The sequence below is a fragment of the Salvia miltiorrhiza genome, chromosome 5 (assembly GCF_028751815.1).
Source record: "Salvia miltiorrhiza cultivar Shanhuang (shh) chromosome 5, IMPLAD_Smil_shh, whole genome shotgun sequence".
NCBI classification, from domain to species: domain Eukaryota; kingdom Viridiplantae; phylum Streptophyta; class Magnoliopsida; order Lamiales; family Lamiaceae; genus Salvia; species Salvia miltiorrhiza.
The window spans coordinates 24,747,406-24,819,494 of NC_080391.1; the positions used below are offsets into that span (position 1 = coordinate 24,747,406).

Below are 72,089 nucleotides of genomic sequence, written 5' to 3' on the forward strand. Positions count from 1 at the left end.
GACTGAAATATGCACCAGCACTGTGCTAAATATAATGGGAACATTTCTATTTATGCTTATGATTAGTGTTATTATTATTAAGCTAACCAATGCAGGTTTAATTGAAGACTTGGGATAGTAAAAGAAATAATAGAGCTACCGGCGTAGTCAAGCAAGCATAGGCGACTCAGACCAAGGTCAATGTATTAAAGGGGCTTAAGCCCAATTATCTTAGGGAATGGGCTTGAGGCCCTAAGGCTTATTTACATGATTATAAATAGAGACTTAGTAGTGGGTTAGGGGGGATCATCTCATTATTCATTCATCTCTTGTAAAATGTAATTCTCTCGAAGTATAGTGAAAAAACCCCAAAACACCCCGTGGACGTAGGTCTTCTCGACCGAACCACGTAAATCCGGTGTCGTTTACTGCTTTTTAGTTTAGGTGTTGGTTTCCCGTTTCACCAAAGAGGAATTTAAACCGATTAAAAATTACATAGAACACTCCTGCATTTGATACTCATTCCACTTCTTAGAACTATGACAGCGGCAGGTATCGTAGGTACACCATCTATTGGGTTGAAAATCTCTGTATTCATCCCATAGAATGCACAATTTGGTGAAGTAGGATCCCACATCCTCTGATCCTTGCTTCAAATTGTGCAATTGTTGCTTTAGTTGGCAGATTCGAGCCAAATTTCCTTGAGAAAAATGATCTCTAAGATCGTTCCATATAAGCATCGTCAATAAACATGATGCTAGAACTGATCTCAGGGATAACGGAGTTATGAATCCAAGAGACCACCATACTGTTACAACGCATCCACTGCGTGTAAGTGTTTTCAGTTGGATGTGGCCGCTCAATAGTTCCATTGACGAAGGCTAGCTTGTTTTTCGCCATAAGCACTGTGGTCATCGAACGGTACCAACAGGAGTAATTAGATCCAGTGAGCTGCTGTGTAACGAGCTGAACACCGGGATTATCACTATGTGATAGGTAGAGTGGGTTAGATGGATCCTCGTGAGGAGGGAGAGGAGAAACATTCTGTGGCTTGGGAGGAGCCATGAGAAATCAGCGGAAGCAATTTTAAGCTCTGGATACCATGTTAAGAAAGTGATAAAACCAAAAAGAAGAACATAAAGAAGAAGATGAAGAAAACTTTTATTCTCTGATAACTCGCTTACAAAAGAAGCTTCACCTTTTATACAATTACTATCACGCAAAGTAGGTGAGCCCTAAAGCGTGTGAGCTCACACAAGTATCTAACTACTAAAGCAGAAAAAGAGTAAAAGATAACAACTTGGAGAGTGACGTTCACGTGCTGCATGCATGAGAGAGATAATAGAAAGGGAGAGAACAACAGAAATTTCACACACTCCATAAAGTTTGAAGCTCCAACTTCAATTCCAGAGTAGATCGTGGCTTATCTCCTGTCTGCAGTAACAGACGAATGTTCGAAAGCCTTGATCTCCTTAAGGTAAATCTCTTTCGGCACCTTGAGGGAGAATTGATCTCCCTCCTTCATTAGACGCAGATCATGATAAATATGAGCAGCCAAATTTGGTCGTTTAACCGATCTCTTGAAATTAAAGTAGCAGCAGCGTACGAAACCCTAGCTTCACTCACATGCACATTAGGTTTCGTGGTATTGTTCATGGTACCAGAAGTATTAGCTTCCTGGTTAAGGTTTGTGGTTTGTACGGTTGCAGCGATGTAGCAGAAGTCGGGCTAGGCCCAACGGCGGCAACGCCGCTAGAAATCCTTGGCAAAGAACCAGCCATGGCGTGAGGCGGCTGATTCAGGAAGTAGGGTTTTTCGACAGGCGGAGTTCTTGTCGCATCAAAATTAGAGAAAACCAGGGGAAGGTTGAGAGCTCCCTAATCTCGAAGACTTGCCAGCGAACCCATCGGCAGACGAATGATGACGGCGGAACTAGGGTTTTGTAGTGGCTAGGGATAGCATGGAGAGAGAAATAGTCTGATCATCCTCCGGGACAGCCTTGATTTTTTTTTTAACTCATGTATTTAACATTTTAAGTTTAAAAATTAAATAAACAAAGCTGGCCAAAATCAGCTAATTATACGAATTAAATAAACAAAGTTGTCCACAATTAGCTAACTTGATTAGGTGTGTACTAAGTTGACTAGATTGATTATAATTTACAAACATAATATATAGGGTTAATGGCCAAAAAATACACGAACTATCACCAAATTTGCAAATTGCACATGACCTTCAAAAATGGCCTCAAAATACACCACCTTTTAATTTTGTTGTAATTTGCACATGCGTTGACCATCCCTTAAATCTTAGATGACGTGTCTCCCGGAATTTGCAGACGTGGACATACCGGCGATCATACAAAACGACATCGTTTTGTGAAGCTTTTTTCAATTAAAAAAATAAAAATTAAAAAAAGAAAAAAACGATATTGTCACCCCCACCCCCCCCCACCCGCTTCCGCCGGCGCGTCGCCGCTCACCCCTTCTTCTCCAAATCTCGGCTGCCGCCTTCCTCCTGGACCGGCGAACCGCCCAGATCCAGACGAAGCGTCGCTTCTCCAAATCTCGGTCGCCGGCTTCGACCTGGAAATGAGGCTCAGATCTGGAAAAATTGAAAAATAGGCAAGAGGAGTTGCCACCATGGCTGCAAAACCCGGTTGCATTAGATCCGTCGCGTCCCAGATCCGCCGCCATCCTCCATCTCCGCCGCGTCGCACAGCGCGGCCTCATATCCAGCCGCCACCTTCCACCACCACACCACGACACAAACACCACACAAATCCCCAAATTGGCAGAACCCCCAAATCCCCCACAACCCTCCTCCGCCTCCAACCTTCCAAAATCGGAGTCGAGCCGGATGAAATCGAAGGAGTGGTGAGGGAAAATCTATGTTAAATGGGAAGAAATCCCCAGATCTAAAGCCACAATCCTTGCGTGGTGTGTGTGGGTTGGAGAAGGTTAGAGGTGGCGGTTGGGGATCTAGGAGGCCGAGGGCCCGATTTGGGGATCTGCAACCATGGCGCTCCTGGCGGTGGAGGAGGATGAAAGCGGCAGCATTGTTGGAGACGATGGGTTTGAGGGAGGCGGACGAAGAGGCGACATGGCGGAGGAAGACGGAGTAGGTGAGGCGGGGGAGGTGGCGGCGTCGAGAAACCAGCCGCCACCAGTCGCGGCTGCGGCGGCCTCACCCTCGACCACCTCCGCTGCTCGCTGTAGAAGACGCCGGAGGGCTGGAGGATTAATGGTGAAGAGAAGGATTATTTGTCAATTTCTCTCTCTCTTATGCCACATGTATAAAAAAATTACATTGTTTTTAATTTTTATGCCACGCGTATTGCCACGTCGTTGCCGGTCAACTTTAATTATAGCCGGAATTCTTGCCGTGTGCAATTCACGATTAAATTAAAAGGTCATGTATTCTGAGGCTATTTTTGAAGGTCATGTGCAATTTGCAAATTCGGGCAAACTTCGTGTATTTTTCGGCTATTAACCCTAATATATATATACTACTTAAAAATATATTTTTTTTTATAAATTAATAGTATTAAATAAAAAAATTTAAAGGTCACGCCACAGGAAATTCGAACGCGAGACCTTTAACCTTAGGCATTAAACCCTTACTATTTGGCCAACACACGCACACACTTAAAAATATTTCTTGAAACCATTTAGGGGTGTCAAGAATGAGTAATTAAGCCCCTAGTTTCTCGAGCATTGTGAAAATGCATAATAATGATTGTTAAAAGAGTAAGCGCTTTGGTGGGATACAAGCTAGATACCACATCTCATCTCACTTCCCTTTTTTAATATCCTTTCCGGTTTTCACTTTTAACCTAATTTTATTCGAGTCGTAAAAAAAAACCTAGTCCAAACAATAAAAATGAATAATAAAAAATCTAAATTTCAATTGTATTAAAAGTTAGGGCAAATTGCATGAAAATACCCCACTTTAATCCAAATTTGATTTTTTGACAATCTTTTTTTTTGTTGCAAAAATTTGAACGAACTTTCAATTTGTTGTAATGTCCGTCCGGAGATACCTTCCATGCAATTTTTGGTTGCAATGTCTATCATATCACTACATGGATGCAATGAAATGAAAGCCTTACAGGAAGGTATCTCCGGACGGACATTACAACAAATTGAAAGCTCGTTCAAATTTTTGCAACAAAAAAAAGATTGTCAAAAAATCAATTTGGATTAAAGTGGGGTATTTTCATGCAATTTGCCCTAAAAGTTATAAGTTTAATTTCGTCCACATGTGTGAATTATATTTTATTATTTAATCTAATTTAATTATTAATTTGTGAGTAGATTGATTAAATCAATTATAATATGCATGTATTCAATTTCATGAACTTTATCTTTTATCTAAAAAAAATGTTCAAGTCTTTACGTCCGTCCAATTAATTACTAGTAATATATTTTACCGACATGAAGACTTCAAATATGTAGCTTATTGATGGTTGTAGTCCTGTTGTCCAATAAATTAATATCTTACGACAGTAGATACATACTACTTTTGGGATATTATCATAAAATTTTGTTACTTCCTTTCTATTCAAACACTTGACCCATGCTTTGGTTGGGCTCTCTTAGAGCTTCGAAAGAAATTTAATTAATTTATAAATTTAATATTTATTGTTTGATTTATCTAATGAGTTAATTATTATCTTTACTCGAGGATAATCCAATCATTTAATTTGTTATCCCAAAATAGAAGAGAAATAAAAGAAAGAAAATTTCTTATTAGTGATCCATTTTCATTGTTAAATCAAACATTCAATAAAACTAACACTTATTGTTATCACTCTCCCCCTTTATTTGATTTTATTCCCTTTTCATTTCTTTACTTAAACCAAACAAGCACTAAATATATATTTTGATCGGCATGTGTAGTGACCCAAAATTTTCAACTACAAATAAATTTATTTATTTTTCCTTAAATTATTTTTCCGTTAATTAAATTTTTAAGTCTTATAAGTCGCGCCTAGTTATTGCATGAGCATGAGCATTTAATCACTTCAAGCATTTATTGTTATTATTATTATTATTATCATTATTATTATTATTATTATTATTACTATTATTATTATTATTATTGCATTTATTATTTTAAGTAAGATTTACCCTAATTCATATTTCCTTTGTTACTAAATCAAAATTTTGGAAAGATTTTTCTTGATTGATTTCTCTATCAAAAATAAATCCCTAGCTCCTAGTATAAATAGTACATCTCTTCATTCTTTTTCTCACACCAATTTCCGTCTTCTCTGGAAATCCTCTCTGCTTACTCCCTCTCACTTTTTCGACAACTGTGAGTGTGCAACAATTGTCCTTTTCTTTTTTTTTTTCCTATCTCCTTTAATATTTATATATACGAGTGTAGTTTGATGCATATAAGGTTACGTATATGAGTGTGTTATTCTCTTTTATTATTTTAACTTATGGCCCACCTTTTCATTTGTTTTTTTTATAAAGTTGTAGTTACTCATATATAGGTATGCATATATATATATAGGATTGATGTGCAGAGACTTCTTTTCTTTTGAGAAGCTATATATATATATATATATATATATATATTGAGTTTCTAAGGGGATGACATGTGTTTGCTTAAAAGTGTTTTCAATGCAGTTTATGTTCCAATATGTATTATATACGTGTACATATATACGTTAGCTAATTAGATGATTTTACTTAAGATTTATAAGATTGATGAATCATTATATATGTTCTCTATATATATATATATATATTATTGAAATCTGTATAATAATATTTGTTTCCAACTTGCGTTCCGCCTATGTATATATGTGTTCTTAATTTTTATCTATGGTTAAGTATTCTAATTTTATTTATTTAAATAATAATTATTATATTCTTTCTCATTTATTTATGTTAGTAAGTTGAAATTATTATTATTCTATCAAATACGTATTGTAAATATTGTATATATATTTTTTTGATTAGTAAATTATTAGTAATAATAGACAAAGAGTTTATTTACGAATTCATCTTCATGTGCATTCATTGTTTAAGCATATTTTAATTATGATTTCATTATTCATTTTAGGAACGGCGCGCAAGACTTAATTATTTAATTGCAAGTTTTGCTCAAGAAATGTTAAGGTGGGGTTATAACGTTGCATTTAACATTTATCCTTATTATACGTTTTACTCAATTTATATGTGTGAGAAGCAGGCAGAGCCTCCGGGCTATGAGACAGAAAGTTATAACCTACGGGTTATATGAGATAGAAAGTTATAGCCTACGGGTTATATGAGACAGAAAGTTATAACCTACGGGTTATATGAGACAGAAAGTTATAGCCTACGGGCTATATGAGACAGAAAGTTATAACCTACGGGTTATATGAGAAAGAAAGTTATAGCCTACGGGCTATATGAGACAGAAAGTTATATAGCCTTCGGGCTAAGAGACAGAAAGTTATTGCTTTCGGGCAATATGAAAGAGCAGACAGTTTTTATTGCACTTATATTTTGTTGTGATTCTTATAATATGGATAAATGCACCCCACTGAATTTATTGTACTCACCCCAAAATAATATCTTTTTCAGGAGATGACTCGGGCGATGAGAGGCGGGGCGAGTGATGGTCAAGATAAAGAAGAAATAATATTTTATTTTCAATTAGAATAAAGACTCAATTTATGATGTTTAATCACATTTCTCAGTTGGATTTGAATTTTAGTTATTTAAGTATTAAAATCTTATTTATGTTATTCAAAGTGCATTTTATTATTTTAATGAAAAATTGGGGCGTCACAGCATGTGTGATAGACTAGTTCATCGCTATTCAGCTATCCTTGTAGCGATGAATCAACATTCACGACGGACAATTTTGTTGCCAAAGTTAACAATGGACTTGCATTCCGTCGCTAATATTCTAGAGAAGAAGGACTTGAATTTGAAATACATTCATCACTGAGAGCATCTTCAACCCAAATCAAAAACCTATAAAATCTTTGCTCCAATCTAACACCAAAACTTATCTCTATTCACGTTTTTTTTTATTTGGTGAATAGTAAAAACTATATTTGAGTTTATACTATTCACGAATCTATAAAAGCAAACAGTGGTTATATATTGCATAATATATATGTTGATAAATTTCACCAAACAAAGTGTGGATGAAAAAATATAACAAAAAAGAAACATATTTCAATTCGATCATGTAACATAATTTACTTGAGAATATTCAAATTTGGGTTACATCCAACTAGGAGCATAAATTAAGGTAGGCTCATGCTAAAACTGCTCTCTCCCTCCAATAAAAGTAGCTCTAAAAGAAAGTGATATAAATTTTAATAAAAGTACGTAATTAAGTACGTTAATTATAAAATTATTATTACTAGTGATTCATTTGTTATATTATGAGTGGAAAAAGAGATTTATTTTAATGAATTATATGTGATAGAATTAGTTAATAATTAAGTTGATAAATTAAAAATAATATATTATAGAGTGATGTTCATGAATAAAAAGTAATTATGTTTTGTTAACTTACCAAACTACCAAAAGATTACTATTTTTATGAGAGGAAGTGAGTGTTAGATGAAAAAGAAATATGCCAGCATGTATGTCAGCTTGACTAAGAGTAACACCACTAACAAATGTAAGTGGAATATCTACGTCAAGGGGAATTGAAAACAGTAGTTCATTCCGACACATAATTAATTTTATTCAACTTATAAACACTCCACTATCGCTACTAATATACTTTTATACAGTATAATATTTGCTTGTGTGTGTGTCTAGCTGATGACGGCTTCCCATTTTTAACATAATATATATGGCCTTTAGCCAAATATAACACAAACTTCTACTTATTATTTCTTTTCTGTTTTTCTTTTTGTCTAGGAGGAAACGTTTCACTATTAATAATTTGTTATCTCGACAGAAAATTGCAGCTTTTTCACCAATTGGGAAAAAATATATATGTAATAATTCTTTTTTGTATGAGCGACAAAATATATATTGGACTATAATATATTCTTCCAACCTTCTTAACCTACTTTTAAAAATAACTACTATACGCCCATTCGTACGATGCACGACGCACAACGAAATTAAATGATAAATTTAAATTAATAAATATAAAAAATTAAAATATAAGCAAATACAAAATATGTTTTAATAAAATATAATAATTCACATCAATTATTCAATAAAATCCTGAATTTAAAAATGTAAATATTTAGTTCCTGAATTTAAAAATGTAAATATTTAATTTATACAAAATGTAATGATAATTATAGTTATTAAATAAATTTAAAAATTATTCGATAATGAAATTTTGTACTATGCATATATTATTCATCATAATAAATATTTTTATACACAAACATAAATAAAAAGTTATAAATTTTTAATGAAGATAAAGAAAATAAAATATTTTAAAATTTACATAGCTTATTTATTTTAAATTCATTTTTGATGATTTTTATACTATATTAAATTTAAGATACATATTGATTATTTTTTAAGATAATATTGTTATTTAATAAACTATATTAAATTTAAGATACATATTGATAATTTTTTGATGATGCTTAGAAAATAATTACAATATAAAAAGAAGATAATAGTGAAATTTTGGTGCATATATAGTGAAGTTTTATCTGTTACAACCTTACAATAAATGGAGATGAATCATTAAAGGGAAACTAAAATTCTAAGACAAAGTTCGATTATTTTATAAATTAAGATAAACCTCTAAATTAGTTAATCTAAAGTACATAATCTATAAAAGTTCCTAGACAATTATTTTTCAATTTACTAATTATTTTTATTAATTGTGAAATTTAATTGCTATAATGGTTACAATTTATATTTTTTATTAGTATAAATTAAAAAATATAAAATGACTTAGTGGAAACCGTGAAATCGTGGGTGCTGCAAAATTTATAACTGTTCAAAATATGCGCAACAATTTAATTCAACAACTTAGGCACAAATTCTTTCAAAATGTTAGCTGTCATTATGATTTTCTAAAAAATCGTTCAATCACAAATTTCAAAATTTTGGAGGGAGTAGTGGCGGGAAAATATAGCCGTTAGACTGCTCTTTTATATGATATATATATAGATTGCATTCATTATTACTTTTACTATCTTTATTTTTTGTGGTACTCATTATCCACTCATCAAATACACAACTAACTTTTATTAAAACTAGTGTCACCCTCCTTTAGGAAGATATCTGAGGGATGGATGGAATGATAAGTAATCTATATTTTGTGCCAATGACATTTTTTATATTAACATACATAGATTATTATTTGTTTTCTTGACCATGAGGTTATTTGCTCTTTTTTTTTTCCGAGTGTAGTTGTCATTGTTTTGTTTTCCGTTATGAGGGTGGTTTCGGATTTACTTCGGGGCGATGGTTAAGTCGGGAGTAGGGGTGTGCAGCGGGTCGGACCCGGACCGACCCGTCGGGTTTGTTGGACCAAAAATTTTGAGAGAACGGACCGACCCGGACCGAAAAATGTGTGCGGGCCGACCCGGACCCGGACCGAACCCGAACAACGGGTCCGCTTCGGTCCGGGTCCGACCCGCTGAGGCCGAAATTATTATTTTTTTCCTATTTCGCTCTTAATTTTCATACATAAAACATAATAAATACGATACAAATACATATCAATATCATAGTTCCATCATTGACAATCCACAACTCAATCTTTAGGGTTAGAAATCTGAAAATTTAATTTTATTAATACTATTTTAAATATTAAATATATAAAAAATAATTAATTTATAAATACATGGGTCGGTCCGGGTTCGGCGGGTTCGACCGGGTTTTGACCCGGACCGACCCGACAAAAGTTCGGTCCAAGAAAATTGGCCCGGACCGGACCAAACATAGGTCTTGGGTCGGTTTGGTCCGGACCGAACACGCCGGTTCGGGCGGGTTTGACGGGTTCGGGTTGGGTCTGCACACCCCTAGTCGGGAGCTTCCGAAGCAAATCCCCTTCCTCATGTTGTTGAGCGTAGAGCTTGATTGAATTAAACTCGAACAAGAACAGATAACGCACAGAATCTCAAGATCCAACACCCTAGAAAACTAGAACACTTTGATTTTACGTGGTTCTGTTCAAAAGAACCTACGTCTACGGTAGAGTCACCAAAAAATTCACTATGAAAACAAGAAAGAATGTTTTACAGATTACAAGATTCGCTCAAGGAGATGAACAAGAATCTAAAACCTCTCAAGAAATCTTTTCTCTCCAGTAACCAGCTAATTTCTTTTGCGATGAACCCTAAGATTACAATTATCTCTCAACAGCTAAAAGAAGTAACAGAAAATGATGCTATATACCACAACAAGTAAAGCGTGAACCATGTTGCTGCACCGAGTTAATTACAACTGATGTGGCTTGGATATCTTGCAACTTAGTCCCTCAAATGTGCATATATGACTATGCACTCCATGTATACGTGGAATTGTCATTAACACCAACAATCTCCACCTTGATGACAACCTTCCACTATTCACAGCTACTCTAAAATTCAGTTCCTCTGCAAGAACATGCCCCATCACAGGGCATCCTTCATTTTGCCTTAAGCAAATCTCAGAACATTTACTAAATCCAAACAATATTTGAATTTAGCACTAGGTAGAAGCTTTGTCAGCATATCCGCTGCGTTTTCTTAAGTTGAAACCTTCACAATCTTGATCTCACCCTTATTGACAACATCTCTGACATAGTGAAATCTTATGTCAATATGCTTGGATCTTTCGTGAAATACCCGATTTTTAACCAAATGAATCGCGCTTTGACTATCACAATTCACCTCCACCACTTCTTGTAAAATTCCCAGATCTGCAAGCATACCTTTTAACCAAGTTGCTTCCTTCACTACTTCTGTAATTGCCATGTATTCAGCCTCAGTAGTAGACAAAGCTACCACCGGCTGCAACATGGACTTCCAGCTAATGGCTGATCCATATAAGGTAAAGATAAAACCTGTTTGAGATTTTCTGGTATCCAGATTTGATGCAAAATTTGAATCAACATAGCCCTTTAATGGATTTCTCTCAAAACTCTCTGCCTTCTTGAACATTATTCCATATTCTGCAGCTCATTTCAAGTATCCGAAAACCCACTTTTGTAATACCCGGGCTTTTGATTACGTGATTAATTGCTTGAGTTTGAGTAATTAAGGTTTAGATCCCTTGTCTGATTTACTTTGTAAAGAGATGAGGAGTTATATGAAGTTCCCTTGTTATTTTTAAGACGTTGAGATGTTCTTTTGATGATGTGTGGATGATGTGGGATTTTAAATCCGTAGTTGAGTTTGAGTATTTGAATAATTCGAGATAATTATTTGAATGAGAACGATGAACTCGGAAGTGAAATCTGAGTCCGTTAAGACGTTTTTGAAATTTTTGACTTTTTGACGATGAATAGTAAAATACGGCTATTTCGTCTTTTTGTCGACTTTCAAAATTTTACGTGCACGTCGTCGAGAAATATTCTTAGTTTTTCGATACGAGTCCAATAATGAAAGTTTTTATTTTTGGACGACGAGTGAATAGTAAACCGGGATTTCTCGATAAACGAACCGAGCTTGTTTATCAGAATTTCGAGAACGAGCTTGCGTTTTCTATATTTATATAGAATTACGAGTGTAATGAAAGTGAGTAGGAGTTAAGAGGACGAGTAACGAAGAATATGGGTAGTTAGTCGTTAAAACGAGACGAAACGAGATATTTAACGACTAAGTGGGATAATATACTATCTAACCTACCCTACCCCTAACCACCCCCAACCGCCCAAACCCACTCACTCACACTATATCACGTTGATATCAGCCACAACACACACACTAACACCTAAAACACACACACACTTCACGCATAACACCATTTTCTTTGGTGTTGGAGCTTTTGACCTCCGATTTGAGCACCGAGACGAGCGTCGATCATCTTTTCGATCACGTATCTAAGTAGGTAAGATCTCTACCTACGTTTTGATGGTTTTCTTTTCGATTTTCGTCGACGTCGAAAAACGTCGATTCTCGACTTTATTTTGAAACGACGTCGGATCGTCGTGAAATTTTAGTATGTTGTTCTTGGGTAGATGTTGAGCATGTTTAATGAAGGGAGTAAGAACGGAACGAACCGTAGCTATGAAACCCATGAGGGCAGCCCCGTTTTTCACATATTAGCTTGTCTTTCGATTTTTGTTTGATCGTTTTGACTTGATATTTGTGCTTAGGGGTATGCTAGAATCGATATATATTAAATTCGTATTTTTCCAAGCACGAAAATTGTATAAATTTTTAGAGTATGATTATTTAAATTCGTGAAGTTTGAGACGTTGCATAATGAATATTATTGCGTATATGTGTTCTACGATATCACATGAGCATGCTAATTGATTTACAATTTATGGATGATAATTGTTGAACGAAATTAAAACTGGAATTCTGTCAAAATTTTACAGCAGTTTCAAGCTTATGTTTCGATGAGTTTTCATTGCTTGATGGCTCTGAAATTTTAGTATGTTTATCTATGATATGTGTATTTCGTTGCTGCAAAATTTCATGTCTTTTGGATGATGTTTGCTATTTTAAAGATATTTTGAAAAATCCTTGACAGAATCTGTCAACTATTGGTAGACTTCACAAAAACGTTTATATCTATTAATCCATGAAGGATTTTGCATCACCGTTTTTTTTAAACGAAACTAGACTTCAATACTTTTCTAAAAACATAAGATTTCGATTTTTATGACCTCTGAAACAGAGCAGTTTATTATTTCAAAAATGCCCTGTTCTGCTGTCATATTTGTCCAACAGTAAAAGTGTATGAGTTTCATTGTTTATTTGGCAGATCATATGAACGTTTTCTCTTGTGAAATTTTAACCAAATCTTCAAGGATACCTTTAGTTTTGGATGATTAAATTTGATGGAATTTTATTAAGGTTTGCCTTGGTTTCTAATGGCCTAAACAAAATTGGCAGAAACTGTCAATCTTTGACAGCCTGCACTAAAAGAGCAATATCTCCAAAAACCTTTAACCTTTTTGGTTAACTACCATTTTTAGAGTGAACTACACTTCATGAAGTTTTTGAGATCAATTGGTATGAGAGTTTATGATGATTGAGTTGGTTGTTATGAAGTTTTAAAGATGACACAAAAACAGCAAAACTTTCTAGAAAATAACTTGATTATATTTGTTTTGATGGATGATACGATATGACTAAATGGTGTGAGTTGTGAGAGTTATGATTAACGCACATAAATGTTGGTATCTGACACTCGAACAATTGGTGTCGAGTATAAATGATAGTTTACTGATAAAGAGTTTTGATGATTTTGAATTGTTTGGGTTGCGTTGAAAAGATGTCAAGATGTTAAGTTTTGAGTCGAGAGACGAGTTCACGTAGTGAGATTCACGCGTTGAAATCTCGTGGCTGACATGATATATGAATAGGTCATGCCGAAATTTTTAGTGAAATTAGAATTTGAGCATAGTCAATTCTTGTTGACCCGTGACTCAAATACATGCCTAATGGAAAGTTTAACTTTCTAATCGGTTAATTAGACGAGATGAGAGCGAATAGATCTGCTAAGAAAGTGGACTTTTCGATGTGTTAAATATTTCTTTTAATTGAAGCGCTGCTAATTATAACATAAGGATGTTATAATTAATGAGTAATGACGAGAGATAATAATTGTTATATTGATTAACAATCAAGAGAGATGAACATTAGAGATACTAATGTTTCATAAAAGAGATTAGATTATTAATCGAGGTTTCTTTTATAACTTCTCACCAATTCTTCATAACGATGAAGGTCCTTTTGGGAAGTAACGACTTGAGGGAGAGAGTGACGTTACTCATTGATACAGAGACACAACGAGGTGGGCATTACTTTTATTATACGTATATAGAGATCCCCTGCTTGTCATAGGCCTCTTATACGAATGAATGCATGAGATGATTTAACTGTTAATTTCAGTTTTATATATCTATCAAACGAGTTTAATGCTACCTTTGAGCAAGTTATTTCATGACAAAATCTTTGAGTTAAAGTTATTTCAAGTATTGTCTTGCCATAAAATGTTTAAATTTTAGTATGATATCTATCTGCTTTGGCTTTGCCAATGATGCAATCGAATTCGGGTCCTGAGCAGTTGATAGCTATCCTGCCAGGACTAGTGTACACCAGTGACCGTGAGTCATCTAGCGGGTTGGCCGGTCAAGTGACCGTGAGAGGTGGCCACCTCTCCGGCACACAGTTTCAGATATGATAGATTACAAAAGAACTTAGTCTGATCAGACGAACTTTAAGAATCACAAATGAACTTAGTAAGCTTGGGCCTTTTTAGCGAAAAACTCCCTTGCTGTACTGTTTATGATGGCATGACAATTTACAGTTTTGAAGCATGTATTTTTATACCTAGGCATACGTGCCCACTGAGTGCTTTTGTACTCAGCCCTGCATATGTTTTCTAAATGTGCAGGTTGAGCTGATGTGATGATGGTGCTGCAATGAGCGGAGTCTCCAGGGTTGTTAATAAATAGTTAACCTGTCTAGAATATGTCTTCATACATATGTCTAGCTACTTTCCGCTGTAAGATGTTGTTGATGTTATAGTATGTTATGTCATACTTTGAGTCTTAAGAGAATGGTTTCATACGATGTATAACTTGATTAATGATATTAATTAAGTTTTATGTTGTCTTTCATAGACTGTTTTCAATTGAGTATTAATGAATAAAAATGACGAGTTTTATTAAGATGAGTAAGTTTTACGGCTATAAATGACGCCCCTTTTCTTCCCCTTCTTCTTTAACCCCATCCCTAGTCGTGGATCACTCGGCCTAACTATCCATAGTTAGGGCGGGCTGTGACAGAGTGGTATCAGAGCGAAGGAAAGCTCTGAATTTGAAGTCTTGAGTTTAGTCTAGAATGAGTTACTAGGCTAATAGTTATTAACAACCGTGAGCTCAGCGCACCATCACACCAGGCTCAACGAGGTATGTAAAATTTCAAAGTTTATTTGACGTTAAATTTTGAAGAGCATGATGTTGAGGTTATATGATGAGTTATGATGTTACACTTTGAAGATGCATAATTTGAGTTTGAGGATGACAACATGATTAATAATGAGTTATTATGTTGTAAGAGTATGATGTTGATGTTACATGATGAATCATGAGAGCGTTTATATCATATGATGTTATATGATTGAAGATGCATAATTATGAGTTATGATGTGATGTATTTGAGATGTTTTGTGATGAGAATTGTTTGAGCAGTTGTGATAAGTCACGATGATTTAGATGAAGGAATCTAATGTCATTGTTAAGAGAGATTTTCTACTAAGTAGAAGGATGAAATGAGAACTTAGAGCTAAAGCTTGAGAGAATTAGCAATTGCTTTAAGTACTTGTTGGTTTGAGTTATGAGTTTGAGTTATGAGCTTGAGTATAATAGCATGATTAATGATGAGTTATTAGCATGCTGCAATGAGATATTGTACGATATGTTGAGTTGTTTGGTGACGCGAGTTTTGCTCACGCAACCTTAATGGTACTTGAGAAGGTATCATGAGCCATAGTATTTGGAGATGGCTTTGAGAGAGAATTGTTGAGTTGTCTTACTGAGTCACGATGATTTAGATTAAGGGATCTAATATCATTGTTTAGAGAGATTCTCTACTAAGTAACGACGGGACGAGATGAGAATTTAGATGTTTTGAGCTTGAGTTTTAAGATAACAGTACTACTTAATAGGAGTTTTGCTAAGTTATGTTTTGTTTATTTCTGTTGCTGGAGCCAAGTAGAGTTAGTTCCTAGAGTCACCTTTAAGTTCTCCTTATAGGTTGGCCAGGACTGTTGGCACTGCACGAAAGTGGACTGTTGTGAGATCGAACTCAGGAAAGATCGGATACGAGGACGAGGCGTACAGTATGTGGTACAGAGATACCCTAGCAGATTTTCAAACACATGTTCATAGACTATGAAAGGATGAAAGCCTTATGGTTGTTACTAGACTGGATGGCATCGTGCACCTAGTCCCCGTGCTACTAATCGAGTGGTAGGATTGAGCAAGGAAGAAAGCCACTCAATATGATGGGACATGTCGTCTTGAGCATTGGACCCACAGGAGATGGGATTTGTTACAGATACCCAGATTTTCTATGCGGATCTACTGACCGGATGCTTGTTTTCTACCAGGGACTCTAGAAGAGTGTAGTAGATATCGAGTCGATCCTTGAGTATCAGTTACCAAAGATTATAAAATGATAAACAATAATGAGGATGAGAAGTAGCCGAGGAGGGCTAGAGTTGATGAGGATGAGAAGAGAAGTCGATGTAGGCTAGAGCTAAGGATGATCTTGAGAGTATGCGCGGTACACCCTCGTTTTTGATTAGTTGCAATTACATTGCGATGTATATAACTTACTTAGGAGATACTGGTACTTGAGATTTTGACATGATGATAGATAAGCATGCGAATTTAGTACCCTACTGATGTTAAATAGATGGATGTTCCTAGTGTGCTAAAGTAGCAACTAGATGAGTTAACTGGTAGCAATTACCGTAGGAGGTCCAGACCGAGACATAGTACTATTAATGGTGTCGATTTAGAAGGGACATTACGATAGATACTATGGTTTTTGTAGGGTTTAAATAACCCCTTTATGTAAGCCCTCTAAAAAGAGGCATTCTACTGATGGATATATTTTGTGGACTCGAGTGGTCTTTTTGTTAGCATTTCGTGAGTGCTTATTGCCTTACAGATGAATGTTAAGGTGACCGTGAGGGTTTCCTTAAAGTTGAGTTAGTAAATTGAACTTGAGTTTTGAGGATGCTTAGAGCGTGGTCGAGTTGAGTTTTCCTTTTGTGATTTCAAAAATGCCTCAAAGATGTCATCAAGAGTGTGATGTGAAGGATAGGCGGGATAATACTCCGCCACCACCACCGCAACATGAGAGGAGAGTAAAAAAATATTGAACTTTCGAAACAAGAGTCTAGAACATAGGACCCTGAGTTTAAGCTTTTAGCTTGCTGGTGTGAACTTAAGTTTTGTTATGTATAGTATGTTGAGGGTTTAGAAGACACAGAATTTCCAAGTTCGGGATAGTATATCCCGTGTGACTGGGGAGTGATTATGTTGGACCTGGCCAGTCCGCATGATCCAAATCTCAGTAGACGTGTTTTGGGTTTATAAACCCACGTGTTTCAACTTTCGGTTGAAAAGCCAGATGGGTTCTTACTCTAGGTCATTTTTGTTCGACCTGGTAGTTACTTCATTCTACCCTCTGGTCATTCATTTGAGTCTCTTGAACAATTTGTTTTGATGTCGTTCTATGGTTGAACCCTTACAACTTTTGAGTTATCCTAGTAGATTCTTTTGATGTATAAGACTAGTGAGAGGCACGTCAGAGGACTTTAACACCCGAGCAACTGGTAAACTACACCTGAGAACAATTCAAGGCTACTCTTGAGAAATATGTACCAAGGAGTACAGTAAGCAGCAAGAGGCTGACTATCGAAGTTTGATGCAAGGAAAGAAATCGGTTGTAGAGTATAACCGAGAATTCTATGAGCTATCACGATTTGCTCATCAGAAGATGGATACTGATGATGAGATGTCTGAGTTTTATGTGCCGGTTTAAGGCAGGACTTTAAGGTAGTATTGGGCAAGTTATTGGATGCATCAGTTAGAATCCTGTTTAATACAGGAGCCTCGCATTCTTTAAGTGTTTGAAGCATGTTACCTTCAAACTCGAACCAAAACGAGCTAGTCCCAAGTTGAGAGTAATCACTCCTGTAGGAAGAGCTACTACAGTTTCTCACATGATTTCTAAATTAGAGTTTGAGTTAGGATCACTAAAGATGAAAACAAGAACCTTGCACTTAATGCCTATGTGGAACGTAGACATTATTCTAAGGATGGACTGGTTAGCAGAGAACTTTGCCCCGATTGATTGTAAGAAGAGACAGATAACTTTCCAACCACCTGGGAAGGAACAGACATGTTTTCACGGCATTGATAGAAAGAAGATAGTTCCAATAATTTCGGCACTTCAGGCGTCGAAATTGGTAAAGAAGAAAGGAGCACAAGCTTACATAGTTTACTTGAATGATGAAGGAGAATCAAGTAAAAACTTTGAGGATGTAGTAGTGGTAAGGGAATATAGAGATGTATTTCCCGAGGTCTTACCAGGATTGCCACCAACAAGATAGTTGGAGTTCACTATCGACCTAGAACCTGGATCAGCACTAGTGTCGAAGGCACCCTATAGAATGGCGCCTAAGGAGCTACAAGAGCTGAAGATTCAGCTACAAGAATTGCTCGAGTTAGGTTTTATTTGACGTAGTGTATCCCCGTGGGGAGCACCAGTCTTTTTTTGTCAAAAAGAAGGATGACACGTTGAGAATGTGCATAGATTATCGAGAGCTGAATAAATTGACACTCAAGAACAAATATCCTTTGCCGAGGATAGATGACTTGTTTGATCAATTACGAGGAGCGAGTTTTTCTTGAAAGTTGACTTGAGATCATAATACCACTAGTTCAAATTTTGACAGGAGGATACACCTAAGACAGCTTTTCAAATGAGGTATGAGCACTATGAGTTCATAGTTATGCCATTCGGTTTGACGAAGGCACCAGTAGTTTTCATGGATCACATGAATCGAGTGTTCCATCAATAACTGGATAAATTTATCTTAGCATAGATGATATTCTCATCTATTCGAAGAATGAGCAGGAGCGCCAAAACATTTGAGAACGATGTTGGAAACGCTAAGAGTTGAGAAGCTTTTTGCCAAATTCACCAAGTGCGAGTTTTGGTTGAACGAAGTAACTTTTCTAGGACATATTGTATCATCCGAAAGAATTAAAGTTGACCCCGTCAAGGTACAAGTTGTACATGAGTGGAGATCACCAACTACGCCTAACGAGATTCGCAACTTTTTAGGTTTAGCAGGATACTATCAGAGGTTTATTAAAGGATTTTCCATGATAGCAAGACCGAGAAAAGAAGTTAAGTACAATTGGAAAGAGGAGTGTAAAGAGAGTTTTTAAGAGCTTAAAGGAAATTGACTACAGCACCAGTGCTGCTAGTCCCGGAAATGGATAAAGAGTATACCATCTACACAGATGCGTCAAAGAATGGGCTAGGATGTGTTTTGATGCAAGAAGGAAGAGTTATAGTCTATGCATCACGACAACTTAGATCCCACGAGATAAATTATCCAATGCATGATTTAGAGCTTGCAGCCGTTGTGCATGCCCAAAAAAAAAAAATTTGGAGACATCATCTCTACGGAGTTAGATGTGAGATTTTCACGGACCACAAAACTTTGAAATACTTTTTCAAGCATAAGGATATTAACATGAGGCAAATGAGATGGCTCGAATTAGTAAAGGATGTTAATTGCGACATTAACTATCACCCTGGCAAGGCCAATGTAGTAGCCGATGCATTGAGCCGAAAGGTCTCGTCAAAGTTAGGATGTATTCTCACGAGAGAGGATGAGCTTATAAAGGACTTTGACAAGATGAGGATAGAGATGATAAAACCACCAGGGACGATAGCGAGTATTGTTGCGACGATGCATAGTTTGAGGAAAATGGTGATTGAAGCACAAGGAAAGATGAGACAATGAACAAGTTACGAGAAAGGATAAGAGCAGGAGATCTCAAGAGTTACAAAAAAAAAAAAAAAAAAAATCAGACAATGCTATCTTATTTGAGGGGAGAAGATGCATTCCCCGCGATGATGAACTTAAGAATACGATCATGAGTGAGACTCATAACACGCCTTACACCGCCCACCCAGGAGGCACAAAGATGTATCAGGTTGTAAAAAAAATAGATTTTTGTGGGACGGAATGAAATGAGACATAGCTTCGTTTGTAGAGCGATGCTTAGCTTGTCAGCAAGTGAAAGCATTACACCAACGACCCTATGGGAAGTTAAAACCGTTGGAGATTCCCGAGTGGAAATGGGATCACATAGCGATGGATTTTGTGACAGCTTTACCCAAAAGTCAAAGAGGAAATACAGCAATTTGGGTGATTGTAGATCGACTAACAAAATCTGCACATTTCATACCGATCCTAATCGCGTATGGACCAGATAAGTTATCACAATTGTACGTTCGTGAGATTATAAGATTGCATTGAGTACCGGTGTAGATCACCTCAGAAAGAAAAAAAAAATTTACATCACATTTTTGGATGAGTTACAGAAAGAGTTGGGTACAAGGATGAATTTTAGCATAGCAGACGATAGAAGATATGATAAGAACTACTATCCTTGATAGAGGAGTAAATCGGGAGAATGTGTTGCCACTAATTGAGTTTGCCTATAGGATGTGAGACAAAGTTTCGAGATAGGAAACAAAGTTTTCTTGAAGGTTTCACCCTCAAAGGGGATGAATAGATTTGGAGTTAAAGGACAGCTTAGACCCAGAGTTATAAGTCCTTACGAGATATTGCAAAAGATAGGTCCAATAGCGTATAGGTTGGCTTTGTCACCTAGCTTTGGAAATGTGCATAACGTGTTTCACGTGTCACAATTGAGAGGATATATATTTTACCCAAACCATGTGGTTTACTAAGAAGAAATGATCTTAGAACCAGACTTGAGTTATGAAGAGAGACCTCAGATGATGCTAGATCATAAATTCGGCAATTGAGTAATAGGTCGATTACATTGGATAAGGTCCAATGGAGATATGATAGTTAGAAAGAAGTGGAAAGAGAGCTTGAGGATAAGATGTGAGAGAAGTACCCGAAACATTTACAAGAGGTACAAATTTCGGGACGAAATTTATTTTAAGGGGGAGGGTATGTAATACCCGGGCTTTTGATTACGTGATTAATTGCTTGAGTTTGAGTAATTAAGGTTTAGATCCCTTGTCTGATTTACTTTGTAAAGAGATGAGGAGTTATATGAAGTTCCCTTGTTATTTTTAAGACGTTGAGATGTTCTTTTGATGATGTGTGGATGATGTGGGATTTTAAATCCGTAGTTGAGTTTGAGTATTTGAATAATTCGAGATAATTATTTGAATGAGAACGATGAACTCGGAAGTGAAATCTGAGTCCGTTAAGACGTTTTTGAAATTTTTGACTTTTTGACGATGAATAGTAAAATACGGCTATTTCGTCTTTTTGTCGACTTTCAAAATTTTACGTGCACGTCGTCGAGAAATATTCTTAGTTTTTCGATACGAGTCCAATAATGAAAGTTTTTATTTTTGGACGACGAGTGAATAGTAAACCGGGATTTCTCGATAAACGAACCGAGCTTGTTTATCAGAATTTCGAGAACGAGCTTGCGTTTTCTATATTTATATAGAATTACGAGTGTAATGAAAGTGAGTAGGAGTTAAGAGGACGAGTAACGAAGAATATGGGTAGTTAGTCGTTAAAACGAGACGAAACGAGATATTTAACGACTAAGTGGGATAATATACTATCTAACCTACCCTACCCCTAACCACCCCCCAACCGCCCAAACCCACTCACTCACACTATATCACGTTGATATCAGCCACAACACACACACTAACACCTAAAACACACACACACTTCACGCATAACACCATTTTCTTTGGTGTTGGAGCTTTTGACCTCCGATTTGAGCACCGAGACGAGCGTCGATCATCTTTTCGATCACGTATCTAAGTAGGTAAGATCTCTACCTACGTTTTGATGGTTTTCTTTTCGATTTTCGTCGACGTCGAAAAACGTCGATTCTCGACTTTATTTTGAAACGACGTCGGATCGTCGTGAAATTTTAGTATGTTGTTCTTGGGTAGATGTTGAGCATGTTTAATGAAGGGAGTAAGAACGGAACGAACCGTAGCTATGAAACCCATGAGGGCAGCCCCGTTTTTCACATATTAGCTTGTCTTTCGATTTTTGTTTGATCGTTTTGACTTGATATTTGTGCTTAGGGGTATGCTAGAATCGATATATATTAAATTCGTATTTTTCCAAGCACGAAAATTGTATAAATTTTTAGAGTATGATTATTTAAATTCGTGAAGTTTGAGACGTTGCATAATGAATATTATTGCGTATATGTGTTCTACGATATCACATGAGCATGCTAATTGATTTACAATTTATGGATGATAATTGTTGAACGAAATTAAAACTGGAATTCTGTCAAAATTTTACAGCAGTTTCAAGCTTATGTTTCGATGAGTTTTCATTGCTTGATGGCTCTGAAATTTTAGTATGTTTATCTATGATATGTGTATTTCGTTGCTGCAAAATTTCATGTCTTTTGGATGATGTTTGCTATTTTAAAGATATTTTGAAAAATCCTTGACAGAATCTGTCAACTATTGGTAGACTTCACAAAAACGTTTATATCTATTAATCCATGAAGGATTTTGCATCACCGTTTTTTTTAAACGAAACTAGACTTCAATACTTTTCTAAAAACATAAGATTTCGATTTTTATGACCTCTGAAACAGAGCAGTTTATTATTTCAAAAATGCCCTGTTCTGCTGTCATATTTGTCCAACAGTAAAAGTGTATGAGTTTCATTGTTTATTTGGCAGATCATATGAACGTTTTCTCTTGTGAAATTTTAACCAAATCTTCAAGGATACCTTTAGTTTTGGATGATTAAATTTGATGGAATTTTATTAAGGTTTGCCTTGGTTTCTAATGGCCTAAACAAAATTGGCAGAAACTGTCAATCTTTGACAGCCTGCACTAAAAGAGCAATATCTCCAAAAACCTTTAACCTTTTTGGTTAACTACCATTTTTAGAGTGAACTACACTTCATGAAGTTTTTGAGATCAATTGGTATGAGAGTTTATGATGATTGAGTTGGTTGTTATGAAGTTTTAAAGATGACACAAAAACAGCAAAACTTTCTAGAAAATAACTTGATTATATTTGTTTTGATGGATGATACGATATGACTAAATGGTGTGAGTTGTGAGAGTTATGATTAACGCACATAAATGTTGGTATCTGACACTCGAACAATTGGTGTCGAGTATAAATGATAGTTTACTGATAAAGAGTTTTGATGATTTTGAATTGTTTGGGTTGCGTTGAAAAGATGTCAAGATGTTAAGTTTTGAGTCGAGAGACGAGTTCACGTAGTGAGATTCACGCGTTGAAATCTCGTGGCTGACATGATATATGAATAGGTCATGCCGAAATTTTTAGTGAAATTAGAATTTGAGCATAGTCAATTCTTGTTGACCCGTGACTCAAATACATGCCTAATGGAAAGTTTAACTTTCTAATCGGTTAATTAGACGAGATGAGAGCGAATAGATCTGCTAAGAAAGTGGACTTTTCGATGTGTTAAATATTTCTTTTAATTGAAGCGCTGCTAATTATAACATAAGGATGTTATAATTAATGAGTAATGACGAGAGATAATAATTGTTATATTGATTAACAATCAAGAGAGATGAACATTAGAGATACTAATGTTTCATAAAAGAGATTAGATTATTAATCGAGGTTTCTTTTATAACTTCTCACCAATTCTTCATAACGATGAAGGTCCTTTTGGGAAGTAACGACTTGAGGGAGAGAGTGACGTTACTCATTGATACAGAGACACAACGAGGTGGGCATTACTTTTATTATACGTATATAGAGATCCCCTGCTTGTCATAGGCCTCTTATACGAATGAATGCATGAGATGATTTAACTGTTAATTTCAGTTTTATATATCTATCAAACGAGTTTAATGCTACCTTTGAGCAAGTTATTTCATGACAAAATCTTTGAGTTAAAGTTATTTCAAGTATTGTCTTGCCATAAAATGTTTAAATTTTAGTATGATATCTATCTGCTTTGGCTTTGCCAATGATGCAATCGAATTCGGGTCCTGAGCAGTTGATAGCTATCCTGCCAGGACTAGTGTACACCAGTGACCGTGAGTCATCTAGCGGGTTGGCCGGTCAAGTGACCGTGAGAGGTGGCCACCTCTCCGGCACACAGTTTCAGATATGATAGATTACAAAAGAACTTAGTCTGATCAGACGAACTTTAAGAATCACAAATGAACTTAGTAAGCTTGGGCCTTTTTAGCGAAAAACTCCCTTGCTGTACTGTTTATGATGGCATGACAATTTACAGTTTTGAAGCATGTATTTTTATACCTAGGCATACGTGCCCACTGAGTGCTTTTGTACTCAGCCCTGCATATGTTTTCTAAATGTGCAGGTTGAGCTGATGTGATGATGGTGCTGCAATGAGCGGAGTCTCCAGGGTTGTTAATAAATAGCTAACCTGTCTAGAATATGTCTTCATACATATGTCTAGCTACTTTCCGCTGCAAGATGTTGTTGATGTTATAGTATGTTATGTCATACTTTGAGTCTTAAGAGAATGGTTTCATACGATGTATAACTTGATTAATGATATTAATTAAGTTTTATGCTGTCTTTCATAGACTGTTTTCAATTGAGTATTAATGAATAAAAATGACGAGTTTTATTAAGATGAGTAAGTTTTACGGCTATAAATGACGCCCCTTTTCTTCCCCTTCTTCTTTAACCCCATCCCTAGTCGTGGATCACTCGGCCTAACTATCCATAGTTAGGGCGGGCTGTGACAACTTTAGAGCTTCCCAATGGTATCTTCCTGGATCACTCATATACCTGCTGATAACACTCAGTCCATGAGATAAATCAGGCCGACATTGTATACATGATGCTACCAACCCCATTAGCATATGGAATTTTAAGCATCTCTCTCCTTTCTTCTTCAGTTTGTGGCCTCTGATTTTCACTCATCTTTAAATGTTGCCCAAGTGGAGTAGTAACTGCTTTGGACTCATCCATTCTGAACTTCCTCAAAGTCTTCAATATGTAATCCTTTTGCAATAACCACAACTTCCCTTTCTTTCTATTCCTTATAATATCCATGCCCAAGATTCTTCTGGCATCACCAAGCATCTTCATTTCAAATCTCTGCTGAAGATCTTTCTTTAAGCATATCATCTACATATAATAGTAGATAAGATGCTATTGTTCCTTGCTTTCTCCTAACGTACACACAACTGTCATGTGTGGATTTTTCATGATGCTCGGCCCTTAGTCTGCTTCTCTATGCTTTCAATGATTCATTTGATTTACTTTTTTTCTTTTTCAATAAAATTCTTTATATATATATATATATATTGTTATATATTACACAACCAGAATCTGGCCGAACACCGACGGAATATTCCGTCGGTAAGCATCAAAATTCCGTCGGTAAATGGAGATACCGACGGATTATCGACGGATTTCACCCGTCGTTGAAACGCTCGTCGGTAAATGATTTACCGACGGATTTTTTCTGTCCGTCGGTACCCACCGACGGACATCGCCGTCGGTAAGTCTCCGACGCTGGCGTTGGCCGAGGTAGGTGGCGCGTTTACCGACGGAAAATTCCGTCGGTAAATTAATTATTATTTTTAATTATTAATTTTCATTTTTTTTATTATTTTTTTATCAACCTATCTTCGTATTCTACAAGTATTTCGTATTTCTAATGTATTTTGAACTTAATTGCATATGATTTGGCCAACTTCCCAGTGGGTCACCCATCTTACTAGTGCTCTGAGTCAAGCACGCTTAACCTTGAAGTTTATTTCGTGTGGTCGTCAGTAGATAACACGCGTATTATTGATATAAGTAGCACCTATTATTTCATTTAAACCCTATTTCAATATACAATATCATTTATTCATAACCTTAGAATATGTCGAGATGATATCTAAGACTTGTGGTGCCGGCGAAAGAATGATGGTAAATATATGATCGAATTTAAGATAATAAAAAAAATTAATATTATCGTTTATTAAAAAGAGAAAATATTATTGCTAAAAATAACTATTAATTTTAAAATATTTTCAATAATTTAAAAATAATAATAATATAGAAAATTAATTAAAAATAATTAAAAATAAAAAAATAAAAAATAAAAAAATAAAAATAAAATAATAAAATAATAAAATAATAAAAAATAATTTACCGACGGATGTCGGTACTAATTTTAAAAATAAAAAAAACAAATAAAAATACAAATAATAATATTTATTGAAATTACCGACGGAATATTCCAACGGAGTTTAATCCGAAATTACCCAATTTTCCGACGGAGTTTAATCCGTCGGTAGAGATTCCGGCAGTATTCCGTTGGTAAAAAATAAAAATAATTATTAAAATCGAAATTACCGAATTTACCGACGGATATTGTCCGTCGGTAGCGATTCCGTCGGTAGTCCGTCGGTATTTTCATTAGAAATAGATGCCGGCTCCGGCGATGTTGCCGGATGACGGTCCGTCGGTATCTACCGACGGAAAATAGTCCGTCGGTGATATCTGTCGGTGTTCGCCAGTTTTCTTGTAGTGTTATATATAAAATTTACTAAAATTATTTAACTCTTAACAATTTATTGAACACACTCTCTACTAGTAATTTAAAAAATTTATATTCGGTCCTTTTAGTTTTGTATATATGGAGAAATATTTAGTGGAGTTAAGATGTGTTATTGTGTGTAAAGTTTCAAATTTAGAGGTTGGAAGATGTTCAGTTTCAGTATCTGGACAAAAGACATTTTGTTTTTCCAATTATGTCAATTATGATTTTGGTAGCACGATGGAAGTGCTATGCGAAGCGACCTCAATTCCAATTGATCGGTTATTAATTAGTGGCGCCACTGGCATCACCAAAAAGGATGAAAATATTAAATTTGTATTTGCCTCTATTATCATTAATTAAACCACATTTCAATTGCCACTATTATCAAAACCACAACTAATTCTGCGATCCACAGAAATCAAGAATCCTTTCTCCGAGTGTTCCTATTCTTTTCTTTTTATAATCAAGGAATTAAATATTACTATTAAGGAAATAAAATAGGTAGAAGTTAAGAGTAAACAACTATAAATTCAGCCGCTTTCAGTTTCAGTTTCATCACATTATTCTTGAGCTAAGTAGCGCAAAATTACAAAAGATACATATAAATCAGTATCCTAGAGAGAGAGAGAGAGAGAGAGAGAGATTTATCGAAGCAATGATAGAATTGGGAGACATATACAAAGTAATAGTGGCGATGGCGCCGCTGTATGTGGCGCTGGGGCTCGGCTACGCCTCCGTGAAGTGGTGGCGGATGTTCAAGCCCGACCAATGCGACGCCATCAACCGCTTCAACTGCTACTTCATCATCCCCTTCTTCACCTTCCAGTTCACTGCCGGCGTCGACCCCTACGCCATGAACTTCCGCTTCCTCGCCGGAGATGTCATCGCCAAAGCCATCGCCGCCGCAGCATTAGCTCTCTGGGCCAAATTCGACAAAAAGAGCGACTTTTCTTGGGTCATAACTTCATTCTCCCTCTCCAGCTTCAACAATACGCTCGTCGTCGGAGTGCCCTTGCTGAAGGCCATGTACGGCGCCGCCGGCGAGGATCTGGTGGTGCAGTCGTCGGTCATGCAGTCTCTTCTTTGGTTCCCGATTCTCTTGTTCATGCTCGAATTCCGGCATGCCAGCTGCTCCCACGATGTTATTGACGACGAAAAACCGCAGCAGCTGTCTATAGACGCAGATAATTCAAATTCAAATTCAAACAGTATGATAGTCGTGGTTGTCGATGGTGCTGCTGAGGGCGGAGCTGCGGCGCCGCCGCTGAGTATGAGGTCCACACTCAAGAAAGTTGGCGCCAAGCTTGGAAAAAATCCGAATTGTTATGCTTGTGCGCTTGGCGTCATTTGGGCTCTCGTGGCAAAAAGGTAATTAAATCAATAATGTTAGAAAACAAAAAATATACTAATACTCGTCTTTTATATATAAATAAAATTCATGTAGTGAAGTTTTGTAATTTTAGGTGGGATTTTGAAATGCCAAGCATAATGGAAGGATCGATTTTGATAATGGCTAAGGCAGGGAGTGGGGTGGCCATGTTCAGCATGGGTAAGTGGTGAAATGAGATTTGATTGTGAATATTGTTAATATTAGAGATTGAGACATTATACTATATGTTTGATACATATGGATGCAGGGTTGTTCATGGCGCTGCAAGAGAAGGTAATAGCTTGTGGTGTGCGGCTTACCATATACAGTATGGTTTTGAGGTTTATGGGTGGCCCACTTGCTACTTCCGTCGGCTCTCTTGCTTTAGGCCTTCGTTCCAATACGCTTCGTATTGCTATTGTGCAGGTAATTAATTTCGACTCATTCAATAAATTAATTCTAAAATCAAAATTCCACCCATCAATAAAAATTAAATATATCAACCAAATCAAAATACTAGAATATAATTAATTCTATTATTAATTAATATTCCATTCGTCCCCAAAATGAGCATTTATATCTTCTTTTTAATTTGTCTTTGAAATCAGTATTCATTTTTTTTTGGTAAGTATACTCCTCACGACTCACTTACAATAAAATAAAATTATTATTTCACTACACACTCGATCACTTTTTTAAAATTTGTAAATCTTAAATGAGTATCTATTTCAAAGACGGAAGGAATACATACTACTAATGAAAAATAAAAAATCGAAAGGGAGCCCATGTAGCTCCACATCTACCTAAACAAGAAGAATAATTTGTTTTTTTTGGTAATTCAGGCAGCTCTACCACAAGCTATCGCCTCTTTCGTGTTTGCAAAAGAGTATGGCTTGCATGCTAACGTACTCAGCACTGCGTAAGCCCATTTTTGCCTATCATAATGATTTGTGCATGCAACTTTCGTAACCTAATTTCGATGTTTCTTAAATATTTCAGGGTCATTTTTGGCACAATCGCATCTCTTCCACTATTGATAATGTACTACGCCATATTAGATATGCTGCGTTGATAATTCCACATCAAGTTGAAGATTAATTATGATCGAACAAGCTAAAATCAACTTAATTACTTTGTTATAATCAATTTAGATTGATTGAATGTAAAGTATGTAATCCATTTGTCTCTAGTGATTATACTACTATATAGAAAAACAATCTATTATTACATTAGTTTTAATTAGCACAATATAATTAACAAATGCCGTCGTATTCTATCAAGGTATTTGGAATTAGAATAAATTAATAAATTTTTGTTGTTGAACTTAATTTACTATAGTCGCCTTTATATAACATCTACTAAGGAAACTCGACACATTCCTTTCAAATATAGGAAGTTCATTAATTATATGCGTGTCACTGAAAAGGCTATAGCTAAAAATATAAGCCTACACTATAAATTTTAAAAAGTACTAATAATACTAGGAAAAACAAGTTTCCAAAGACTCTTTTACTTAAGGGATTTTTGTAAATAAAATTACGAACAATTTTGAATTTGCAATTTTAACGTGATTTTTAAAGTGTGGCTAATTAAATCACCACCTTTTCAATTTTTGCAATTTAGTCCCCCCAATTTTTTTCGGTGGTCGGAGTGATGAGATGGAGCTTATGTGGATTAATTTGCCACGTAATTAATTGTTGAGTAAGATTAAATTGCTGACTAAGATTATAACAAAATAAAAATATAATTCTTTTTTATTTCACTTATTTCCCGTCAAATTAAAAACCACTTCATTTCTCCCAATTTGCCGTCAAACACCAAACACCCATTTGTCTCCGATTTTCGTGATCAGCTTTCCCCCTTGTTCAACAACTTCTCTCTCAATTTTGTAAGTAATAACAACCTAAGTTGTTACTAGTCTGGTGATTTTTCAGATGAGGAAGCCCTGCCATCTTGTATCATTCTTTGCTGCAATTTTACCTTTTCTTTAATTTGGGCAGATCTGTTTATCCTGAAATTTGTAATTGCTAAACGCAAGTTTTGCTGTTATCAGTGGTAATTGTTTGTCTATTATTAGTCTGTGTGCGTATATGTCTCATTAGCTGATATTTTCTCCCATGCCAGTATGGGAGAGCAAAAGCAGTTTGTAACAAGTTGAAGAAAGATATGCAAATAGTGTTCAATATGTTGCCAAAAAGACATGTGGCAGCTTCTCCTATAAATTTCACAAAAAAAAAAAAAAAAAAAAAACTCAATAAATTTCTCCATACTCTTCTCTAATGAAAGATTCACACCCAAACATAATTGGGAGACAAATGGGTGTTTGTGGTATTTGACGGCAAATTGGAATAGGTGAAAATGGGAGACAAATAGGTTTTTGATGTTTGACGGCAAATTGGGAAAATGGGATATGAAATGGTTTTTAATTTCGACGGAAAATAAGTAAAATAAAAAAGAATTATGTTTTTATTTTGTTATAATCTTAGTTAACAATTTAGTCTTACTCAACAACTAATTACGTGACAAATTAATCCACATAAGCTCCATCTCATCACTCCGGCCGCCGGAAAAAATTAGGAGAACTAAATTGCAAAAATTAAAAAATGGTGATTTAATTTGCCACGCTTTAAAAGTCACGTTAAATTGCAAATTCAAAATTATTCGTAATTTTATTTGCAAAAACCCATTTACTTAAAGTGGAAAAAGAAAATCTACAACACTATATATGAATAGAAAGGATATTTATAGAGTAGTACTGAAGAAAGAGAAAACAATATTTTGAAAATATCAAGCACAGAATTCTGATTTCTGAGTTAAATCCAAAAATCATGTTGATGCTTGCTCCTGTTGCGTCAGTTCCAGGAACGAATACATGATTTACCATTTGGAAAAATGACTAATTAGATCAAAAAGTTTTAGGTTATCAGCGTCTAAGTATACTAATTTTGAGGATAGTTTAGTTTTGCATATGAAATTTGAAAGGTATAAAAAAAATACATGAACTTTAATATTATAGCAATTTTATCACAAATTCAATTTCTAGGATATTCGAGCTCTATAAAACCCTACGATTTACAGTTTTAGAGATGTCTTATACGATATCTTTTAGAGATGTTCTATACGATGTCATTTTTTAAAATGTTTGATGAGTACACGTCAATATTTTGACTTGCAAAATCAGCTTGAATTTGAACAAAAATTGAATTTATGACAAAATTGCTACAACATTAAAGTTCATATATTTTTTTTGCATCTTTTAAAGTTCATGTGCAAAACTAAACTACTCCCAAAATTAGTGTATTTAGGCGCTAATTAGTAACCCAAAGTTTTAAGGTCCATTTCGGTTTACAAATATATACTAGTTCATTGATATAATTTCTAATAGTTATACGATTTTATCTAAATATACCCATGTAATTAGTAATAATAAATTTCTTAATTTAATGCATCTCCGTAAAATTTATTTTTATATCATTATATATAAAAACTATATGAATATCATACACGCGTACTTAAACTATTATTCCTTTAGAAATTATGTTTTGGACCCCTCAAAACAAAAATGGTGATTTGGAAAAACAATTAAGTTAATTAAATAAAAATGGAATGACTCAGACAATTTCAATCATTCTATATTTCTATTCCACCTATAGTTATTAACTGGGTTGGGCACAAAAGGCATGATCTAATGGCTTCACAAGCTATACATACATGAATTACCGTAGCATGTGCTTGGGCTCAATTGGTCTGCTCTGTTTCAAGCTCAGCCCATCACATCACATGTGTTTGGGCTGAATTACCATAATTTTAAAATCCGAACCAAACGGAAACAAATTGAAATTATCTTAATTGTTTTGTTTTTATTATTATCTAAGATTTTATTTTAACTAATAATTTAATTTTTCAAGAACTTGCAACAAAAAATGTATAGAATTTGGAATTTAGAAAATAAGACTTTAAATTAAATTAATTATTTAAAGGGGTTATCACCAAAAAAATACATTAACTTTGAAAAAATTTGGAAGATCAATATCAAATGGCAACTCATTCCCATGGCTCGTGGATATTTTACTATCAAGTTTGCTAATATGGAAGATAAGAAAATCGCTAAACAGAAACATGTTCTCGAACTCGCTAGAGGCGATCTCCGTTTACGTGAATGGACGAAGAGATTCGATCAATATAAGGAGTCATCTCCTCTAGCTTCTGTCTGGGTTCGCATTTTTTATTTGCCTATTGAATTCTGTCACCCTGAAATCATTGTTGGTGTAGGAAGATATCTAGGGCTTCCTCTCTGTGTTGATAATGCTTCGGCTTCGGGCGCATTGGGGCATTTCGCACGTATTCTGGTTGAAATCGATCTCTCGTCTCCTCTTTCGAATTCTCTGCTTATTAATGACGATACTAGTCCTTTTTATCGTTTGTCAACATTGCTCTCGCTGGATCAGAAAACACAATAATTTTCTCAAAAAATTAGTTTCTGATGTGGAGGTTCAGTTTACACTACAACCACAGAGCATACTAAGAAATTTCAAAAGAAAAATTGCCGACTGTTTGCGCACAAAGCACTATTCGCAAATTTATTATTGACAAGATTCATTATTCACGTGAATAGTACCGGTGCAAGAAAAAATTACGTGGCTCTGATACCAGTTGTTGGGAATTAGACGCAACTAGTTCCACCTTGGATCTAGTGTAACGCAATATTTTAGATATCGACCAATATGAAATGATAAAAAAAATAACACCGATATTTTTAATGTGGTTAAGCCAAATTGTCTACGTCCACGTACCCACGCCAATATATTTGAGAATCTCAAAAGGAGCATACAACAAAATATCACACTGTATTTTGTATTTGCCTATGCAGAGGCTATCTCTTAACTCACTTTTATCACTCATGTATAACTTCAATACTAAAGTTTTTCCTCACAAGATTTTTTTTTCTCTCTCTCTCTAACATAAAGAAACATTTCTATTTTGTTGGTGTTGGTGTACATGAAGCTGCTGTGAAGCCCTCAATTTATAGGCAAAGATCGAATATTGTTAGAGCTGCAGTGATTGAACATAATGCAGCAAAAGCATAATGAAATGTTGCAGCATTAAATGTTTGCTAGGATCTATACACTAGCCTTTTTTACTAACATTGTATTGAAGAGATAAAAGGCATAAACTCTTCATGCAAGCCCTGAATAAGATAACGATGCAACCGAACTTCTTCTACAGCCCCTTCCGCATCCAATTCTGAAATTTCAGAACACAAACTCTTCACTTTCAAAAAATAATCTGAAATCGAAAGTTTACCTTGGATCGCCCCGGCAAGTTCGTTCTCCAAAAATTGGAGTCTCATTGAACAACCTTTCAAGTGTCTCCTACACTTCCTTATTGACGTTTGCAAGCAAATAAAGCTTTGCCACACTTGATCTTCCACTTCCTCTGTGCTTCAATAATTGTCATTGTATCTTCTGCAATTTCGTCATAACCAGAGATAAGATCCCACAAATCCTGCCCTTATGGATAAGCTATCATACATAGCCTCTAGTAACTATAACTGTCACCGACGAGCTTGTCAACAGAGGCACTGCTTCCACCTTTTTATTTTTGTTGTAGAGTAATTAAATCAAACACCTGATAGGAAAACTAGGCTCTTGATACGATGTAACAAATATAGGAAGCAAACCATGGAAGTAAATGAGAAGCAATATGCGAAAAAAAGACTGCAATTCTTATTGGTACTCAAAGATGAAAGATGATCTAACTTAGCATACTAAAAGATAAATAAATACCCTAAGAAAATCCTAAAATATCTCCACCAACAACCAGTGGCGGGGCCAGGAATTAATTTGGGAGGGGGCTGAACTTACACGGGGGAGATTTTTTTTTTTTTGACATAATGTATATTTAAGGCATTATTTTATTAAAAGACAAGCATAATAGTAATAATAAAGAACAACATTTTCATAGATTATATAATTTATATATATAACAAATTAGTTTCAATGCATTACAAATTTTTTTGGGACATTCTGTATTTTTAAAGCATTTTTTATTAAAAGGCGAGCATAATAGTAATTATAAAGAACAACATTTTCATATACCAAATTAATTTCAATACATTACAAACTTTTTTTTTGTCATTTTGTACATTTTAGGCATTTTTTTATTAATAGACAAGCATAATAACAATAATAACGAACAATATTTTCATAAATTATATATTTTCAATAAATTACAAGCTAGAATCAATAATAATAAAAGACAAGCATAGTAATAAAAGCAAACAAATTTTTTTTTGGGCATTCCATCCATTTTAGGCATTTTCTATTAAAAGACAAGCATAATAGTGATAATAATGTATAATATTTTTATAGATTATATAGTTTTAAATAGGAGTTATTGCCATAAAATACATATACTTTGTCAATTTTCTGGTTTATATCATGACTTTATAATTTGGCCAGAAAATACATCAATTTTCAATTTAATTGCAATTATAACATGACTTTATAGTCTGGCCAGAAAATACATCAAATTTCAATTTATTCTCAATTATAACATGACCTTATTTAGATTATTTTTCATCATAGATGTATTAATATTTAATTTATTGTATTTATATTAATTTTTATGTATAAAATATTTTTAATTGATTGATTAATTTTTATAAAAATTAAGTTAGATGATTAATTATTTCATAATATATATATATATATATATATATATATAAATTTGATTTTAATATTCTATTAATATATTATATATATAATAAGTATTTATTTATTTAAATTGTGAAATTATAAAATATTAGGACCAATTAAAAAAATTACGTACATATATAATAGAAACTATGTTAAAAAGTAAATAATATTATATATTATTTACATATAGATGTATATTTATCAAATATATATGTATTTATATATAGTATATTGTGAGATGAAAAGAAAATTAAAAATATTTAATGTATTAAACTTGATATTATTATACTAAATTAATTACAAGGTCATGTTATAATTGAGAATAAATTGAAACTTGGTGTATTTTTTGGCCAAACTATAAAGTCATGTTATAATTGCTATTAAATTGAAAATTGATGTATTTTCTGGCCAAATTATAAGGTCATGATATAAACCAGAAAATTGACAAAGTATATGTATTTTCTGGCAATAACCCCTTTTAAATAACACAATTATCCTTAAATTAATTATAAATGGAAGAATATAACAAGCTAATCAACTTTTGTAAAACAAATTTCTTTTATAATATAAACATATATCTATATATATATATATATATATAGGGTGCGGTTATAGTGAGAACCAAAATTATCGTGAGAACATAAGAACCAATAAAATTACTGCATCTGCTATACAAATTAATGCATCCGCTATTAAATTTAATGCATTCGAAAAAAATAATTTTTTTGCTCCCTTCAGGATTCGAACCCAGCACCTGCATCCATCCACCAAGATGATGCATCCACCGTAGATCTTGATGATCGAATGGCTTAAAATGGTTCTCCGTTCTTATTTTATTAGTGGTTCTTATTTGAACCTCTCCCTATATATATATATATATATATATATATATATACTATAAAAAACTCAAAATTTGGGAGGGGGCAGCCCCCTCCCTAGCCCCCCCCCCCCCCCCCCCCCCCCGGCTACGCCCCAACAACAGATACGGTTTGAGCTAATTCTCCTAAATAAAAGACCACTAACTTATTAATAAAACAAACTCCTAAATAAGTGGAAAGCAAACAAATAAACAACTTGGACTAATTCAACTAATAGTAAGTTTGACTATGTTCAAGCACTTGGAGATTGGATTTCGTACGGCTACAGAAGCCGCTGCAAACAAGCTTGAGATGAAGATTGAGAGAGAATGGATGTGGCAGTGGTTGGCGGTTAAGTTTGCCATTGGGATTTTTTTTTGCCGGATTTTGAGAAGGAGAGTCAGACGGCCAGACTTGTTGGAGAAGTAATCACCAAAATCTTAAGAAGAAAGATAAGAATAAGAAGAGTTTTTACTTTACTTTCTTTTATTCGTAGGTTGGGCTTTTGTTTTATGGGCTCAATATTGAGCTCATCCGTAATAGATATATAAGACTACTTCACCAAATATATGCCACTCACTTTAACCAATACTAAAATTTTCTTAATCTCGAAAATCCCCTCTTTCAGGATATAGACATATTTTTGTCACTAAAAATACAAAACACATTTTTATAGGAATTCAAACTTAACCGTCACAATTCAAAAAACTATTGTATAATTGCAGCTATTGCTACATTCTCTTAATGGGAAAAACAATATCAATGAATATGGTGGAAACAATTAATTAAACTAGGCATAAACATTGGGGTTTTGGAGGAGATAGGCCTCAACAACTTTGTATATGGCCATGGCACTCTCTTTGCCAGCCTTCACCTCTTCCTCCTTCACCTCGTACCCTCCGAACGTATGATACTCGCTTGTCATCTTGCAAACACAACCGTCATCGGACTTCTCAAACTTAATTTCATACGCGATCGATTCAATCTTGTCAGCCAATGCATCGCCCTCCACCATCGTGTACTTGCACACAAAGTTTTCCTTGTCTAGTTCATCTATGCGATTCTTCATGTACTTAAAGTGACTACCTGCATTGCATGAGTAAACAATTATATTTAGGGTTGTGCTAAGTGGAAGAAAAAATCCCTTGGTAACAACTTCGGATGTGTGCCTGGCATTTTCCCTCAACTTTTCAATGGAATGTTCATTGATTAAATAAAATCTAGCCAACAACTCAAAAATTCTATATGAATTAATTAGACGCATCATAAGGGATTCAATATATATATGAGGACTTTTGGCAGCTCAAAGCGTCCTGAACGAACTATATATAATTCTCAAGATAAGAAAAATTCAAAATATTCAAATTCTTATCAATAATGAATGGCAAATTAATTGAACAAGGTAGACAGGAGTGAGGGCGTATCAAATGCTTACTCTCGGTAAAGTTTACTTGCTCGATGCTTCCAACTCCTCCATCTCCTTGCAATAAGTCGACACTCTTAATGAACTGAGGTAGGAGTTTTGGCATTAGGGTGTTGGATTCTAAGATCAAAGCCCTAAATGCACGTGTCGGGGCCACGGGGCTAGCGAATTCTTGAGTTATTTTTGTGACACCCATGATACAAGATTCTGGATAATATGAGATTTTTTTGTTTTTTATTTTTGTTGAGAGAGAGAATAATATGAGGTATGATATTGAAAAAAAGTTGAATAATGATATGGAAATAAATTGTATATTTATAGGGGTTCTGAAGGTTTGGTATCAATGCACTTCATCAAAATTATTGAACACGAGTTATAGAAAGACCTACGTTCAAAGTCGGCGGATTGAAAATTCTTAGTTTTCGCACCTATCAATATTTCAAAAAAAAAAAAAAAAAGAATTTCAATTGTGATACTTATGTTGACAACTACTTTTTTAATTATACGTGGAATTGGGGAGACCACTTATGTTGACAACTAATTTGAACATTCTTCTTTTATTTTATTTTCGAAATTTGAATGATTTAGATTTTTTTTTTTTTTTTGAGTGAGAATGATTTAGATATTTAAACCCATGTGAACCTCAAATCAAAAGAGGAAACTGAACCACTTGAAAGTCGGGATTATCATGGAGTTTTTCTTGGCCAAGGGTTCTTGAAGAAAGCTAGCTATTTAATTTCTTAACTAGTTGGTAACCCGTCGAAAATCGACGGGAATAAATGAATATATATAAATATTTGTAATTATTCAATACATTTTTTATTTGATAATTTTTTTTTCCACTAAAATAAAGCATTAAATAAATTTGTTTTAAAGTAAAAGATGTTAACTAAATATATTTTTACTAATATTTAGTCAAACAATTCTCTCAACTCAGAAGGTAATTGTAAGAAACTAATTTTAGACACTTCCACCAATCCAATCTGATTATGATGATTTTAAAAATTTTCGATGCTTAAAGGTCAACTTCTGTCTCCCCCTCCAAAAAAGAAGAAGAAGAAGCAAATTCCGAAGTCCCAAGCCGAAACATGATAGAGTAAAAGATGAAATATATCCATTCTCATATAACACGTTATTATAATGCGATTATATATAAAAGAAAAGAAAAACCTAAGAAATCCTTGAAAGCACAAAAGAAGCAGACTAAGGGCCGAGCCTCATTAAAACCATTTTACGGAAAACCCGGTAAGAAAAACCGTAGAAGGAAAAAAGAGTACTCGTCTAAAACGAAAACAAAAAGGAAAGGAAAGAGGAACGGGAAGGTCAGTTTCAAGAACTCTGGCCTAACCATCGTCCCCAAATCGACCCGGTTCAACCATCCTCATATAACATATTTTACCTATGAACATGAAAAAATATGATGGGATTTATTGCACCTTTCTTCCCTCCAAGCACAAGCAGCACACACATATCAAATCAACCTAGCAAAATATAAGAAAAAATATTTTAAATAATATCGTTAATGACTTAAAACTTTTAAAGTTTGAATAAAATATTAAATTTGCAATTACCTCATAATCTACGAAAATTTCATCATACACAACATTAGTTGTTGTGTCTTGCGTATGACCACTTTCATCACATACTAAAATCTTTAGACCTCTTTTTCTAGTGACTCTTGAGATTGCCACGTAGAGTTGTCCATGACTAAAAACTGGTTTCGGTAGGTATAATCCTACATTTGAAAGAGATTGGCCCTGGCTTTTATTTATTGTCATAGCAAAACAAACATTCACAGGAAATTGCCTTCTCTGAAACCGAATTGGAAATTTAGCGAAATTTGATGGACTCATAATCATTCTAGCTATGAGAAACTTCTTGCCTGCATTTTTTCCTGAAATGAGTTTGCCTTCAATTACGCGTTCCCCAAGTTGAGTTACTATCAGCCTAGTGTCATTCCAAAGCTCATTAGATGGATCAATATTTCTGATAAGCATTATTATGCATCCTTTTTTCAATTTAATTTAATGACTCGGTAATCCTGAACACTTGATTGTGTTGTGATATTCAACCGAGAATACTTGTTCATCATCCATCTACTTTGCAAATACTGTCTGAACTTAGGTAAACCCTTTCCTTGCTAGACATCAGAGACATGACGTAATCATTGATTGTATCAACCATCTCATTGGTGGGGGCCAAGATAGCTCTATTCTTAAACATTTCTGGATCAAATGCATTATTCATGACGTCATTGTATGTGTTTTCCACTATAGCAGCAATAGGATTTGTTGCATCGTGTATAAGGACATCTTCTGATAATGCTACAATAGATTCTCCATCACCAAGACTATGTCCGGCTGTACTGTCACCTATTTTAAGTATCCACTTTGCAAATTCGTTGGTTTCTTCTGCATCCGAACCAGAAGCATTTGCCTGAAACAAAAATGTGTACCAATATGTCTTATTCGAATTATCACTAAATCAAACAAAAATATCTATTGTTTTTATCAGCCTTATTGCCTTCCCTATACGTTGTATAATAGTATTTTCATGAAAATATCCTAACTATACATAATTACATTTAAATGTTCACAAAATCAATCAAGATAAGCCATTTAACCTTACTGTGTCGTCTTGCAAAGTATGTAATCCATAGAAAAACGATCTATTACTACATTAGTTTTAATTAGCCTAATATAATTGACAAATGCCATCGTATTCTATCAAGGTATTTGGATTTAGAATAAATTAATAAATTTTTGTTATTATCGCTGAACTTAATTTACTATAGTCGCCTTTATATAACATCTACTAAGGAATGAGGATTAATTCGAACAATGCAAGATAAAATTATTAAGATAAATACATAGATACAAACATTTAGTAATTTTTATATTTTAATATTTTTTATTTGAATAAAAATAATATTAATAAATTATCATGGTAATATGATTTTTTTAAAATATATATTTAGATTAAGATTAAAATACATAAGAAATTAATTTATCTAAGAATTTGAAATTTATTTAAGAATTTGAGTCTATCTATAATAAAGATGATAGGTTGAAGTAAATAAAATAAGAGCTCAAACGTGGCTGCATGAGGCCAAAATTAGATATATATGATTGGGATATAATTAATGCATAATAAATTAGATATAGAAATTTGTTGATTAAAAATTTAGAAAAAAATAAGAATGAATGAGAATTAAGAAAAATTAGAATAGAGTGATTCTATTACGCCACGTAGGATAGAGCTTATTTTACTTTTATATATATAGAGATAGATTATGTTTTCTTGTTCTCTAATCCTTTTCTTAATGTTTGATCTTGTAAGAGTATAACTAAAAACTATTGGGTTAAGGTACAGATACCCCCCTAAACATGACCTCCCTAGAGCGTATACTCCCCCATTCTCCAACTTGGTACAGATTGCCCCCCAAACTCGACGGAAAGTATATATTTAAGTCCAGGCGTTAGACGGACGTCTAACGCCGTCAAGAAAATAATTATTTTTTTTAATTTAATGCTGGGCCCGAAAGTGGAGCAACGGGGCTGACCGTTCGTCGGAGAAGGTCCTCAACAGCGGCAGCGGCGTAACCATCCCTGAATCCAGCAGCAGCATGACTGCGTCGAGCCGTTGACCAGGAGAAAGTAGCAATGACAGACCTTTCTCCGCTCGCCGGAGAAACGCAGCAGCCGTGAGAATAAAGGAGGGAGCTACACCTATAAGCTTCGCCGGAAATCGTATGAAGAACGGAGACACTATCATTTTTAATCGTTGGCGCTAGGTCCAGAGAGAAAGAGAGGAGGACGAATGACGACTGACTATACCAGATTCCTCGAGGCGACGCCGGCGGCGACTGAGATGGCCGGGAGTTGCAGCGGCGATCCCAAATTTTGGAAAACTGGGGCTCCATTCGAGTCCAGATTTGAGGCTTCTCTTCGTTTCTTCGGTAGATTTCGAGAGAGAAGAAATGAAGATGGGATGGAGATGGAGATAGCGACCCCTCGCCAGAGTTCAGAAGGGGGCGACGCGGCGGCGGAGATCCCAAACCCGGAATTGCAGCGGCGAAAAAAAAAATACTATAAATTATTTTCTTGACGGCGTCCGTCTAACGCCTGGACTTAAATGTATACTTTCCGTCGAGTTTGGGGGGATTTGAATCATCGCAAGCTTCCTGCAAAATTCCCGTTAAAATTGCGCACGATACATATTTTCAGTCTAGGAAGTGCAATCAACCAAAAACGGAACGACCACGTTTTGCAAAGGATGCATCGAACTGAGAAAAAGATCTTTCAAGCCCATTTCCCTTTCTTTTGGTATGTGCGTCAAATTCATCATTTGCCAAAAAAACAATTTTGATGTGTATTTTTGCTGACTAAATACATCAAGACTTATCCACACCAAAACAAACAAGTCCCGGAAATATAAATAACCACAAAACAAAAAACAAAAAAATAGATGCAAATAAATAACCATGGCATCTTAACATATTATTAAAACAGAAAAGTACACAATAAACAAAAATAAATACAAATTACATACATCCCTCATCGATGATCAAATCGATCTCCAAAAAAAAAAAAAAACTTTACAAAACATTCAATTATAGGCATGAGGGTGTGCCAAAAGATAGGCTTCCACAACTTCATACATCCCAACAGCTCTATCTTTCCCTTGTTCAATATCTTCTTCTTTAATCTCCATATTTTCCTTTGTGTAATACTCACTTGTAATCTTGCAACGGCACCCACCAAACCCATACGCCTCAAACTTCACCTCATGCGTGATGCGATCGAGCTTATCCATCAATCCATCCACTTCAATAAATGTGTACTTGCACATGTAGTTTTCTTCGTCCAGCTCGTCGATCCTATGCTTCACGTAGTTTAATGGACTTGCTACAAAAAAATTAAAAAGGAAAAAAAGATAAGCCCACTATATATCATATGATGATGCACGTGCCAAAAAACATATACCTTCTGTGAAATTGATCTGTTTGATGGTTCCCGGCCCGCCGGTGCCTTGAAGGAATTCGACGTTCTTGATTGATGAAAACATGAGTTGGGGAGCAAGATTGTGAGAATCCATGATCAACGCCTTGAACATCCTATTTGGGGTCACTTTTGTTCTAAAGGTTTGTGAGACTTTGATCACTCCCATTTTTTTTTATTCTTGTATGTTTGACACAAAAATTGATGATCAATTTTGAGTAAAGTGGGTTGAAATGGAGGGGATTTGAGATAGGAGGAAGAAGAAGATGGAAAAGACTTTTTGGAGTAGATGGTGTGAGTAAATTGCAATAATAAAAGTTGATTCAAGAAAACAAGTAGTCTTTCATAGTGGGTACCCCCGTTTGATGACCCATTCAACGCGCAAAGGGAACCTTCCCATGTGAAGTGCAAGACCTTTTTAGTTAAATCATTATTTTTATTGTATTTTTGCTTAAATGTAATTTGGAGAATATTAGTATTTTTAGTGAGTGGTTTAACACGTAATTAAAAAACTAGGTGGGGCACATGTTGAAACCAATAAAAAAAGGTATTTTACTCGTGTGAAGATGTTCTTGGAAAATCTCGAGGTGGTGAGCTTAAGTTTATAAAGTCTTAATCTGGATTCTTAACCTTCAATTAAACACTCTATTTATTTGAGCAATATAATTTGTATAAGCAATATTTTTCTTGAGGTGGATGAAACAAATAATATATTGGTAAAGAAAAAGGTACTAGTCCAATTAAAAATAGGTGTGATATTTTGCTATATGTGAGTGTATAATATCGGTTACACATCTAAAAAACTAAAGCATCCCCCCCCCCCGCCCCCCAACATGTGTCGGCCGGCATCCAATCACTTCATGCACCTAACTAGAACTTATAGTATACAAACTTAATTAAATTATTTATATCAAGTTGATTAGTTGATCGCATCAATCAATTTCAAAATTTTCTATGTAACTTGTAGTTTTAAAATATCCCATCAAAACATTCAGTACCATGTTTTTCTAATGAAGTATTACATATTTCCAACTGCCAATCGATCCATTATCTAAATTATATATAACTGCTACTAATATACTAGTTAGCTTCTTTTAAGTTTTAAGGATAACTTATTAGTGATATATAGTATATAGAAAATAACAGTTGGTTGTAAGAAATTACTAATTTTGAATTTTAATAAAATGTTACTGGACAATGAAATAAAAGAGATTATATTTCAGGTGTAAATGGTATCAACCCATTTGAAAGATAAAATTTTTAAAAAAATACCTACCTTTTATAAAATATATTATAAATTATATTCATGAGAACTTTTTTACCCTTGTGTTGAACAATGGTGCATTTTGCACTAATGCACTTTCTAAGAATGTTCTATTGCTCGACTCGCATTAATTGAGCATGTGGAGCATCATTAGTGCATTCATTAGTGTCCGGTTTGCAGTGGTCGAGCATTAGTACATTTACCGTTAATCTTAGATATCTTCGACTCGGAATAGTCGAGCATTAGTGCATTACCACCAATGCTCAACTCGCACTCGTCGAGCAAAGTTTGCAATTTGAATAATACTATAGACCAGTGAAATTAATGAAGTTTCGAATCTATTAAATAAGTACAATTTTATTCTTTCAACCTTAAAATTGGTCATTTAATTAATTTTCTTTATAATGAATATTTTTTATTTTTTATCTTTAAGAATGGATAAAAATGATCATTAATCCTTATAATTTTATTCTAAAGATGTGTTTTTTAAAAGCCGACTTTAAACAATTGACAAAATTCATTGTTCATTGCTCTGTTGAAACAGAGTTCAATGGCAGCGTTGCCGTGCTCAGCCGCACATTCGTCTTTTTTTTTTTTTTTCTTTTTTTTTTCTTTTTCTTTTTCTTTTTCTTTTTCTTTTTCTATTTCTAATCTTATATATTACGATGTGATGTAAAGGGTAATTTATTTAGTAGAAAATAATTTTATTTTATTTGTACTTTATTTTAGCTACTAATTTATAATTTCATTTTTTTTGTATTTATTTTGCATAGGAATCATTTAAAATTTATCCTTCATTTCCCCTTCATTGTATTTCTACCTCCATTTGATTCCCCCCTCATTTCATTCCATTGTACTAATTAAAGCATGTGGTGTAATTGGAATAGTAATCATAGAACACTTGGTCCTTGCATTAATCAGGAAACGAAAACATCTCCGATCCATAAAACATCTTATTTTCCACCCAAACTAATTCCATAGCTTGGGGTAAATTAAAGAAACACAATACATAAGCATGCAAATTTATTGAAAATGGTGATCACAAATTCATGCATAAATCTCCGGGTTGGCCAAGAGATAGGCTTCCACAGCCTTGAGCAAACCAGCTGCCTTATCCTTCCCTGCCTTGATCTCTTCCTCTTTGATTTCGACACCGGCTTTCGTGTAATACGTACTTCCATTTTTGCCCTTGGTGCCACCATCTTCACTAGCTTCCATCTTCGTTTCATAAGCAACCTTGTCGAGCTTGTCCATCAACGGATCCCCTTCGATCAATGTGTATGAATAAGTCATTGCTGCCTCGTCAAGCCCATCAATTCTATGCTTCATGTACTTGAATTCACTACCTGCGCATTTAATTACCATAAATCAAATTAAACTTACTTAATTCTATTACTTTTTATTCATCAATGAATGTAATCATCTTCACCTGCATTCGACAAACCTTAATTAGTATTCTAGAGTTCTTCATCAAATTAAGAATGTAACTTATTATGTAAGAGAAAAATGATAAGCATGAAATGGACCTTCTGCAAAGTTGATTTTCTTAATGGTTCCAGGGCCTCCATTCCCTTCAAGAATCTCAACATTTTTTATGGCTTGAGGGGCAATTTTGGGAATCAGGTTGTCGCCGTCGACGATCAAAGCCTTGAACAGCCGTGGAGCGGCGATGGGGCTGCTGAACTCCTCCGTGAAGGTCACAGTCGACATATTGTGAGATTTTTTATCACTTTTACTAATGAAATTTACTTGATGAATGGAAAATGCAATGAGTTTTATGTTGTGAGATGGGGATTTATATAAAGATTGGCGGAAGAGAGGGATATGAATTTGATATCATAGTTTTTGTTTCAACGAATTTTGCAGCCATTTAAATCTTTTGATGATATGAATTTTAAAGTACGTCAAAGCAAAGTAGATGAACATAAATAAGCAAATTAAATACTTGCCGAATAGTTTGGTTGTATATAAGAAATTTAGAATGTCCCAAATTATGATGAAATAAAGTTAATGTTCTGATTAGCTACTTGGTATATGAGAATTGATTAGCAACTGATCACACTATTAGAAAAACTCTCCCATATAACATTGCATATGTAATGGACATTTTGAAAAATCTGTTTTGTATGAGCACATTTTTTGCTAAAGATAAAGCTTTTATAAATATCGGTATCAAGTCATACGCAGGGGCGGATCCATGTCCTGTTTTTTTTTTATATATATATATATATATTTTATATATATATATATATTTTTTTCTTTTCAGTATTTTTTTTACTGTTTTTCTATTGCATAATTTTTAATTTTACTGTTTTTCTTTTGCATTATTTTATATATTTTGGTTTTTTTATCCTTTCGGTATTTTCTTTATTTATTGTTTTTCTTTTTCCCTTTTATATATATTTTTGTGAAAAATGTAATACTTTTAAAATATTACACTTCTTCATAACAATAATTACTTTTTATGACGACAATATTACGTGAAAAAAATAACTAAAAATATAAGTTCTCGTGAGTAAAAATAATAATTATCGTGAACAAATGTTTCAAAATTATCCATTTGTTTATGATAATTGTTACTTTTATTTATTAGAACTTGTACTTTTAATTTTTGGTTAAGTAATTATTATAGTAAGAAAAAGTAATTATTGATATGAATAAAAGTAGTGCTTATTTTTACTCATTAGAACTTATATTTTAGTTATTTAGTCAAGTAAAAATTGTCCTACGAAAAAGTAACCATTGATATGATGAATGGTAATGTTTTAACAATATTACATTTCTTCACAATACTGTTTATTTGTATTCATAAGAACTTTTACTTTTTGTTATTTTCTCAAGTAATTATTTTTGTAAGTAAAAGTAATTATTGATGTGAAGAAAGTATTTTCACTTGCTAGAACGTTCATTCTTAACTTGAAAGAATAAAAGATTTTTGTAAATAACTTGAAAGATTTTCTAAGTGATTTAAAAGCTACCATCATATTCCGCACATGCTTCAGTTTTTAGTCCAATTGACCAGCTAATTAACGAGCATTCAACAAGGTTGCTAACCGATCACTCTGTTAGGTAGGATTTATTTGAACACCAATTAGTTAACATCATTTTGCTTATCTGTGTCACCTAACTGACTCATTATCAGCTAGCCTGCCTTAGAACACTCAAATTGAAAAATGAGCGAAAAACGCTAACTGATGTATCCACCCCCATACACAAATACATATTCATCTCGGATTCAAACCCGGGACCAAATCTTAGTGATAGCGAGAATTTCATCATTTGACTGAATTGCGGTTATTTATGTATTATATGCATCTGAATCAACATTATATATTGTCTTATTCATTATTTTCATTTTTCAAGAAAATAGTCATTTTCATTATAACCTAACCATGTGTGTGTGTGTGTGTGTGTATTTTTCACGTCTAAAATTGACGACATAAATAATGAAAAAAATTACTACTCTCTTTATCCCGTATATATAGGCTAATTGAAATTTACACAAGTATTAAGAAAAATCATTGAAAATGAAAATATATAAGTAAACTTCCTGATATGCACAATTTGAGTAAATTAAAAAATTAAATAGGAATATAATAATCAATGAGTAAAAAATTACTTATTATAGAAATAAATCTATATAAATGGAACATTCAAAAAATAAAAATAAGCCTATATATACGGCACGGGGAGAATATATATTACACAAGCAGATAAAAACATACTCCCTCCGTCCACCACAGATATGCCACTTTATTTTCGGCACGGGTTTTAATAAAATGTGAGTGAAGTTGGTAGTGGAGTAAGGGTTCCACTTTAAATGTGAGTGGAATGGTGTGGACCCTACTACTAAAAATGAATGTGGCATATTTTTTGTGGACGGACGAAAAAGAAAATTGTGGCATATCTTTGGTGGACGGAGGGAGTATGTAGTTATTAATTTAAACCATACATCCCCATAATACAACCAATTACATTTCAAGCAAATTAATTAAGGATGCCTAGGCACCCATAAAATAAAATACACACCTTATATAATTTATTTGTATGTGCAGTTAGCCTCATCGATTTCGTCCACCTTGTGTTTTGCGAATTAGAATTGACTACCTGCAACGATATAAATCATTGGAGACTTTTTTTTTTCTATTTGTTAGTAATTTTTACATTTGGGTTTTTTCCCATGTTTTAACAAAGTTGGTCTCTATTTGGTAATTGATGATATATACTCCCTCCGTCCCAACGAAAGCGGTGCGTTTCTTTTCCGCAGGGGATTTAAGAAGAATAAGATTGTAATGTAAAAGTGTGTAAATGTAATGACCCGCTCTTTTATATATATATTAAAACCAGTGATGCGTGATTATTAACTTATCACCAGCGAATGAAACCCGATTTTATCCTATTATGGATTCAGCTTATGATCCTGAATTTATACTATTGAAGCAGTCAATGATAATATTTCAAAAGTTATAACTGACTTAGCGAAGTCATGTTATTTATTAAGCGAGATGGAACTAGATTCTATTATTCATATCATTACTTAAGTCGAGGATTATTTCCGACTCCTGAAGTTAATTAAATCTACGGATTTAATTTAGATTCATTTTACAACCTGTCGATTCTAGCAAGGTAGGAAATCATATGTCGAAACACGGGATTTATTTAAATAGACCGTATCAGGCAGACACGAGCACGCGATCCTTATTACAGTTACAGAATCACCGAGACATAAGAATATACACTACAAAAAAACCGAGTATTACCGGGAAAATTACCGGCGGCGAAACGCCCGCCGGTAATTATCGGCGGCCCAACGACGCCGAAAGAAGGCGGGTCGGTTTTTTTCTTTAACGGCGGTATTACCGGCGGCATTATCACCGCCGGTAATTAGAGGCGGCTCGCCGCCGGTAATTTTAAATTAATTTAATTTAACTTTAATTTTAAAAAAATTGTAGATTAACGGCGGCATTGCCGCCGTTAATTAGCGGCGGCAAAATGCCACCGGTAATTCTTTAAATAAAAAACGACTTCAGATCCCCTTTTCTTTCACAGCAATCACGCGCAGGCCTCAAACCCTTCTCCCTGCCCCCTGCCGCGCCTCATCGCCGACCCAGCAGCCGCCGCCGACCGCCAGCCGCCGCCGCCGTCAGTCCACCGCCGCCGGCCAGCCACCCCTGCAGGTATTATTTCTCTCTCTTTCTCTTTATCTCTCACTTTCACATTTAATTAATTTATTTCTTTAACATTTAATTAGTTGAACGACGCCGCGCCGTTGCCAACACCGCCATCGCCACCGCTCCGCCGCCGACCACTACCGTACGCTTTCGTTCTCGTTAATTATTTGATTTATTTATTAATTATTTTGTTAGATTAAAATTAATATTAATTAGATTAATTTTAATTAATTTATAATATTTGAAGTATGATTAATTAATTTAAAATTTGTTTTTTTAATATTATTTTGTTAGAATCTAATTAATGTTAATTTGATTAATTTTAATTAATTTATAATATGTGAAGTGTGATTAATTTTAATTAGTTAAATTATATTGAAATTTGTTTTTACAATCTAATTAATAATTAGTTGGAGTTTGATTAATTTTAAATTAAAGTTGTTTGATTAATTATAAAGCATGATTAATTTTAAGTATGAATTTGTTAGAGATTTATTTATGTTAAATAATTTTGTTAAATAAAGTATGATTAATTGAATTTTAAGTATGCTACGTATGTGTTTATCATGAAATGATATGATATTATATATTGTGGAATAGATTTAATCAATTTCTTAAGGATCTTCTCCCTTGGGGATAGAAATTGATTATTTCTTAAGGATCTTCTCCCAACAAATGATTGTTTTAAATTTCAAACTTTATTTTTTATTGCTTTATATGTATTGTATATTGCTTCGACATTGGGGGGCCGGGTAGACCTAGTATAGACTTAGTAAATTAGGACCACTATGGTCACTATAGCTGCTGGTAGAGTCGAGCACTTGGTAGTTAGGATAGTGTGGTTATGCTGTCGAAATTTCGTTTGATTCAAGTAATTTATGATATTTTATTTATTTTTCTCAATTAGAATTTGCAAGAATGAGTGATAATCGCATGTGGATGTATGCGAGATACAATGATCGTTCTGCATTTGAAACGGGGCTGGAGAGTTTCCTTGATTATGCGATAAATCAAACGGCGTATACAGATGGAGTAGGTAACATTAGGTGCCCGTGTAAGAAGTGTAACAATGAAGCCTTTTTATCTGTACCTACAGTCAGAAAACATGTTACTAGGCGTGGATTTGTCCACAATTACACAACTTGGGTTTATCACGGGGAAGCACCGATGTATATGGCGACAGAACATGCTGGACCTAGTAATTACTAAGTAATGGATGAGGATGATGGGTCATACAATAACTATGAAAGGATGGTGCATGATCATGCTGGACCTAGTAATTATCAAGATGTGTCAAATCTGGAGGAGCCGCCCAATCCTGATGCTCAACAGATTTACGACATGTTGAACGCGGCCGATAATCCATTGTACCCAGGCTGTGACACTTACTCACAGTTATCCTGGATGACTCAATTCATGAGCATAAAGACTGAAAGTCACATGTCAGAGAGAACTTACAATCAGTTATCTTCGATGTTTCGAAATGCTTTACCGAATGATAACAACTGTCCAGAAGACTTCTATAGTACGAGGAGAAATCTGCGCGGTTTGGGTTTGCCCGTGGAAAAGATCGATTGTTGCGTTAATAATTGTATGTTGTATTGGGGGGAAACTAGTGAGCTACATAGTTGTATGTTCTGTGATCAATCGCGATATAAGGAGAATTTGCGTGCATCTGGAAGTCGTCGAAAGAAACAGGTGCCCGCCAAACAGATGTACTACTTTCCTTTGACGCCCCGACTGCAGAGGTTGTTTGCATCTGCAGCAACAGCCGAGAATATGCGTTGGCATGCGACTTCAACAGACGATGGGGTTATGCGCCACCCGGCAGACTCTTCGGCTTGGAAGCACTTGAATTCAGTTTATCCTGAATTTGCTCAAGAGACCAGAAATGTGAGATTAGGTCTATCTACAGATGGTTTTGCCCCCTTTGCACAATCAGGACGTCAATATTCTTCTTGGCCGGTCATTGTCACACCATATAACTTGCCTCCATGGTTGTGCATGAAAGAACAATTCATGTTCCTCACAGTTCTCGTACCTGGCCCATCCAATCCAAAGATGAAGTTGGACGTATTCTTGCAGCCACTGATACAAGAGTTGAAATATTTGTGGGACGTAGGTGCGAACACTTACGACGTATCTGTGAAGCAAAATTTTCACATGCGGGCAGCTCTTATTTGGACTGTCAGTGATTTTCCAGCGTACGCTATGTTGTCTGGGTGGGGTACAGCTGGGAGATTGGCATGTCCACATTGTATGGAGAATACAGAAGCTTTCACTCTAACGAAGAGTGGAAAACAATCGTGGTTTGACTGTCATCGGAAGTTCTTACCTCGTAACCATGTGTTTAGAAGAAATAAAACCTCATTTTTGAAGAATAAGACTTGCAATGTGTATGCACCAGCCGACTGATGACACATCTGATGGGTCCGGCACAGGGATTTCTGCGACTCCTGAGACCCCCCAGGCGTCTAGTAGTTCACGGGTTAGAAGGCCCATCGCCCCTCCAGCTGCCACCATCAGGGCCAACGCGCCTAGGGAAGCACATGGGAGGCTTGTCTTTCAGAGGATGCCCAATGGGTAAGTATTTTAATTTAAATCATTATTTTTCGTACAGCAAACAAATCCTTAAATTAGTTTTACACAGTGCTTTGATGGAGCCAGTGGGCCTGGCCAAAGCCTGCACTAAAGCATTTAAGAGGGTGGATAACCCAGGCGGGTACACTTGGAGGTTGACTCCCCCGGATGTGAAGGAGTTGTACTATGCCGAATTACAGGTATGATTGAATTTATAGTGCATATAAAAATATTTGATAATCTATTGTAAAATGTTATATATTAAATTAACTATTTCATTCAACAGAAAGAGTTTTCTTGGTCGCCTGCGGACGAGCTTGAGGTCAGGGCCATGTGGGAGGTTAAAGCCAGCAAGAGGTACAGTGACATGATGAGCGACTACAAGAGGAAGCTCATGGCTCATACCGATGCAGGTCGGGAGATGGATAGACCCGTCTGGATGTCTGCCGAATTCTGGACAGGACTCAAGGCATACTAGAGTCAGGAGGCTGTTCAGGCCGTTTCCGAGCGAGCACGTGCGAACCGGATGTCTGAGCCCGATGGACCCGGTACTGGGATCAGCAGGCACGTGGGAGGGTCTCGGTCCACTCGTGTCCTGCAGCAGAGTCTGGTTAGTAATTATCAAATAAATTCATAAGTATATATATATATATATATATATATATATAATATCGCAAATAATAACTTGTTTATATGCATGCATGGACAGAGCTTGGACACTGGACTCCCCCTGACTGCACAGAACTATAGCACTTTCCTCCGCCTCCACATGCGCGAGGATGGATCTTTTCTGTCACAGAGGGATGCGGACATTGATGTAAGCGGTTAATTAGTTTAATCAAATATTAGTAATTCATAGTGAAATGTATTTATTTTAATACAATTTTCAATTGTTATGTCTGAATTAGGCGGAGATTCGTCGCATTGCTGTTGAGACTGGGCGAGAGGACCGGCTGCCTGAGATCTACTTGGAGGTCGTACGGCCCGACAGGTCCCGGCTCTACGGCACTGGAAGTGCCGGTAGGAGCCAGGTTAGTAGGGGGTCTTCTCAAAGCACAGACACTTCCATGATGTCTCAGCAGATGTATGAGACACGGATCTCCACGCTTGAAGAGCGCCTACTGGCCGAACAAGCAGAACGTGAGGCCCTCCAGCAGCGTATGGCTGAAATCGAGGCGTTCATGAGGCGGTCGGGTCAGCTACCTTGAGCAGCACTTTATATTTTGGAACTATTAATTTAATGTTTTGGACTATGTAATTAATTTATGTTTTGGAACTATTTGTCTGAACTATGTTTAGGAACAAAATTACACTTGCACTTTCTTTTTACATTTATATATGTTATGTTGAGCAACTATTAATTTCATGTTTTCAAACAACATTACAATTAATTCGTAACAAAGTAATAAATTCAAAATAACGACGAATGGAAATAAATTCAAATTACTTATCTTATAACAAATTATCTCCTTGTTTTTTATAAAAATAAGGACGTATGGAAATAAATTCAAAATACAATAATTATCATCATAAAATACTAATGGAGTATATAAACTATATTGATTAAAAAAAATTAATTAATTAATTAATTAATAATAATAATAAATTAATAAATAAATACTTTTGCGACATAAAAATAAAGACAAAAACGAGTTCGATCCGTAATTAACAGCATCTTATCGGTATCATCTTGATATATTATAAGGTTATGAATATATATATGATTTTGTATATTGAATTAGACTTTAAATGAATTAATAGGTACTCTATATATCAATAATACGAGTGTTCTGTACTGGTGACCATTCGAAATGAACTTCAAAGTTAAACGTGCTTGACTTAGAGCACAACTAAGATGGGTGACCGACTGGGAAGTTCGTCTAAATAATAAATAATAAATAATAAATAATAAACAAATTAATTAAATTACAAAAAAAAATTACCGGCGGTATTTTCTCGCCGGTAATTAGCAGCGGCATTTTACCGCCGGTAAGTGCAACAATTACCGGTGATATTCACCGCCGCCGTCCGGTGCCTATCACAGGCGGCAAACCCCCGCCAGTAATTACCGGCGGCATTAATGCCGCCGGGCAATATGCCGGCATTTTCGTCTGCCTTTTCGCCGCGGACAAATAACGGCGGGACCTACCGCCGTTAATTACCGGCAGCGTGTTTTGCCGCCTGGTAATATTGTTACCGACGAGAAAATTACCGGCAGCGAGACGCCGCCGGTAATGCCCCCGGTAGACTAATTTCCGGCGGCCGTCCCCTCATTACTGACGGCAAAACGCCGCCGGTAATCTCCGATTTTTTTGTAGTGATACTTCATTTATTCACCACAATCTCATTCTCATACTTTACAAACTTTTGCTCACAACCAACTTTCGTTCATATCTCCCTCATTACAATAATTTGGCATTTGCATAAAGAAAGGAAAGAGAAAGAAGGAAAAGAAGAGGGGAAAGAAACGTGGGCTACAAGAGCAGCCACTGCTACACCCCTTTCCCCTACAGCACCTACACCATCACCTCTTTTACACCTCCTGCTGCAAAGTACAGCAGGGAAGGTCTTTCAACCCTTCTCCATGTCAGCCCCCATCTAATCCAACTCCATACTCCAGCCACCCTATCTCTGCAGCTTATACTAGCGCAATCAAGTGTGTAGCTCCAGCTTCTCCTTTAATCTCACACTTCAGCTCCATTGCGCCTCTCTTCTCTTTTCTACACTTGGAAACTTTGGGAGAGCAGAGACCTCAATCCAGTGCTCTGCCACTTCAAGTCCAGAAATACCTTAACAACCAAAGAAACAAGGGGGAGCATTTATTCACTGCCCAGCCATTTTAAGGTGAGTTTTGGCTACATTCTTCCATCTTATACCTAGCATCACCTGCATATATTGAAGAGCAAAAACTACTAAATTATTTCAGCCATTCCAGTTCGTTAAACTCAGCGGCAAACAACCAACCAACATTCATTCTCAAGGTATTAATTCTATATCAAATATCCATTCCAGTACGCATACATACCAAAGCATGATCAGTTTCCCAGGATAGAAAACCATTGTAGACAAAATGGACTTAGCAAAGTTACATTCTTTATAGTACAAACACCAACTACTTTCTTGTGCAAGTGACAGTTCATATGTAGTTTAAACGAGCATAAATTGAGTTTACACGAACAAGAAGAGATTACGCCTTGTCTTTAATTCGCGTTAAGAGCCGATAGAAAGAGGGATGAGTTTTGACTTAGCTTTAGTGAGAGGAGTGGGCGACTGCCTTGCTCCGAATCAGAAACGGCGCATCTCCGCTCGGTTGGAACTGCGACGGCGCGATGGGCAGAACCTTGCTGCTTGTCAGAGCTCGACGGACAGAAAAGGAAGAGCCGAATGCCGGAGAGGCAGCGGCACCTCAAGACAGTGCAGCAACGCGGCGAATCCCGCCGGTCATCCAGTCACAGCGGCGACATATTTTCAATGGCAAGGAGAGCAGTTTTGAGGAAATGGGGGATTAGGGCTCAAATCTTGGGGCGACCTCCCCTGATTTTGAGATACGACAACAACGACAATTTCGGAGGAGAGGGCGAGATGACGTCGGCTCGCTGATTGATGGACAGAGGACTGGACGGCGACTGTAAACCGCCGGGTTTAAAGAACGCCGTGGCGCCGAGCAGAGAGAGGCGGTTCAAATCAGAAAGGGAAAATTAGGGCTTCTGCTACCCCTTCATCGGATTGAGAAGAAGAGCCCGACGCAGGAGGATGAACGAGACCCCGACTGTTCGCCGGGAGTTGCAGCGGCGGCGGCGGCGATTGCAATGTCAAGGAGGAATTAGGGCTCGCCCTTCTCGCCTCGGACGAACTGTCAGCAAGAGAGAAGTTAAGGAGAGAGAGGTGGGTGCGGCCACGCCGGACCTAGGCTCGGCGGCAGCCGACACCGGTCGGAGCAGAGACAACGACTGAACCTGGACTGATGTTTGAGGGAGAAGACGAGAGTTCTCGACTGATTTTGAGAAAGATGGAGGCCGACTGTTTTGAAAATGAGAAAGAGAAGACTGAAATGAGGTAGAGCTAGGCCTTGTTTTATTTTATTTCAATTGGGCCGAATTATATAACTCTCTGGGCCGATTCTTTTATTTTGAGCCCAGCTGACTTCTTTTAATTGGACTGTTTTTAAGCATTCAATTAAACTCTCGTTATTTTATTTCTTTGGGCCAAGATTTATTTAATTACTTAAGCCAATGAATTATTTCAATTGAGTCTTTCATATTAATCATTCAGGCCCACTTCTAATTAATTAATTATTAGGCTGCCTTATGTTGGGCCTTCTAATTATTCGAACTTATAGTATTACTATAGTTCCAACTTTAGCCCGGGTAAATTTTACAAGGTTATACAGCGAATAGACCGAATTAGTTACTTACTACTATCAATTACCTCGAGTGAGATTTATTTAATTGGCAGATTAGAACACCCTCTTGAGGCGAAACCTAGATGGTTTGTTCACTTGATCCGATAGCAAGGATTGATAGTAGAATTTCCCGATATTACCTCATAATGATAATTCATGCATAAGAGGATCATGCATCGTTAATTCCGTATTCTCATTATTTGAGGATTTTACTCGAGCAGTATCTTATTTATATTCTCGTAATAAAGGTCAAGCACGAGATTAATAATCAGTCAAGGAGCTACTGTACCACGGAAAGTTTCTATCAGGTGGGTTTACTTTCATATACATATCAAATGAGTTTAATGTTACAATTGAACAAGTTATTCCGTTACAAAATCTTTGATATGAAAATTATTTCAACTGTTGTCTTGCCATAAATGTTTAAATTTTGGTATGATATCTATCTGATGTGATATGTAATCAAATTCGGGTCCTGAGCAGTTGATAGCTATCCTGCCAGGGCTACTGTACACGTGTGACCGTGAGTCATCGAGCGGGTTGGCCGGTCAGGTGTCCGTGAGAGGCGGCCACCTCTCCGGCACGCAATTCCAGATATGATAGATTACAAGATAAATTAGTCTGATCAGACGAACTTTAAGAATCACAAATGAATTTAGTAAGCTTGAGCCTTGTTAGCGAAAAACCCCCTTGTTTTACTGTTTATGATGGCTTGACAATATACAACTTTACGAAGCATGTTATTTTCATATTAGGCATATGTGCCCACTGAGTACCTTTGTATTCAGCCCTGCATATATTTCTAAATATGCAGGTTAAGCAGTAGCCGATGGTGATGAAGTGACGAGCAGGATTTTCTTTTGTCTCGATGTTATATGTTTTGAAAAACTCTTGGGTACATGTCTTCATACATGTAATCAGAAATCTTATTACTTCCGCTGCGTACTCAAAGAAGTCTTATGTTATTTTGGCTAAGTCGGAGATATTCGAACTTACTAGTTCAATCGAATCACTGCAACTAAACCTCCGTTATATATATTAGATGTTTCCTTCGTTATCAATGAAAAGTACGATCCTTCTCTATTTATTCACTCCCATTTTCTACTCCCGCTTCTTATCTCCCTCCCTTAGTCATGGTTTCACGGTTTAATTATCCTTAATTAAGTCCGGTCGTGACAGTAAAGGTGTGTGGGGCCACATTATTTATAGTGTAAAACTATTACCAAAAAAGGAAATGCACTACTTTTATTGGGACGGCTCAAAAAGGAATACGCACCGCTTTCATTAGGACTGCGGGAATACTATTTTCAACTACGAAAATTATAGTGTTTCCTTTTATAAAATATTATAAAATACATTCACATTTAATATTTATAAAAATCTCAGAATTTAACACATTAATTTAATTGGTCTCTTTATCTAATTAAATATTAGTAGATTTCTTTCTCCACTTTATACACATCTTTTAAGTATTTATTAAAATTTGTATTCCAAACCATACTACAATTTTCGTGGAATATGGGAGTATTTGAGTTCAACCATGCACATATAAATTGATTTCCATCGGTTTCGAGTTAGACGGGCTCATTTTTTGGTGCCTTAAATTCTTGAATTGTTAATATTAGTCCTTTCTGATTTATTGATAAATTTATTATACAGATAAAATAAAATATAATAAATATTTATTCCTTTAAATTTCTCCTTTTTCCCCCTTATATTTTACAAAGAAAATAATTCTACAATTTCTCATTCTTTTCTTTAATTTATCCCTTTATTTTTGGTGTGATAATATTATCACTCTTAATTTAAAGCGAAAATGAGTAAAATTTTCTTTTCATAAAAATTGAGAGAGAGAGAGAGAGAGAGAAAAAAAAAAAGAATTTAAAGGCAAATTTGTTTATTATCTTTGATTTTCTCATAATAAATTTATGAATAAAAAAGAACACCTTCCATTTTAGGAAAAGCAAGATTATTAAAATCATCAAATATTTCGATGCTCATTTAATCATTTTAATACATTATACTTTCTGCATGAAAGAAAAAAAAAACTGTGAAAAATAAAAATAAGTCTTACCCTGTTAGTGCTACCATGTAAAGCCATAGAAAAGCTTCAAAACTGATTTTCCTTAGAGCGCCTCTGCGCACCAGAAATTAAAATAAGGAATTAACAAAATAACAAAAACACTTATGTGAAAGGACAAACCTTTCGAAATATAGCGCAAAGGGCGCGACGGTGAAGTGTTTCGAAATATTTTTTTTGATCAGTAAAGTAAAACTTTTATTGAAAGAAAAGGGATCAAGGCATCAGGAATGCCAATCAAAACAACAAGACAAGTTTGAAGTCTTTGGAACACCAAGAAGTAAAAGGAATTCCTAACTCCACGATTTTGTAGGCCTCGTTCCAACTCCAAAGTCTCCCCTTAATCTGTAATACAAGTTTATCAATATCCCAAGCCTTGTCCTGAAAACGACTACCATTCCTGCTTTCCCAGAGCAACCACACTGTTCCCACCCACAAAGCTTTAAGCAGTCTTCTTTCTCTCTTCTTTTTTCCAGCCACAATGAAAGAAATGAAGTGTTGAAAAATACCTCTCGGATTTGCCGTTTTGATGTCAAGCCATTGAAAGATCTGGTCCCACACCGCCGCTGCTTTCGGGCAATGGAGGAACAGGTGTTCCATCGTTTCCTCACTAGAAACACAGGCATTGCACCATCTTTCCTCCACGCTGATCTGGACATTTCTTCTACTCAAATTATCACATGTTGCCAATCTGTTTCTAAGACATCTCCATGCCGTCACCTTGGCTTTATTTGGTGTTGGGGCCTTCCAAACCTTTGCCATCTCCAAAGGTAAAACTTGTTGCTCCTCTCTTGTTTTTGCCACAATTTCATATGCCGATTTGATTGTGAAGCATCCATCTGGTGTCGCCTTCCAGTTCCATCCGTCTGTTACATCTACACAAGGAGCAAAATCAGCAATCACCAACCGGAGATCCTCCGCAAACCCTTTCTCCCTCTCCCTTAACTCCCTTCTCCACTCCACCCTCCACACCCACGACCCTCCCTCCCAAAACCCGCTTTCACCAACCAACCTTTTCTTGTTCCGGCTCAAATTATACAATCTCGGAAACACAAACTTAAAGGTTTGTCAACCGCCCACACATCCTCCCAGAAGCTGGTCTCAAGCCCATCCCCAATTCTTCGCCTCAAATTATTGATGAACCACCGATCTCTCCTTCCTCCTTCCTTATCCACAATTTTCTGCCACCACCCTTTCTGTCCACCTCTTCCCGCCACCGAACATTCACCCCCTTCCCCCCACACTAGCTCCCCATAAATCGATTTGATCACCCTTACCCACAGAGCTTTCCCCTCCCCCAAAAACCTCCAAAGCCACTTACTTAACAGCACCTGATTAAACCAATCGATATTCCGAAACTCCAAACCTCCTGAATCCTTGTTGAGGCACAAGGCATTCCACTTAAACCAGGTGATACCTCCCGTCTGTGTACCTCCTCCCCACAGAAATTTGGAGAACAGTGAATTAAGTTCCTTAATCACCGCTTTAGGTATGAAAGCGCGGGATAATTGATAGACCGGGATGGATTGCAACACCGACTTGACAAGAGTAATTCGCCCTGCCAGCGAAAGGTGTCTTTTCTTCCAGCTTGCCACTTTGTTTGAGACTTTTTGAACCAAAAACTTCCAATCTCCAACACCATTGCTGCGCCTCCCCCCCCCACTTTAGTACCCAAGTAATTGCACGGAAAGGATCCGATCTTGCACATGAGGAGCGATGCCCATCTCCTCTCAACTGCCTCATCCACTCCCACTGTCAGAAGACAACTTTTGTCGAAATTTACAGCTAAACTCGAGACGAACTGGAAGAGAATCAAGAGTTTCTTCACGCTCTCCATATTCCTGTCATCTGCCTCCAACAAGAAGATAGTATCGTCCGCGTACTGTAGATGTGAAATGGGCACTTTATCCTTGCCAATCTTCGCCGGAACCAGGAACTGCCTCTCCGCTGCTCTTTCAATGAACTCGTTGAGGCCTTCTGCCACGATAAGGAAAAGGAAATGTGACAACGGGTCACCCTGTCTCAAACCTCTCTCCATTTTGAAGTCTCCCGTCGATGACCCGTTCACCAAAACACTTGCCGTTCCAGATTCAAGACACCCTTTAATCCACTTCCTCCAAACTCCGTCAAAGTTAAGTCGATCGAGAAGCATATCCAAGAAATCCCATTGCACAGAGTCGTATGCTTTTGCGAAGTCAATCTTGAAGAAAATACGGCCCACTCTCTTCTTTTTTGCCTCAAAAATAGCTTCATTCAGGATAACCACCCCATCTAAGATGAAGCGACCCTTGACAAACGCACTTTGATTATCGGAAATGATCGACCCCATAACCCTCTTCAATCTCTCAGCTAGGATTTTAGCCACAATTTTGAACAAGCTGGTGATAAGCGAAATTGGGCGAAAATCATCGAGCGACCCAGCCCCTTCTTTCTTCGGAATCAGAACAATAAAAGAGGCGTTACCACCTTTCGGTATTTTCCCATTTTCGTGAAATTCCTTCAAAACCTGGAGTAAGTCCTCTTTAACCACGTGCCACGCCGCTCTCCAGAATGTGAAGTTAAATCCATCGGGTCCCGGACTCTTGTCTCCACAACAGCTCCAAACTGCTTCTTTAATCTCGTCCAGATCAAAATCCCTGATCAGCCAATGCCTCTCGTCATTTGAAATTTTCCTCCTCATGAAGTCCAGGGGAAAATCAGGCATCTGTCGTTCTTTCCTTTTGAAAAAAGCTTCAAAATGATTTCTCACTCTTGCTTTAACCTCTTCCGATTTAGATATCCACGAGTTTTCAAAGAGCATTCCGCCAATCTCATTTTTAACTCGTCTCCCACGAATTGCCCTATGGAAAAAACCCGAATTAGTGTCTCCCTCTTTGAGCCATTTGAGTTTGGCTTTCTGTTGCAGCATCATCTGTTTATTCTTGAGTTGAAGGGAGAGCAGGGCTTGAATCTCATTTCTCCTGATCACCTCTGATTCTTCAAGACCTCTCTGTTCGTCCACCTTGTCCTTCTCTTGAAGTTCCTTCTGAAGTTCTTGGATTTTGTGGTCAATCTCACCGAAAGAAGTCCGATTCCACACCTTCAAGGCCTCTTTGAGTTTCTTCAGTTTCTCCTTAACCTCAAAAAAGCTCCATCCCCCCACATTAGTCCCCGTCCAAACCTGCTTGACCATCTCCTCGAAATATAGACGGGCTCATTTTTTGGTGCATGTGCTACAGTCTGGTTTCTAGTTAGACGGGCTCCTTTGTTTTCTATTTTCCCTCTCATTCGCTTGTGGCGGGTTTTGTTCTCGTCTTTGCTTCGTTTCCTTTGTTACTTGCTTGTTATAGACGAGTGCTCCTTTTTTACCGATATTTTTTTATTGAATTTTCACTGAAAAGGTGTTAATGAGGCTCGGTCCTAATTAGTTAAAGTCTTGTGCTTTCAATGAATTTTTTAGGTTTTTTTTCTTCAATATAATTTAATTCAGTAGACATGCGGCAGAGCACGATTTTTAGTAATTTTACTATTTGTATATATGATAATAGGGTATTTATAAAAAAAACTAACGTCTATGGACAAATTTGAAAAAAAAAACATATTTTTAAAAGGTATTGGCCTATAAATACTCGAACTTTTTCTATTTTCGGGTTTTGCACCTAACTTTAAAATCTTCCTAAAAATACATGAACTTTGTATTCTTTTTGATTTTGCATTTGACGAATTTTTACCTCCAAATTGTTGCTGACATATGCCAACCAAATTGACATCCAAAACTCTACAATTACATTTTTCGAAATCACACATTGACAATAAACTTATCTACTTATGCACTTCAAACTTTATTCTCAATCTGGTTGTCATGTCAGCAACTATTTGAGGGTAAAACCTCACGGTGTGCAAAATAAAAAAGAATGCAAAATTAGGCATTTATAAACAGATTTTAAAGTTAAGATGCAAAACTGAAAAATGAGAAAAGTTCGAGTTTTTACATGCCAATACCCACATTTTTAAATGTATTAATTAAGACCCAAAAATGTCGCTGCAGAAGAACCCTTTCTTTGAACGTTTACTGTTCCGGTTCTGGTAATTTGGTTCCAGTTATTCGGTTATAACCATAATCAAACCAAAATTTGGGTTAATTGGTTAACCGATAACAGAAATTAGCCGGTTCGGTTTGGTTACAGTTATTTATTAAGTTTTAAATATACCGTTATTAATTCGGTTTAACCGGCAACCGACCGATTAAACTAAATAACCAATTAACTAACCGGTTAAATAATAATTAATACATATATTTATTATATTCTAATATTTTATAATATTTTAACGGATTTTATTTTCAATAGTGAGGAATATATTTTATTTTTAGTTGTACATTTTTATTTTCTAAAATAACAGATTCTAAACCAATCAATTTTTAGTTGTACATTTTTATTTTCAACAGTGATGAGTAACAATTGTTATTTGATAAAAAGGATACTCAAAATCATTACCAGTGCTTTCCAATGTGATTCTTCTATTATATCCTTTCAATTATGTTCCTCCTACTAATATGTATGACCATTATTTTTTATTTAAACGTGTAAATTATTTTAACATTCTGAAAATAAGAACACGAAGGTTTGTGTCAGTCATTCTAGAAAATTGTATCAAAATAGGAGTAATTAAGAATTTCTATTTTAATATATATTATTTTTTTAAAATAAACTAAATTAAACCGGTTAAATCGGTTAACCGAACCGGTTAATCGGTTAACCGGTTAAAAAATCGATTCAGTTATCGATTACCTATTTTTTTTAGATAACTACCTATTTTATGGTTAATCGGTTCCGGTTAATCGGACAATTGATTCGGTTATAGACCGATTACCACTCCTAGTTGTATTCGTCTTCTTGCTTACTTTAATTTTTCTTTTCTTTTTATGGGACCGGGGCTCCATCTTTTAGCAATAGAAAGATTTTAAAAACAATAGCAAAATGACTTCGTTCATTATGCGAGTACACAAATTAAGGATCAAACTTTGGACTACTTCCAGCAAAACTTGAACAATTCACACCTTCAATTGAATTATGATGTTATTTTATAACTACATATACTCCATATATATATATATATATATATATATATATATATATATATAGAAATTGAACTCTTACCATTTACTCGACGATAATGACTAGGGGTGGAAAAATCGGATTCGAGTATCGGGTAATACCCGATCCAATCTGTTACCCGATCGGTATACCTAAAAAATTAAGATATCGGATCGGGATTGAATATTAGGGTGTGCGAGAAATTGGGCTTGGGTTATATCCGAATACCAGATTAATAATATACTAATATTTTTTATTATTTAATTAATTTAAATAAACAAATATTAAAACTTTAAGCTCTATTCCCTAAATCCGAATTCAAGTCTTAAACCCTCCCACCGAATTCAACTCTGAATTAAACTTTAAACCATGTTGCTCTTGAGCAGTACATGTGATGTGACCATTCTTTGAAATTATGTATATACTTGTGAATTTGAATGATATTGCTTGTGAATTATATATATTGCTCGGGAAAATATATATGCTGCTGCCTAGGGTATATTATGAACAATGTTTAGTTCTTGTTTAGAATCTTGATAGGGTACATTGTGAATCTTGAGCATTATTATTTCTTGATATATCGTATGTATTAATTCTCTGTATGTATTAAGAAATCCACAAAGAAGAAAAGTTGAGAAAAGGAACAGAAATTCGGCGCCGTGCAGACGCGACCTCGCCGGCACGCAGCCCACGGGGCCCAACCCGATCGACCAAGTGCCCGACCTGCGCCACCATGGATTGCACGTAGGCATCCGGTGTTAACGTTGGTGAGCTCCGATCTGCCCGGTCCTCGCCCGATCTGCTGCTGTCCTCGTGAGCTCCGATCTGCTGCTGTCCTCGCGAGCTCCGCTCCGTCCTCGTGAGCTCTCTCTCCGATCTGCTCCGATCTGCTCCGTCATCGCGAGCTCTAGCTCCGATCTGCTCCGTCCTCGCGAGCTCTCTCTCGCCCGATCTGCTCCGGCACTGTCTTGCTCGCGAGCTCTCTCTCGCCCGATCTTCTCACGGCGGAATCTGTCTCTCACGGCGCACAGACAGCGGCGGACGAGCGGCGTGATTTGCGGGCGGCGAAGCGGCGCAGCGGCTGGTCGCTGACTGGAGTCTGGACTGTCTGGGTGCGGAGGGCAGCGACGTCGCGGAGCAGGGCGGCGCTGGACGGCGACTCAGCCTCCCGTCTGCTGCTGTTGTCTCCATCTCCATAGCTGCACGCAGCCGAATCGCCGGCATAGCAGTTAAATGATGCCACCGTTCGCTGCTGCTGTGCTCAGTCCCATCAGCCCCGCCGCCGCTTGAGAGCAGCGACGCCATCGACGTCGCGCGGCCTACTCCACAGCGAGCTGCTCCGGCAAGGCAGCGGGCGTCGCTAAACGCACGTTGCTCTCTCGACGTCGGCGCTGCAATCTCCGCTGCCGATCTGAACTATTTGTGAGAAATGGCATCGCTCCAGCCTCCCCTCCCAAATTACCCCATTGTGTCTAATAACTTTGCTCCTGTCAGTCGATCTTCATCGCCACTACACAGTTCTACTAGGGTTTTCACCACTGCTGATCAGACGACAATGAACTCTTCCACAGTAATGACGGCGCTTCTCTTCCCCGAGTCTGGGATCACGATGCCTCCGAGCATCACTGTCACAGATCGTTCGGCAGAGGCTGCTAGAGTTACTGCTGATGTTTCGTTCCCGGAAATCGCTGCGGTGATGACTTCCCATACTGTCGGCGTCTCTTCTCAGGCCGATGGTCCTAAGGGCCTGATCCCGCCTCGCTCGATCGGGACTGCCCATCCGAAAGTGGTCAGTCCGCTGTCTGCTCCGAAGGTGCCGCCGAAAGCCTCTTTTGCAGATAAACTGAAAGCTAGGGATGGCAGTCCGACAGAGCAAGTTTCCAAGCCTAGGGACGTCCCCGCTCATGACTATACAATCCTCCGACCAGAGTTGGTGGATCTCAAACGTTGCCTTGTTTTAGAGCCTTCTTTCCACCAAAGACAAGTCCAGCGTTTCGCCCATGCGATTCACGGCCGGCTGATCCTCCGCAAAGGTGAGTCACCTCGGTTTGCAGCGGATCTTTGGGAGGAACTTCAACAGCTTTGGAAACCGGCTGCTGGTTGGTCGATTCATCCGCTCGGAAAAGGTTACTTCACTTTTAATTTCACCACCGACGAGGATAGGGCAGCGGCTTTCGCTAAAACGACTTGGCGTTTACGCTCAGGTATACTCCATCTCCAGGCTTGGGTGCCGAATTTTGATCCCTACAAAGCGAATTCTACCCTGGTTCAGGTATGGATTAGAATCTTTAACTTGCCACATGAATATTGGCACCCAGAGGTTCTTTCCGGGGTCGCACGAGAAGTGGGTACGCCTATCTTGATTGATGGTCAGTCTGCACAGGCTCATGTGGGTCACTTTGCTAGAATTCTTGTTGAGTTAGATGTTTCGGCTGATATTCCTGAAGCTTTAGATATTAAGTGTGGCGATATTGATTTTACTGTCAAGTTTGGATATGAGAATTTGCCTTATTACTGCTCCGTCTGCAATGTTGTGGGACATAATTCTAACGAATGCAGAAGAAATAAAACGACCACGACCGAGGAACGTCGTCAGTCCAAGGTAGATGACCACAGGGTTCATCCTCGTCCCTACACCGGAAATCAGGAAACTCCAGCATGGGCTGGAAAGGAAATTCCTGAGGTTGGACAGAAACTGAACTCTTCTTCAGACTCTCCTACCTCATCCAATCCCTTTGCTGTGTTGGTTTCTCTAGAGTTGCAAGATGAACAGAGACTTGTTGGTGATGATAACATGGACAAGCCGCCTTCTGATGGAGACCGAGCTTCAGATGCTTGCATCCCTCAGGACAGTCAGGGTAGAAAGGATATGGAACACCCTGGGTCAGATGACGAAAAGAGCCAAATTGAGGTAGTTGAGCAGGAATACGAGAGGAGTTCTGCACCTCTGACTGTTCAGCCGCTTGCTGTTGTGACTGACAACAACGCTGTGCTAACTTTGACTGGGACGACAGGACCCATTTCTCGTACACGAGGGCGTCCGAAAGGGGCTATCACCAAGAAGGGGAGAGTTTCTGATTCTTCTATCAAGCACAGGCTCCGTCGTATCATAGTCAATGGCATGTCTTCGGATTTCCAAAACTCAGCACGCCGTGACGATATGCATGGCCCAGGTCTTGACACTTCTTCGCCTGTGGAGTTCCTGAATAAAGTGAAGTATGCTCAGTCTCGAGGACATATACTGCAAAACTTTGTGATCAACTCCTCTAACTCTACCGATGCAGCCCATGCTATGTCGGTTGTGGCCTCTTCAAAAATGAAGAAAAAATGGGGCGATATGTTGGACGATGAAGAGGACGATTTAGACGAGGACGACCCTCTTAAAATGTTCTCTTAGTCTTGGTTTGTTTTTTGGTTACCCGGGGTTTCTTGCGGGTGCTTTTGCTTGCTTCCTTTGTATCTGGTCTCTCTTTTTTTCTTTTTCTTTTTAATAAAATTTCTATTTCATTAATTCTCTCTGCAAATAGGGATTTTTTTTTTTTTTTAATTTCGGGTGTTAGGGTACCCGATTAATCCGAATCGAATAAATTGGGTACTCGATTAATCCAAATACCCAATTATCTTGGTAGCAAAATTATGAATTGAATAAAATCGAGTAATTTAGAATACCCAAATACCCAAGTCGGGTAGGGTACTTGAATTCTTAACCGGGTTTGGTACCGGGTAGTGTACGTTTTCGTGTGTTTTTTGGGTTCGGCCCGTTCGGGTACCCGAACCAGACCTGATTCCCACCCCTAATTTTTAATAATTACTAAATCTATACAGTGCGATGTAGTTTATATAGATAATATTTGTATATATGCTATAGGATAATTTAAATTTATAACAATGAACCAAATTAAATTGCTTATAGCTACCCGAAATTCAGGTAACAAGACATATTTTACTCATAAATAGGAGTGAAAATTAAGCAAGCATGTCGTTGATTTTGTGCAACACCAAGGCTTATATTTAAATTTAACTTAACCTTGAAATCAGGTCATTGATTAATGCAGTATATAATTAAGCACAAATCAAGTTACTAATTTATACATTAAGCCTACATCAAGTAGTTGACGCGTTCAAGTGACTAAAATAGTTGTTAAATAACTAGTTAGGTGTATGCATGTGATCGATCATGCATGACCAGGAAATTTTGGAAGTTATAGGTTAAAATAATTTTTGGTTTCAAGTAACTCTGAAACCGTATCTCTCTCTCTCTCACACACACATTCTTGGCTAAGAAAAGTTGGTCAAAATTTATGTGCTTACAATTTTATGAATACATATTGTTTATACATTTGTTGATATCTTTTGTCTGCTGACCTCTTTTTTTTTCTAGATATCTGTGACTAGATTCATATCCTAATGTACAGAGACACATTCCAGGTTATATACAATAAAATTATATATATATAGGGGAGGGCTACCATGAGAACACCTCTTAAAATAAGAAATAAGAACTACAAAAAAATGTATGAATTTTATGTAGAACACGTATGAATTCGTTATATAAAGGTATGAATTGCGAAAAATAATTTTTTGTTACCTTTGGAATTCAAACTCAGGATTATGAATTCATCCAACAAGACGATGAATCAACCGTAGATCTTGATGATCTAAGGACTGAAAATAATTTTTATTTTATATATTAAGAAGTGTACTTATTTTAGCCATCCCCTATATATATATATAGTTTAATGAAGAATTATATTTTTCAAGAGAACAAAGAATCAATCATTTATTTTTATTTATTTAAAAAAAAAATATAACAATTATAATATCCATTTATATTTTTTGAATTAGAATTACACAAGAGGTCTTTGAATATAACCAATTATGCAACTCGCACGCAAGCGGGACCTCAACACCATACAATTGTAGGAAAACTATACCACCTAAAGTGGGAAAATATCACCGCACGCAGGCGGGGTTGAACCCAGAACCTCTCACACAAAGGAGAGTCTTTGGGGCCTCAACTTTGCCACTAGAATAGGGATGGCAACGGGCCGGATCTGGATCGGATTTCATCAATACCAGATCCAGATCCAGATCCGTTTCATTTTACCAGATCCAGATCCAGATCCGTGGATCTGAAAATTTAGGATCCAGATCCAGATCCGTCAGATCCGCGATTCTAATTTGTTTTCTTCATAAAAAAATTGCACAAAACAAAATATTTTAATTTGTAATTCTAATTTGTTTATTATTTTTAATTTTTAATATATTTAATATTATTAATAAAATAAATATAAAAAATAAATAATATATATTAAATAAAATGGATCTACGGTCGGATCTGGGTTTAATCTGGATCTCAAATTTCAAGATCCAGATCTAGATCCATTTTAAAAATTGAGATCCAAATCCACGGGTCCAAAAAATTAAGATCCAGACCCTGAAAAACGGATTAATTGAGAATCCACAAATAGTGTGAGAAATGAGAATACGTTTGAACAGTTACGAACAAGTCATTTCATTTGATAAACAAATAAATAATTTTTATGAATAAACATTTTGATTTTGAGTTCGAATCATGAAAGTGGTGATCTTTTTAACATATTAAATAAATATATTTGTTCATCAATTATATTGATTTGTTTGTAGAATTTATTAATTTTATTTATTATTCTCACTTATCAATAAAAATCAACTTTTTTAATAGAACTAATTAACCCCAACTATTTAACTAATGCAGGGGCACGAATCATGTATCCGTGCCTATTTGTGTATGTATAATAATATTCGCCAATTAATTCTTCATCATGCTAGCTATATATATTTAGGTAACATACTTCCCTATACATGTCATCCGGTATAAATTTTGTTAATTAACTAATACTATTATATTCACCATTAGTTTTAGCATTATGGTGAGGACAAAAATAATTATTGTTGAACATTAAACTTGTGTGTGTGTTTTTTTTAATTGTTCACACATGCAGTAGGGGAAATAAATAATTGGGGCGGCTTTTACTTGATCCGCATTTGTTAATATTTTGTCCTGTGGGAACCACAAAACGAATAATACTCCATACATTCTTTTTAGATTATTAACGTTTTACTCACTGCGTCTCATAAAAACATAAACATATAAGTGACATGAATTTTAAGAAATATTAAATAAAAGTGTATTGTGAGTGAAAAATGGATTCCCCTTTATGAAAGTTGAGATGAAAAGTAAAGAAATTGTGGTGAGATAGTGTACCAAAATAGAAATGTTCATGTTTTTGTGAGACGCCCCAAAATGACAAAATGTTCATGTTTTTGTAAGTCGGAGGGAATATTATTTTGATATCTCTCATTATTAACACTACTTTTTAGGTTAAAAAAATTCTACACTTACAATCAACTATTTTTATTAAAACTGATGTCACTCACTTCTAGGACTATATAGCTTACAGAGGAAGTAGGTATGCATGATTTTTATTTAATATATTATATTTATTTTAGTAACATTCGTTATCTATTTCTGCTCCACTTCAGTAAAAAAAAATTAAATCATTTTCTGCAAATTGTTTCCTAGCTTTTGATTATGGATAAGGTGAATGTGTTGAAAGTTAAGTTCGCTAAAATAGTGATCTTTCTTATTGCTTAAGTAATATAATTTGACTGCTAGTTCTTAAACTCGAATCAAGACCCATATATTCAACACAAGACTCCTTAAAATTTTACTAGTAGATCTATAAATACTGAATTTCGTTAAGATGATATGATATGCACCACTTCTAGAAGGAAAGAAAAGGTAGTTTTTTCATTGAAAGTTTGGAAATTAAAAAATAAAATGTTGAAAATAGAACACTCCATATTTCACATGCATATGGAGAAATTTCCAAGTTTCCCATTCAAAAATAAAGTAGGTAGTACTAATACTTTTCACTGAAGTATGTGCAAAGTTGGAACCATATTCTCTAGCATTGCAACGAAGACTTTGAGCAAAATATATTGATAAAGACATTTTCCTACACCTATAAATAAGTGGCCTCTTGTTTGAAATCTTAAACACACAACTCAACTTGTCCTTTCTTTGCTACAAATTAATCTCTTCCTTAGTATTAATTGGATCAAAGATATCAGCATGGGTGTTGTGAATTTCGAATACGAAGTGGTGTCGACAGTCCCACCACACAGGTTGTTCAAGGCATTCCTCCTCGACTCCGACAACCTCATCCCCAAGGTCATCCCCGGCGCCTTCAAAAGCTTCGAAACCCTACAGGGCGACGGCGGTGCTGGCACCATCAAGTTGATCACTTTTGGCGAAAGTAATATTTTCATTATATATGCTTGCCAAATCTAAATTTTGATTAGTTATTGACACAAAATGTAAAAGGTATAAAACATGACATAAGTCTTATTTTCTTTGAACAACTTATGTTTAAAACAAGACATTTGGCTGCATAATAATTGTGAATCATTTTAATTGAAATCCTTAATAATGTGATAAATTACACGTGTGCAGGCAGTCCGTTCAAGTTTGCGAAGCACCGTGTGGATGAAGTGGATGAGGCCAAGTGCGTGTACAAGTACAGCGTGATCGAAGGCGATGCTTTGGGTGAGGAGCTCGAGTCTATCTCGTACGTCGTGAAGGTCACCGCCGGCCCCGACGGCGGCTCCGTCTTGAAAACGAGCAGCTCGTACCACACCAAGACGGACAACCACAGCATCACGGAGGAGAAGATCAAGGAGGGCAAAGACAAGGCAAAGGCTGTTTTTCATGCTGTCGAAGCTCACCTCCATGCCAACCCCCATGAATACAACTAAATATAATACCCCCATTGGAAATTTGATGGAAAATAAATGTATTTGAAGTTGTATTTGTTTCAATATGCATGTAAAAGGTATGTGAGTTTATTTTTATTTGTATGTTTTTGTTGCTTGGGGCATTTTTGTCCTTTTGCAATTGGAATGTATTCGGTTTGGTAATAAGTTAGTATATACTATGGTTACAATGTTTTAGTCAATTTGTGTTGAGCTCTTTTTAACAAGCTATTCACCAAAATAAATAATTAAAAAATATATTATTGGGCCGGCAACTCGTTTGCCAAGATCGGGATTGAAAGTGAATCACAAAATTAAGCTGAATTATACTATTATAATATTAAATAACAACTTAGAATTAAACTTATTTATAGACACGAATAAAATTTTTTCATATTGGAGATGAGTATTTATATTGTATTGATATGCAAAGATTTTAATTTCCAATGGTCATGAAAGGCTAAAAGGAATATCATTACGTTTGTAATTCGTAGACTCAAAATTGGCGGAAACAACACCAAAACTCATACCTTAAAATATGGAATGGTACGAATTAAAGAATTATTAAAATTCAAAATTTGTGATGAAAATTTTAAACAAAAAAAGAGTCATCCCTTTGTACTTTATTGTAGAAATAATTATACAAGATGGACCCTTTCGCTAAAAAAAGTAATCACCATCTGTTTTCGGTTGCACAAAAAAAAATTCAAAGCACATTAGATCACAATTAATCACACACGCATGGGCTGCAAGACACAATTCCAATTGAACCAAGTAACAGGCCTAATAACAAAGCCCAAACCACCTTATATTTTGGGTCCAAAAGGAATATAGAGGGCTGTCAAAATGGGCCGAAAATGGCCCGGCCCGATGGGCCCGCCCGGCCCGCCCGTAGTTTTGGCCGGGTTGGGCTAGGATTTTCAAGGCCAAAAAAAAATCGGGCCTCCCTGGCCCGGCCCATGCGGCCCGCCGGGTCACCCGGCCCGCGGGCCAAAAAGCCCGCCGGGCTTTCGGACCTAAATCGGCCCGTCAATATAAAAGGTGTAAATTTCAAAAAATTATATCTCCTCCCAAATTCCAATGGACCCAACCCAATCTAAGTCCATTTCTTCAATTGACGACAATGACGAGTCGAAGTCTAACTTAGGATTTAAATTAGCAATCCATAATCAATATTAAATTATTTTTACTTGAAAGATTCATTTATTTTTTGTGGTTGTTATTTTATTCTAGTTGATTTGATTACTGTATTAATTAATTTGTGAATAAATCGTTTTCAGTTTTTGTTATTTTTGCAATTAGTTTTTGTTTTTTACTTATATTCATATTGTGTACATTTAGTTTTAGTCATATTTGTTTACATTTAATTTTAGTCAATTACGTAATTTAGATGTAGATTGTTTAAGGCCCTTTTTGTTTCATCGAATTTGTCTTCAATTTTTTTCTTTAAATTTGATTTAATTTATTAATTTTTGGAACTAAAATATATATATATATATATAGGGGAAGGCTAAAATAAGAACGCTTCTTAAAATATAAATTAGGAACCATTTTCAGCCCTTAGATCATCAAGATCTACGGTTGATTCATCACCTTGTTGGATAAATTCATGGTCCTGAGTTCGAATCCCAAAGGTAGCAAAAAATTATTTTTCGCAATTCATGCATTTATACAGTTTATTCATGCGTCTTATACATAAAATTCATGCATTTTTGCTGGTTCGTAATTCTTAAAATTCATGCATTTTTGCTGGTTTATTTTTAGCTGTGTAACTGTATGAATTAATCCAATTCATACGTGTTCTACATAGAATTCAGGACCTTTCGCAATTCATACAGTTACACAGCCAATTCATACATGTTCTACATAGAATTCAGCCGTTTTTAGTTTTTATAAAAAGATGTGTTTTTATTATAGCCCACCTCTATATATATATATATATATATATATATAGGGTGTGGTTCTAGAGAGAACTACATTATTTG

General features: G+C 35.9%; 6 protein-coding genes and 3 long non-coding RNA genes across 9 annotated transcripts; 6 read left to right on the forward strand and 3 right to left on the reverse strand.

Moving 5' to 3' along the window:
* The first annotated feature begins 5,951 nt into the window (after positions 1-5,951).
* Positions 5,952-6,746, forward strand: LOC131024196 (uncharacterized). The gene is made up of 2 exons (XR_009101690.1): positions 5,952-6,113; positions 6,564-6,746. It is a non-coding gene; the product is annotated as an uncharacterized LOC131024196 (long non-coding RNA).
* A 5,072-nt stretch (positions 6,747-11,818) lies between these two features.
* On the forward strand, positions 11,819-15,084 carry LOC131024197 (uncharacterized). The gene is made up of 3 exons (XR_009101691.1): positions 11,819-11,960; positions 13,814-13,880; positions 14,484-15,084. It is a non-coding gene; the product is annotated as an uncharacterized LOC131024197 (long non-coding RNA).
* A 6,448-nt stretch (positions 15,085-21,532) lies between these two features.
* On the forward strand, positions 21,533-24,456 carry LOC131024198 (uncharacterized). Its single transcript, XR_009101692.1, has 3 exons — positions 21,533-21,678; positions 23,532-23,598; positions 24,202-24,456. It is a non-coding gene; the product is annotated as an uncharacterized LOC131024198 (long non-coding RNA).
* Positions 24,457-26,909: 2,453 nt separating this feature from the next.
* Positions 26,910-28,989, forward strand: LOC131024199 (auxin efflux carrier component 5-like). Its single transcript, XM_057953706.1, has 5 exons — positions 26,910-27,756; positions 27,852-27,937; positions 28,026-28,183; positions 28,600-28,676; positions 28,757-28,989. The coding sequence occupies exons 1-5, from the start codon at positions 27,044-27,046 to the stop codon at positions 28,827-28,829; spliced, it is 1,107 nt and encodes a 368-aa protein (XP_057809689.1). The 5' UTR covers positions 26,910-27,043; the 3' UTR covers positions 28,830-28,989.
* Positions 28,990-35,892: 6,903 nt separating this feature from the next.
* On the reverse strand, positions 35,893-37,077 carry LOC131024200 (major strawberry allergen Fra a 1-2-like). Its single transcript, XM_057953707.1, has 2 exons — positions 36,748-37,077; positions 35,893-36,398 (listed from the first exon to the last, which is right to left on the reverse strand). Exons 1-2 carry the CDS (start codon positions 36,929-36,931, stop codon positions 36,103-36,105), a joined length of 480 nt encoding a protein of 159 aa, XP_057809690.1. The 5' UTR covers positions 36,932-37,077; the 3' UTR covers positions 35,893-36,102.
* Positions 37,078-41,193: 4,116 nt separating this feature from the next.
* Positions 41,194-42,159, reverse strand: LOC131024201 (major allergen Pru av 1-like). The gene is made up of 2 exons (XM_057953708.1): positions 41,721-42,159; positions 41,194-41,642 (listed from the first exon to the last, which is right to left on the reverse strand). The coding sequence occupies exons 1-2, from the start codon at positions 41,902-41,904 to the stop codon at positions 41,344-41,346; spliced, it is 483 nt and encodes a 160-aa protein (XP_057809691.1). The 5' UTR covers positions 41,905-42,159; the 3' UTR covers positions 41,194-41,343.
* A 1,727-nt stretch (positions 42,160-43,886) lies between these two features.
* Positions 43,887-44,890, reverse strand: LOC131024203 (major allergen Pru ar 1-like). The gene is made up of 2 exons (XM_057953709.1): positions 44,526-44,890; positions 43,887-44,345 (listed from the first exon to the last, which is right to left on the reverse strand). The coding sequence occupies exons 1-2, from the start codon at positions 44,707-44,709 to the stop codon at positions 44,047-44,049; spliced, it is 483 nt and encodes a 160-aa protein (XP_057809692.1). The 5' UTR covers positions 44,710-44,890; the 3' UTR covers positions 43,887-44,046.
* Positions 44,891-50,794: 5,904 nt separating this feature from the next.
* LOC131024204 (uncharacterized) lies at positions 50,795-51,958 on the forward strand. The gene is made up of 3 exons (XM_057953710.1): positions 50,795-51,360; positions 51,460-51,567; positions 51,659-51,958. Exons 1-3 carry the CDS (start codon positions 51,277-51,279, stop codon positions 51,956-51,958), a joined length of 492 nt encoding a protein of 163 aa, XP_057809693.1. The 5' UTR covers positions 50,795-51,276.
* Positions 51,959-69,189: 17,231 nt separating this feature from the next.
* On the forward strand, positions 69,190-70,307 carry LOC131024205 (major allergen Pru ar 1-like). The gene is made up of 2 exons (XM_057953711.1): positions 69,190-69,608; positions 69,806-70,307. The coding sequence occupies exons 1-2, from the start codon at positions 69,425-69,427 to the stop codon at positions 70,105-70,107; spliced, it is 486 nt and encodes a 161-aa protein (XP_057809694.1). The 5' UTR covers positions 69,190-69,424; the 3' UTR covers positions 70,108-70,307.
* Positions 70,308-72,089: the final 1,782 nt, after the last annotated feature.

Excerpts from the sequence above, each read along its gene's own strand:
- LOC131024199 (XM_057953706.1), top strand. The coding sequence starts at position 27,044 with ATGATAGAATTGGGAGACATATACAAAGTAATAGTGGCGATGGCGCCG. Across the intron at positions 27,757-27,851 it reads TGGGCTCTCGTGGCAAAAAG|GTGGGATTTTGAAATGCCAA; the intron begins GTAATTAAATCA and ends TTGTAATTTTAG. Across the intron at positions 28,677-28,756 it reads GCTAACGTACTCAGCACTGC|GGTCATTTTTGGCACAATCG; the intron begins GTAAGCCCATTT and ends TAAATATTTCAG.
- LOC131024200 (XM_057953707.1), bottom strand. The coding sequence starts at position 36,931 with ATGGGTGTCACAAAAATAACTCAAGAATTCGCTAGCCCCGTGGCCCCG. Across the intron at positions 36,399-36,747 it reads GCAAGTAAACTTTACCGAGA|GTAGTCACTTTAAGTACATG; the intron begins GTAAGCATTTGA and ends CATGCAATGCAG.
- LOC131024201 (XM_057953708.1), bottom strand. The coding sequence starts at position 41,904 with ATGGGAGTGATCAAAGTCTCACAAACCTTTAGAACAAAAGTGACCCCA. Across the intron at positions 41,643-41,720 it reads ACAGATCAATTTCACAGAAG|CAAGTCCATTAAACTACGTG; the intron begins GTATATGTTTTT and ends ATTTTTTTGTAG.
- LOC131024203 (XM_057953709.1), bottom strand. The coding sequence starts at position 44,709 with ATGTCGACTGTGACCTTCACGGAGGAGTTCAGCAGCCCCATCGCCGCT. Across the intron at positions 44,346-44,525 it reads GAAAATCAACTTTGCAGAAG|GTAGTGAATTCAAGTACATG; the intron begins GTCCATTTCATG and ends TTAAATGCGCAG.
- LOC131024204 (XM_057953710.1), top strand. The coding sequence starts at position 51,277 with ATGTCTGAGCCCGATGGACCCGGTACTGGGATCAGCAGGCACGTGGGA. Across the intron at positions 51,361-51,459 it reads GTGTCCTGCAGCAGAGTCTG|AGCTTGGACACTGGACTCCC; the intron begins GTTAGTAATTAT and ends ATGCATGGACAG. Across the intron at positions 51,568-51,658 it reads AGAGGGATGCGGACATTGAT|GCGGAGATTCGTCGCATTGC; the intron begins GTAAGCGGTTAA and ends TGTCTGAATTAG.
- LOC131024205 (XM_057953711.1), top strand. The coding sequence starts at position 69,425 with ATGGGTGTTGTGAATTTCGAATACGAAGTGGTGTCGACAGTCCCACCA. Across the intron at positions 69,609-69,805 it reads GTTGATCACTTTTGGCGAAA|GCAGTCCGTTCAAGTTTGCG; the intron begins GTAATATTTTCA and ends ACACGTGTGCAG.